The 66,813-nt window shown below is 38.3% G+C and overlaps 3 protein-coding genes and 1 long non-coding RNA gene across 6 annotated transcripts in view; 2 read left to right on the top strand and 2 right to left on the bottom strand.

Moving 5' to 3' along the window:
* LOC138908760 (uncharacterized) overlaps positions 1-1,318 on the top strand; it is a 3,079-nt gene extending 1,761 nt beyond the window's left edge. The window contains exons 3-4 of the mRNA XM_070199415.1: positions 159-326; positions 662-1,318. Of these exons, the coding sequence (XP_070055516.1) occupies positions 159-326; positions 662-1,318 (825 nt within the window). The remainder of the gene's footprint in view (positions 1-158; positions 327-661) is intronic.
* Positions 1,319-1,719: 401 nt separating this feature from the next.
* On the top strand, positions 1,720-2,166 carry LOC138908763 (uncharacterized). The gene is made up of 2 exons (XM_070199417.1): positions 1,720-1,870; positions 1,964-2,166. The coding sequence occupies exons 1-2, from the start codon at positions 1,720-1,722 to the stop codon at positions 2,164-2,166; spliced, it is 354 nt and encodes a 117-aa protein (XP_070055518.1).
* A 27,568-nt stretch (positions 2,167-29,734) lies between these two features.
* Positions 29,735-31,958, bottom strand: LOC108947534 (uncharacterized). The gene is made up of 2 exons (XR_011408200.1): positions 30,913-31,958; positions 29,735-30,811 (listed from the first exon to the last, which is right to left on the bottom strand). It is a non-coding gene; the product is annotated as an uncharacterized lncRNA (long non-coding RNA).
* Positions 31,959-33,791: 1,833 nt separating this feature from the next.
* On the bottom strand, positions 33,792-46,055 carry LOC104110292 (uncharacterized). Of its 3 annotated transcripts, none has more exons than XM_009619755.4 (10): positions 45,816-46,055; positions 44,857-44,955; positions 44,029-44,501; positions 42,679-42,877; positions 40,584-40,754; positions 36,860-36,960; positions 36,662-36,730; positions 36,508-36,548; positions 35,625-35,735; positions 33,792-34,505 (listed from the first exon to the last, which is right to left on the bottom strand). In XM_009619755.4, exons 1-9 carry the CDS (start codon positions 45,984-45,986, stop codon positions 35,653-35,655), a joined length of 1,407 nt encoding a protein of 468 aa, XP_009618050.1. In that variant the 5' UTR covers positions 45,987-46,055; the 3' UTR covers positions 33,792-34,505; positions 35,625-35,652. The 3 variants fall into 3 exon arrangements, 2 of the variants coding, with proteins under 2 accessions (XP_009618050.1, XP_009618049.1); XM_009619754.4 differs by having other exon boundaries at positions 33,792-34,738; XR_004510523.1 differs by lacking the exon at positions 36,860-36,960 and having other exon boundaries at positions 33,792-34,738.
* Positions 46,056-66,813: the final 20,758 nt, after the last annotated feature.

A 66,813-nucleotide genomic window follows, 5' to 3' on the forward strand; every position in this document is an offset into this window, starting at 1 on the left:
TGTGAATTTTGGCTTGAATTTGTCACATTCTTGGGTCATGTCGTCTCCAGAGAAGGAATTAAGGTTGACCATCAGAAGATTTTAGCGGTGAGGAATTGGCCTAGGTCTACTACCCCAACTGATATTCATAGTTTCTTGGGCTTAACTGGATATTACAGGAAGTTTGTGGAAGGGTTCTCTACCCTTGCTCTCCGTTGACTAAATTAACGCAGAAGCCGGTTAAGTTCCAATGGTCAGATGTTTGTGAAAGGAGCTTTCAGGAGTTAAAATCAATATTGACTACGGCATCAGTGTTGACTGTACCAGACGGTACAGATGAGTTTATGGTATATTGTGATGCTTCAAAAATCGGACTTGGGTGTGTATTAATGAAACATGGCAAGGTGATAGCTTATGCTTTTAGGCAACTCAAGAATCATGAAAAGAACTATCCAACACATGACTTAGAGCTTGCGGTAGTGGTATTTGCATTGACGATTTGGCGTCATTATCTGTATGGGGTCCATGTGGATATATTCACGTACCATAAGAGCCTTCAATATATTTTAAAACAGAAGGAATTGAATTTGAAGCAGAGAAGATGGCTTGAGTTACTCAAGGATTATGACATTGATATTTTATTTCATCTGGAGAAGGCTAATGTTGTGGCAGGTGCTCTTAGCCGAAAATCTATGGTAGTTTGGCTCAGTTGGATGCATATCAAAGGACATTGGCCAAGGAGGTTCATCGGTTGGCTAGTTTGGGAGTTCATCTTGCGTATTCTAGTGAAGGAGGAGTGATTGTGCAAAATAGGGCTGAATTATCGCATGTAGTGGAAGCCAAGGAAAAGCAATACAACAACCCATTGTTGGTACAATTGAAGAAGGGGATTCATAAGCACAATACCATGGCCTTTTCTTTTGGCATGTATGATGGTACACTAAGGTACCAAGGGCGACTATGTGTTCCAAATGTGGATGGTCTCCGGGAAAGAATCATTATCGAGGCTCTCACTTTTTGGTATTTCGTGCACTTGGGCTCTACAAAGATGTACAATGATCTTAAGGAAGTCTACTGGTGGAATGATATGAAGAGGAATGTAGCGGACTTTGTGGAAAGATTTCCAAATTATCAGCAAGTTAAAGCCAAACACCATAGGCTCGGTAGGTTGGCACAGAACATAGAAATTCCGATGTGGAAATGGGAGATGATCAATATGGACTTTGTAGTAGGACTACCTCTCACTCCTCGCAAGTTCGACTCAATTTGGGTGATTGTGGACCGACTCACGTTATTAGCACACTTCTTGCTTGTTAAGGCTACTGACACATCGAAATAGTATGATCGATTATATATCAAGAAAATCACCAGGCTGCATGGCACTCTAGTTTCAATCATTTCTGATTGGGGCAACAGTTCATAGCTAACTTTTGGAAGACATTTCAGCAAGGGTGGGGTACTCAAGTAAATCTTAGTACATCTTTCCATCCACAGACCGACGGGCAAGCAGAGCAGACTATTCAGATGCTCGAGGATATGTTGCGCGCTTGTGTTCTCGACTTCAAAGGTAGTTGGGATGTTCATTTTCCACTCATAGAATGTTCCTACAATAATAGTTATCATGCTAGAATTCAGATAGCACCGTTAGAGGCTATATATGGTATGAGATATAGATCTCTCATTGGATGGTTTGAGATTGGAGAAGCGGAGTTGATAGGACCATACCTCGTGCATCAGGCTATGGAGAAGCTTAAGTTCATTACAAAACAATCAAAAACTGCTCAGAGTCATCAAAAGTCGTACTCGAATGTTTGTCGCAGAGATTTGGAGTTTAAAGAGGATGATTGGGTATTGATAAAAGTTTCCTCCATGAAGGGTATAATGCAGTTTGGTAAGAAAGGGAAGTTGAGTCCGAGTTATGTCGGACCGTACAGAATCATTCAGAAGATTGGTCAGGTGGCTTACTAGCTTAAACTACCTCCAGAGATGTCTTTAGTGTACCCGGTGTTCCATGTATCCATGTTTAAGAAGGTGGTTGGATATCTGTCGCTTACTGTTCCAGTTGAGGCTATTGAGGTTAACGAGGAATTAACTTATGAAGAAATTCTAGTTGCCATTCTTGATAGGCAAGTCCTTAAGCTGAGAAATAAAGAAATTGTCTACGTGAAAGTACTATGGCGTAAGTAGCAGGATGAAGAGGCCACTTGGGAGGCCGGGGAAGAAATACCCTCATTTGTTTGAATAAACATGTATTTATAAAGTTGTGTTCTATGAAAATGCTAAGAGTTTACCTTTTTTGAATTATGTATCATTTGTACAATTAATGCTAAGGGTGTTCGTTTTTGGTGATATACTGCTCGTGAGGCCACCGTTGCCGTAGTTTTTATGTTATGTTGAGTCGTTGGTTCATGTATATGTTGTTATGGTTGGTTTCTCAGATTCTCTTAAAGGTGGATAGGACAATTTACATGGAAAACTCTGGCAAAAATTTTGGAAATTTGGGGAGTTAGTCAAAATTTTGGAATTGTTAGTGTGTGTTATAGCAGCTGAGTCACATTGGTTTCAATGGCGGATTTTGGCTCTCATTCGAGGATGAATGATCTTAAGTGGGTGAGGATATAAGGCCCCGTAAAAGTTTACCTAAAACCCGGAGTTTGGTGGTGCCGAAGTGGACTTATGAGTTGATTATAGAGCTGCGGTTCATACATTTTGCGTTGGGAGTTGAAGAAAAAATTTAGAAGTACAGGGCATTTCTGCGGTCCATTCTACGGTCACAGAACGGATCTGCGGACCGCAGATTGAAGCAGAAACTTGGGCAAATTTTTAGATCATTATGTGATCCATTATGCGACTGCATAATAATTTTAGGTATCGCATAACCCATCGCAGATCCACCACAAAAACAATTCTGGAGGGAAGTTTTACGACGCATTATGTGACCACAGAATAAGTCTGCAAACCGCAGAATAGGTCTGTGAACTACAGACCAGTCGCAGAGTGAGGAAGAAGTGCCAAATTCTAGAGGGCCATTGTACAGTCCATTTTGCGGACCACAGAAGCGTTATGCGGTCACATATACGATCGCAGATCAGCATCGGGGCTTCATTTTTTCTAATTTTTTTCCGGACCCTATTTCGATATATTGAAGTAAAGGGCCACTTTTGAAACAAAAATCTGATATTTTTAGAGAGAGGGATTACCATAGAGTGAGAGGGGAAGTTCCTAAGCTTATTTTTCATTAACTCTTGCTCATAGTTGAAGAATTCACAAGAAAATTCACTAGCTCTTCATCCTAGAGGTAAGCTTCTACTCCCTAGCCCTCAATTTCGTGATTAAACTGAAAATAGATAATGAAAAAATCAATTCTTGGGTGTGGGAGTTGCCCATAATGAATGCATGTACTATCAAGGATTTGGGGAAGAATGTTGAGCTAAATTGGGTAGACTTTGGGTAGTGGGATGGAGGAATCCACCATAGGAGGACCTTGAAATCATAATACACACCTAGTGTTTGATAAAATGCTCAAATGAGTTGGAACCATAAACTCTCTCCTAATTTGTGTTCAATTTTACTATATTTCTAAATGGATCGAAGAGGCTAAGAATTTCGGAACATTGCAGTAATTCAAAATGCTCGGGGTGAGGTATGTTGGCTAAACTCATATCTTCGAATTGAACCCCACAATATCCTTGTAAGTCCAAAGTTGTTCATTATGAAATGATTATTCTGAATAAGCCGTGTGTCAAAAGATATATGTTCAATATGTATTCCAATATTCTTGTTATGTTATATTCTATTTGAAAAGGTGTTCGAAGCATGGGTTGCATATCCAAATGTTATTTCTTTAAGTCGTGATTCAAATGAAAGCTATTATGTCAAATTGTGTAAGAAATCTCAATGTGTTTATCATTCTTATTTGCTCAATATGTGGACTTAAAGTCTTGAATAGAAATTCTCTATTGTTGATGATCCGTGATAATGTTTGAAAGTGAAAGAGATGAATATGATGTATGAAATACGGCCAACGTGCCAAGAGTGACACTGTGTTATGGCCAACGGTGCCAATGAACTGAATGACATATATAAGATAATGAAATGGTGGTCATTCTTTTAAATAAATAAACAGCCTGGGAGTATCGTTAGTCAACGAGGAAGGGTAGGTTGAAATGACCTAACCCCGAAACTACACGTGCCGGTGTAGGAGTGAATTGTGATTGTACCCCTTTATTGGGATGAGATCGATGTGAATATAATATTCCCCTTTATTGGATAAGATGATTGCTAGAAAAGGGTGATGTCGATCCACATGACATTGTGGTGAGACGGCTTAGCCGGTCGGGTCGTGATAGAATGACATACCGCACACATGGCGGTGATTGCGCTTGAGATTATGATTGAAACCATGATTGAGACTCAGATGTTAGCAAGTGAAGGCCAAACACCAAAGGCCCGGTGGGTTGGCACATAACACAGAAATTCCGATATGGAAATGGGAGATGATCAATATGGACTTTGTAGTAGGACTACCTCGCACTCCTCGCAAGTTCGACTCAATTTGGATGATTGTGGACTGACTCACGAAATCAGCACACTTCTTACTTGTTAAGGCTACCGATACAGCGAAACAGTATGCTTGGTTGTATATCAAGGAAATCGCCAGGCTGCCTGGCACTCCAGTTTCAATCATTTCTGATCGAGGGCACAGTTCATAGCTAACCTTTGGAAGACATTTCAGTAAGGGTTGGGTACTCAGGTAAATCTTACTACAACTTTTCATAAATAGACCGACGGGCAAGCAGAGCAGACTATTCTGATGCTCGAGGATATGTTGAACGCTTGTGTTCTTGACTTCAAAGGTAGCTAGGCGACAAGGCCCCGGATATACCTCAAAATATAACGTACAATGTCAAATTATATGAAGCCCGGAATAAATTAGGGCTCACCAAAATCTGCTGAATAGAAAGTAAGTGCTAACGAGGGCCAAAATCACCTGCTGAAGAATCACATGCATCCATTGAAGATGCAGCTCCCCCGGCAAAAGGTACGTTAGTACATATGGAATAGTACTAGTATGTAAAGCTAAATGTCCACTATCAAAATAGAATATCATTATAAGAAAGGTAAAACCATATAAACAGCAAGTCACAATCAACAATATCCAAATGCCCAGTTAACACATACCAGTTTTCAAAATACGAAAAATAATATATATTTTTTGTTGGGAGATCATTAGCACCGATATAACACCGTGTTTTTAGCACGGAATCCGATCACGCCCGATCGGCTAGGCCATCTCCCCACGGACAATATGGTTTGACATGTGATGCAAAAAAGGGTGTTACCAAGAGTAGTACCACCATGTGCGCAACATGGCGTCCGATCGGCTAGGCCGCCTTCCCACATATGCCATGTGGGTCGACTTTTCAATTCACAACTAATATCAATATCATCCCAAATAAGGGGAATAATAACAATCCACCCCTACACTGGCACGTGCAGTCTCGGGTGTGGGCCTTATGACCCATCCTTCCTCGGTTTACTAATGATACTCCCAAAAACATTTTTGCTTTTGCACACAAAGATAGTATAATTACAAATGTATTCACCTCATCATATTTCACATTGTATAAACCTTCATTAGTATTTTCAACCACTCATAACAACAATATTTCCTTGGCTCTTTTGTCCATTCATACGATTCTTTATTAATGGCACGGCGGCCGTATTTCATATTCAACACCTTCTTTACTTTACTTTTAAGAATCACCATCAAACATTAACATATAGAATATTCTGAAAATCATAACTTTAAGTTATTAGCAGTGAATATTTAAAAACAATGACTTCCTTTCCAAGAAATGAATTAAAATGGTTGGCAATCAAAGCACAAGTTAGAAGCATTTACGAGTAACACATCATTTAATCTTGAAATACTTTTTCCAAAAAGGACAATACACAATTTTAACTCATGAATATATATATAAGAGCTATGGACACATTGGAAACACTTACAAAGCATAGCATTAGTTAAAACAGCCACGTTTGGGCACAAGTATAACTCTCATTATTGGCACGGTGGCCACATTATCCATCTCCAACCCCCTTCTTTCACTTTCAAGCATCCTTATAGATTATCAACAACAAGGCATTTTAATTCAAGACTTTAGATACGCATTTGAGAAACTAACCAAATTTAGGATCTTAGACACATGTGATTTCTTACACAATTCGACATGTTAGTTTTCATTAAAATCACGCTTCAAATCATACATATTAACACATAGCCCATGATTAATCACCTTATCAAATAGTAACTCAACAAAGAAGAACGTTTGGAATACAATTTGAACGCATATACCTTTTGACATAAGGCTTGTTCGGAATAATCAATTTATAATGAGCAACATGGGACTTAGAAGGCCATTGTGGGGTTCAATTCTAAAAGAGGAGTTTAGCCAACATACCTTGCCTCGAGCCTTTTTAAATTACTACAATGTTCCAGAATTCTTAGCTTCTTCGATCTATTTGGAAATATAGCAAAATTGAACACAAATTAGGAGAGACTTTATGGTTCCAGCTCTTTTGAGCATTTTATCAAACACTAGGTGGGTATTATGATTTCAAGGTCCTTCCATGGTGGATTCTTTCATCCCACTACGCAAAGTCTACCCAATTTAGCTCAACATTTTTCCCCCAACCCTTGATAGTACGTACATGTAAAAATAAACAACTCCCACACCCAAGAATTGCCTTACTAATTACCTATTTTTAGTTAAATTTCGAAATTAAGGGTTAGGGTGTAGAATCTTACCTCTAGGATGAAAACCTAATGTGTTTTCTTTGTTAATCTTCCAAGATTTGAGTAAGATTTGAGGAACTCTCTCCCTCTCTAGAGCACTTTCTCACTCTCAAAATGCCAGGTTCTTACTTAAGAAATGGTCCATAGAGTTTATATAACGAAATGGGGTCGGGTTATAAAAACCAAAAAAAATGAAGCTCCGAAACAAAATCTGCGGTCGCATATAACGCTTCTGCAGTCCGCAAAATGGCCTCCGAAACTGGGCACTACTGCCCCACTTTGCGGCTATTATACGGTCCACAGACCTATTCTACGGTCGCATAATGCGTCGCAGAACCTCTCTCCGAAAAACTCTTCATACTGGTTCCGCGGTCGATGTGCGGCCCGCGAAATGGTTTTGCAACCGCATAATTGACCGCAAAATACAATCCAAACTTGCCCAGTTTCTTGCTTTACTCTGTGGCCCGCAGAGTGATTATGCGGCTGCATAGTGGGCCGTAGAAATGTCTTCTTCTACCAAAACTTTTCCTTTACTCCCCAGCGCGTTGTTCGACCCAAAACGTCCGCAAGAATTTCTACTATCACCAAACATATTAGCCTACCTAGCCACCACGGACTCTCGGGTTTTAGGTGAACTTCTGCGGGGCCTTACATCCTCCCCCACTTAAGATCATTCGTTCTCGAATGAGGAGTAGAGTCCGCCCAAAACACCCAACATACTTCATCTCCTCCTTTCACACATCGCAATCCCCCAATTTGACTAACTCCCAAATTTTTCAAATATTTCGGCAGAGTCTCCTATGTAATTGGGCCTATCCACCTGCTAGAGAATTACTAAAACCACCTTAACAACATATCCATAACTCAATAACGGATCACAGTATATATCAACAACACTGATCTCAACATTAAGAGCGTTACATTAACAAAAGTGGTATCTTGACATGATTTGTACACATTTAAATCATAACACATAGAAAGTACCCTTTGAACCACATCCATTTGGCTCTACAAATGAGTGAGAATATTCCCCTTCCACAACACTTTCATCCTACGAGGTGATCTCCTCGATTCACAGACTTAGCCATAGCACTTGACAGAGGCAATCTCAACTTCCAGACTTATCTAACAAGGATGACAATTAGGTACCTCTCATAAGCCAATTACCCATTAACTTTACCTTTCATAGCTTTCCCCGGAATGATAGACAAACGACTCCCAACTACCCTTTAGGATGTAGACACATGAAACACCTAGTGCATGGAGAACAACGATAGGAGACACACCATACTCATAGCTTGGCCCATTTTATTTTCTTCAAGATTCCATAAGGCCCAAATGTAAACTACACCTATCTTACCTTTATTAACCATTCACATAGTATCTTTATGGAGAAAATCTTGAGAATAACGTGTTCGCTTTCTTCAACTCTAAATCTCTATGCTGAACACCCAAATAGTTCTTCCATGGTTAATCCTTATGATGGAATCATCGGTTCAACAAACGAGGCATAGAGTTACCAGTACAGATTAATAATGTAGGAACCATGTACATGATCCTAAGATGTATAACTAGTGAGTCATTTTAGACATGGGATGTATGGGAGGCATGATCGGGAGGATAAAACATTAGCATCAGCTATTTTGGGAAGATGATAAGTCACTAAAGTGATAGTAATAATTGTTTCACTCCATATGTTTTTTGTTTGGTAATTGTAAGACTTAAAGAGAAATAGTAAAGTACATGAAACTAGTTGCCTCCTTGAGTGTAGGGAAGATCAGTTTAATTCAAAATGAGAATATTCTTGCACCATGAATATGATAGAGATTTCAAAAATACATGAAGTTGCGTTATGCGCTCAACATTAACTAACACAAGGAATCTTTGCCACAAGACCATGAAGTTGTAAAAGAAGTTGAACACCTGTAAGATTATTATCATTCTGACAGCGTAACCCTTTTCCAATAGTTGATCCTATATGAGAGGACTAGAGATACGACAAACTTATCTTTCAAATCAATATGCTCATGATATGTGTTATAATCTGAAACAACCACCTGAAGTGGGGAGGAAAAGGTCGTGATAAGGATAATTAACTTTCAACCTCCCCTGAGTGAAGCCATGTAGCTAGGACTTCTTAATATTGGGATAAAATCATGTTTTGGTTTGAGAGAATGAACACTTCACTATGAGCTAGACATGGTTTTTGCCATAATCACTCTCAAGCTACAATACCAGGCCACTTAATGGGTAACTACAATACTAGGAACGAAGTGAGTTACTCACTGAGGCATGATTTAGGTGGACATGAACGTCATACTGAGATGGGCGAACAATAGATATTCCAATGGCAAATTTGTGAGAAATCCAAAATTTCCGAGAAACTTTATGCGGACGAGTGACCATTTCAATTGACATGTACACATATGATGGGTGCCAAGATATGCTCTTACGTTACTAGACAGTGGAAAGGGTTTATGATAATGCTCATAAAGGGGAGTAGAGTGACTATTCAAACCATATGAGTCACGTGCACATGAGAAAGAGACTGGCTCAAGAAAGATCTCGGCACTAGGTTGCCTTACATTAGATTCGATACCCTGTGGATAAACATTATGGTAGTGTGTGCACAAGTACAAGTGAGTAGGTGTTATCCATTTAAATCAGAAGGTTATGTAAGAGATTCATCAGGTATAGTCCCTTGTTGAGCATTTAGGGAAGAAAGTGGGAAGTATTTACCTAGGGTTATAACTCAATTCAAGGACATAATTATAGAACTCAATTCCTCAAGAGGTTGTAAGTAATATAATTGTGATAAAGAGGCTTCACAATTGATACGTCTCGTTCAAAGAGTAGATGCAGAGGATGGCTCATAAATCTGTTCCAATTCTATCCCAATTTCCATATCAACATAAGGAATGACATATGACAAAATGGAACTGGGATCAATAAGGGCATATACATCATGAGATTGGACAGTCGATATACCTGTAACCACATCTGGAGAAGCCTCCGACTTTTGATGCCTCCTCGTAGCATAAAACCTGTTGGTTCCTCCCGAGCTCTTGATACCACTCCTAGCTACTCCACGCCCTACGAGCGCTATAGTGACTCGAGCTGGGGGAGGCAATGTGGACGTAGTAACTGCAGATCTGGATGGTTGTGTCGGACCCCCGCCCATGTTCTGGCGAGACGAATGATAATCTCTCTGAATGTGACCCCTCATACCACACTTGTAGCATACATTGGTGCCATAGTGACATACCCCTGAATGACATCTCCTACACTTCACACAACAAGGATGAGGTCCGCTAAAAGGACTCACCCTACTGAGCTGATATTCACCCTTTTGCATACATCATAAGCATCTCCCTTATCCTTCCTCCAGGACTCCAATGCAGGAGTAACAAACCCTGTACCGGTTTGCTATGTGGGGCTTTGGAATTTTCCAAACCTGTCACCCCTAACATGCTGCTGAGCATACTCACAACATGACGCCAAATGTTTATTCCCGCACATCGGGCAGACTGTCATGGGTGTACCCAACCTAGGACATTTATTCTTCTTGTGCCCCCTCTTTCCACATCCGTAACATATTTCAAGTGTCATCCAGCATCTCCCCAAGTGACGCTTCTTGCAAACTGAACAATCTGATTTATTAGCACCAACAACCCTCTTTCGTTTCTTAGATTCTCTCACCACACAATCCGGTGGTACGGTGACATTGGTGGGAACAAGGACACTTCCCTTAGCAATAAAATCTTCCAATCCCTCCACGGCTCAACGTATTCTCCCAACGAACTCTTGTGTAATCTCCCCAAGATTCAATGGCGGGGTTATTCCCTCATCGCTGCTTCGAACTCGTGGATTACTCATCTGGAAAATGAGACATAACGAGGAAATTAGCTTCCTATCTTGAGCTCTATCGCACGATATGGAAAATCAAAGAAGTGTGAAATTCCTAAATGTCCAAGCAGTCTCCCCATTATAGATGTGGTCGACAACACACCGATAAGAAGGAATCTACTAGACATGGCTACGAGACATCCTAGGACACTTTAAAACCTTAGGCTATGATACCCCGGTTAAGCAAGCCTTTTTAGATGCCTTCTACCCAACCTTGCTTATTAACAATATAAGAACCAGTACAGGTGAAAGACATGAGAAGAGTCAAGTGTTCCACAATATTTTTCACTACTAAAGGATATTCATTTATGATTTCCAAACTATAACAAGTTTACTGATATGAGAAAAACATGTCCGCCCAAATACCAACACTAACTAATTTAGTTCCCAACATCATAAACTACCCACAACATATCTACGGAGCCTCTAAGTACAACAGAAGACAAGTATGGATGTATCGACGACAAGGCCCTGGCTATACCTCAAAATGTAACGTACAACGTCAAATGACATGAAATCCGGAACAGAGTAGGGCTTACCAAAATCTGCTGAATAGAGAGTAACTGCTAACGAGGGTCAAAACCACCTGCTGACGAATCACCTGCATCCATTGAAGATGCAGCGCCCTCGACAAAAGAGACGTTAGTATATATGGATAATACTAGTATGTAAAGCTAAATTTCCACTTTCAAAATAGAATACCATTATAAGAAAGGGAAAACCATAGAAACAGCAAGTCACAATCAACAATATCCAAAGGCCCAGTTAACACATACCAGTTTTAAAAATACGAAAAATAATAAATATATTTTTGGTTGGGAGATCATTAGCACTGATATACCACCGAGTTTTTTGCACGGAGTCTGATCATGCCCGATCGGCTAGTCCATCTCCCCACGGATAATGTAGTTTGACATGTGATGCGAAAAAGGGTGTTACCAAGATTAGTATCACCATGTGCGCAACATGCGTCCGATCTCCACTCGATCGGCTAGGCCGCCTTCCCACATATGTCGTGTGGGTTGACTTTTCAATTCACAACTAATATCAATATCATCCCAAATAAGGGAAATAATCACAATCCATCACAATTCACCCCTACACCGGCACGTGTAGTCTCGGGTGTGGGCCTTAGACCCACCCTTCCTCGGTTTGCAAATGATACTCCCAAAAATATTTTTGTTTTTGAACTCAAAGAGAGTATAATTACAAATGTATTCACCTCATCATCTTTCACATTGTATAAACCTTTATTAGTATTTTCAACCACTCACAATAACAATATTTCCTTGGCTCTTTTGTCCATTTACACGATTCCTTATTAATGGCACAACGACCGTATTTCATATTCAACACCTTATTTTCTTTACTTTCAAGGATCACCATCAAACATATACATATAACATATTCTGGAAATCACAACTTTAAGTTATTAGCAGTGAAGATTTAAACACAATGAATTCCTTTCCAAGAAATGAAGTAAAATAATTGGCAATCAAAGCACAAGTTAGAAGCATTTACGAGTAACACATCATTTAATCTTGAAATATTTTTCCCAAAAAGGACAATACACAATTTTAACTTATGAATATATATAAGAGCTATGGACACATTGGAAACACTTACAAAGCATAGCATTAGTTAAAACAGCCACGTTTGGGCACAAGTATAACTCTCATTATTGGCACGGTGGCCACACTATCCATCTCCAACCCCCTTCTTTCACTTTCAAGCATCCTTATAGATTATCAACAACAAGGAATTTTAATTCAAGACTTTAGATACACATTTGAGTAACTAACCAAATTAAGGGTCTTAGACACATGTGATTTCTTACACAATTCGACATGCTAGTTTTCATTAAAATCACGCTTCAAATCATGACATATTAAAACACGGCCCATGTTTAATCACCTTCTCAAATAGTAACTCAACAAAAAATAATGTTTGAAATACAATTTGAATGCATATATCTTTTAACACAAGGCTTGTTTGGAATAATCAATTTATAAAGAGCAACACGGGACTTACAAGGCCATTGTGGGGTTCAATTCTAAAAGAGGGGTTTAGCCAACATATCTTGCCTCAAGCCTTTTCAAATTACTTCAATATTCCAGAATTCTTAGCTTCTTCGATCTATTTGGAAGTATAGCAAAATTGAACACAAATTAGGAGAGAGTTTATAGTTCCAGCTCTTTTGAGTATTTTATCAAACACTAGGTGGGTATTATGATTTCAAGATCCTCTCATGGTGGATTATTTCACCCCACTACCCAATTTAGCTCAATATTCGTCCCCCAACCCTTGATATTACATTCATGTAAAAATAAATAACTCCCACGCCCAAGAATTTTTTTACTAATTACCTATTCTTAGTTAAATTTCGAAATTGAGGGTTAGGGTGTAGAATCTTACCTCTAGGATGAATACCTAGTGTGTTTTTCTTGTTAATCTTCCAAGATTTGAGTAAGAATTGAGGAACTCTCTCCCTCTCTAGAGAACTTTCTCACTCTCAAAATGTGAGGTTCTTACTTAAGAAATGGTCTATAGAGTCTATATAACAAAATGGGGTCGGGTTATAAAAACCAAAAAAATGAAGCTCCGAAACAAAATCTACGGTCGCATATGCGACGGCATAATGCTTCTGCTGTCAGCAAAATGGGCCGCGAAATGGCCCCCGAAACTGGGCACTACTGCCCCACTTTGTGGCCATAATGCGGTCCGCAGACCTGTTCTGCGATCGCATAATGCGCCGCAGAACCTCCCTTCAGAAAAAGATTCATATTGGTTCTGTGGTCGATGTGCGGCCCGCAAAATAGTTTTGCGACCGCATAATTGACCGCACAATACCGTCCAAACTTTCCCAGTTTCCTTCTTCACTCTGCGGCCATTCTACAGCCCGCAAAGTAATTTTGCAACCACATAGTGGTCCGCAGAAATGTCTTCTTCTGCCAAAAATTTTGCTTTACTCCTAAGACATATTAGCCTACATCACCACCACAGAACCTCGGGTTTTAGGTGAAATTTTGCGGGGCCTTACAATGGAGGAACTAGCAGGATTAAGAGGCCACCTTGGAGGCCGAGGAAGAAATGAAGAAGAAATACCCTCATTTGTTTGAATAGCTATGTATTTATAAAGTTGTGTTCTATGAAAATGCTAAGAGTTTACCCTCTATGAATTATGTATCATTTGTACAATTGATGTTAAAGGTGTTCCTTTTTGGTGATATACTGCTCGTGAAGCCACGGTTGTCATTGTTTTTATGTTATGTTGCGTTGTTCACTCATGTATATGTTGTTAGGGTTAGTTTCTGGGATTCTCAGACATCTAGATAGGGCCAGTTACAGGGGAAACTCTAGCAAAAAGTTTGAAAATTTGGGGAGTTAGTCAAAAGTTTGAAACTGTTGGTGTGTGTTTAGCAGTTGAAGCAGAAACTTGGGCAAATTTTTGGACCATTATGGGGGACCATAATCATTTTGCGGGCAGTATTACCCATCGCAGATCCAGCACAAAAATAATTTTGGAGGGAAGTTCTTCGGTGCATTATGCGACCTCAGAATAGGTATGCGGACTGCAGACCGGTCGCATAGTGAGGCAGAAGTTTCCAGTTCTGGAGGGTAATTATGCGGTCCATTTTGCGGACCGCATAAGCGTTATGTGGTCATATATGCGACCGCAGATCTGCATCGGGGCTTCATTTTTTGAATATTTGACCCGACCCTATTTCGATATATTAAAGTAAAGGGCCACTTTTGAAGCAAAAATTGATATTTCTAGAGAGAAGGATTACCATAGAGTGAGAGGGGAAGTTTCTAAGATTATTGATCATTAACTCTTGCTCAAAGTTGAAGAATTCACAAGAAAATTCACTAGGTCTTCATCCTAGAGGTAAGATTCTACTACCTAACCCTCAATTTCGTGATTTTACTGAAAATAGGTAATGAGAAAAGCAATTCTTGGGTGTGGGAGTTGTCCTTTATGCATGCATGTACTATCAAGGGTTGGGGGAATAATGTTGAGCTAAATTAGGTAGACTTTGGGTAGTGGGATAGAGTAATCCACCATAGGAGGACCTTGAAATAATAATATCCACCTAGTGTTTGATAAAATGCTCAAATGAGATGGAACCATAAACTCTCTCCTAATTTGTGTTCAATTTTGCTATATTTCTAAATAGATCGAAGAGGCTAAGAATTGCGGAACACTGTTGTAACACCCCGGAAAATTTCGAAGTACTTAAGTGTAAAGCCCCGTAAAATTTCGTAAATAAATTTAAGGTTTCATGGTGCCGGAGTAGGCTTATGAATATGAAGAAAGTGAACGGGTTATTCTCAAATTTTCTCCATGAGGATGCTATGTGAATTGTTAATAAAGGTAAAGTATGTGTAGTCACATTAGGCCTTATGAAATCTTGAAGGAAATAGGCCAAACTATGAGTATGTTGTTTCCCTATTATTGTTCTCCGTGTACCCGGAGTTTCATGTGTCTATGTCTAAGAAGTTGAAGTTATTGGATAATTGGATTATGAGGAGCAATTGTTTGTTATCCTCGTTAGAAAAGTCCGGGAGTTGAAATTTCCTACGTTAATGTGTTATGGCGAAGTCTGTAAGTTGAGAAGGTCACCTTGAGGGCCAAAAGTGTTAAGGAAATAAAATGTTCTCACTTGAGTATATAGTCAAATGATTGTGATTTGAAAGGTACTTTCTAGGTATTATGATTTTAAAATGTGCAGTTCCTGTCTAGATATCATTTTGATAATGCAGTGCTTGTAATGCTGAAATTAGTGTTATTGATATAAACATTGTGGTGCTTTATTGGGTTGTGGATGTGTTGTTAGGAGTTATTTTGGTGTTACTCTAACAGGTGGATAGGCCCAGTTACAAGAAAGACTCTGGAAAAATGTTTGGAAATTTAGGAAGTTAGCCAAATTTTAAAACTACCGGTGTGTGTGAACTAACAGCTGGGCCACATTGAATGCTAATGATGGATTTTGACCTTCATTTGAGGACGAATGATCCTAAGCGGGGGAGAATGTAACACCCCAAAAAGTTTTGAAGTACTTAAGTGTAAAGCCCCGTAAAATTTCGCAAATGAATTTAAGGTTTCGCGGTGCCAGAGTAGGCTCGGACTTTTTGGGTTGAACAGTACGCTGGAAAGTAAAGGAAAAATTTGGGCAGAAAAAAAAATACATTTATGCGGCCCACTATGCAGCCGCAGAATCACTCTGCGGATCGCATAATGGCTTTAGAATGAGGCACGGATGGGCAAATTTGGAGATCAGGTTTGTGGCGCATTATGTGACCGCAAACCAGTTCTGCGGTGCATTATGCGATCGCAGAATAGGTATGCAGGTCGCATAATGAAAGCATACTGAGTCAGTTATGCCCAGTTCCGGAGGCCAATTATGCGGCCTATTCTGCGGACCGCAGAATCATTATGCGGTCGCATATGCGACCGCATATCCTGTTCCGGAGCTTCATTTTTGAGTTTTTATAACCCGACACTACTTCGTTAAATAGACGCAATGGACCATTTTTGAGCTAAAACCTGATGTTTTTAGAGTGTGAGAGTGCCCTAGAGTGGGAAAGTGTTCCTCAACAATTTATCCATCAATTCTTGCTCAAATCTTGGAAAATTAACAAGGAAATCTCACAAGTTCCTCATCTAAGAGGTAAGGTTCCATACCCTAGTTTTCAATTTCGAATTTGGGATAGAAGATGGTTGATTAGAAGTATGATTCTTGGGTATGAGAGTATTATTTATACATGCATGTACCAATAAGATTTGTGGGAAGATTGTTGATCTCAAATAAGTAAGGATTGGGTTGTGGAGTGAATGAAATCTTGTAAAAGAAACTTGTAGTTAAATTGCACACCTAGTGTTTGATAAAATGCTCAAATAAGCTGAAACCATGAATACCTTCTTAATTTGTGTTCAATTTTGTTATGTCTCAAAATAGATTGGGATTGTTAGAATTTCCGGAATGTTGTAGTAATTTAAGAAAATCTCAAAGCGAGGTATGTTGGCTAAACTACTCTCTTAGAATTGAATTCAATGATGTTCCCGTAAGTTTCAAGTATGGTTGTCTCAAGTTACTTATTCTATGTTCCGAGTTGTCTCCAATAAATTCGATTGTCCCGAATAAGTAAAGTGTCAAGATTTATGTATTCAAAACGTGTTCTGAATGTTCCTATCATATTATGTTATCTTTCGGGAATGTGTTCAAGAATGATATGTGTATTAAAATGTTATGACTTTGAGTCGTGTTTCAAATGAAAGGTAGTATGCCAAATTGTGTGAGAAAGACTCAATATGCTTAAGACTCTTAATTTCTCATATGTGTACCTAAAGTCTTGATTGGAAATGTATTATTGATGATAATCTATAAATATGGTTGGAAGTGAAATAAGTAAATTGGGATATAAAGAGTGGAAAACGTGCCAAGAGTGAAAGTTATACGTGTGGCCAATGGTGCCAATGAAATAAGATAATGTGAGAAAGATTATGAAATGAGCTTTGATTCCACTATTATAAAAATTGATGTTGAAGCTACAATTGCCTAAAAGCTTATGAACTCAAGTGATGCCCATATGTTGCTGTTTTAGCTAATGCTATGCTTTGTGAGTATTTTCAATGTGTTTCGCGTTCTTACATATTTGTGAGTGGAAATTGTGTATTGTCCCTTTTGGGGAAAAGTATTTCAAGAATAAAATGATGTGTTACCTGTGTATGATTTTAACTTGTGCTTTGATTGCCAATCATTTTACTCCATTTCTTGTAAAGAAATCCATTGTGTTTAAAGCCTTCATTACTAATGAACCTAAAGTTGTGATTTCCTAAATATTCTATTTGGTGATATTTATGATGATGACCCATGAAAGGGAAGAAAAGAAAGTGTGGAATATGAAATACGGCCATCGTGCCATGAATGAAAAATCATATGTATGGCCAAGAGAACCAATAAAATAATGATGTTGAAAATTGTTGAAAGTGCCATTGAAGTTATATACGGTATGAAAGGTTATGAGGTAAATGCATTTGTATTGTTGTTCCTTTGTAAGCAAATCAAAAATATTTTTGGGAGTATCGATAGTCACCAAGGAAGGGTAGGTTGAAATAACCTAACCCAGAAACTACACGTGCCCGTGTAGGAGTGGATTGCAATTATTCCCCTTATTTGGGATGAGATTTATGTGATAAAATTATTCCCCTTAAATGGGATGAGATGATGGATAGAAAAGGATGATGTCGATCCACACGGCATTGTGGTGAGATGGCCTAGCCGATCGGGTTGTGATCGGACACCATGTCGCACACATGGTGGTGATTGTGCTAGAAATTATAATTGAAATTGTAATTGTGGTTGATGTCTAATGAGATGGACTAGCCGATCGGGTCGTGAAATCGGACATCGTGCTAAAAGTACGGTGGTATTGGTATTGAGAGTGATTGTGGTTGATGTCTCTAATAAGATGGCCTAACCGATCGGGTCGTGATTGGACTCCGTGCTAAAAGTATGGTGGTATTGGTATTGTGAACAGTGGTATATCGGTGCTAAAGATCTCCCAACCAAAAATAATATTATCATCACATTTTGATTATCACTTCATAGTATTATTTTCAAATTTTGAAAATTATTATGTTTTAACTTGGCATTTGAATATCATTGATTGTTGATTGTTGTTTCCATGGTTTTCCCTTTCTTACATTGGCATTCTATTTTGAAAGAGGACAGTTAGCTTTACATACTAGTACTATTCCATATGTCCTAACGTCCCTTTTGCCGCATCTTTAATGGATGCAGATGGTTCATCAGCGGGCAGCTTTGGTCCTCGTTAACAGTCGCTCTCTATTCAGCAGGTTTTGGTGAGCCCTACTCTATTCTGGGCCTGATGTTATTTGAGTTGTACATTGTGTTTTAAGGTATAGCCGGGGCCTTGTTGCCGGCACTTTCATACTACTCTTCTGTTGTACTTAGAGGCTCCGTACACAGGTTGTGGGTGGTAGTCGAATGTTGGGAATTGAATTAGAAATGTTGGTATTTGGAAAATATGTCTTTCATTATATCTATAAACATGTAATATTTTGAAAATTATGAATGAAGCTGCTAATTGAAATTAAATAGGAGTTGTTAATGAAATCTTTTCAATGTTTGATTAATGAAGTACATATCCTCTTTATTCATGGATGAGTATAGGTATAAGGAAATCTAATAGGCTTGCTCGGTCGGGTTCACTCGGTTGAGCGATGGTCGCGCTCCGCGATTTCGGGACGTGACAATTGTAGTAATTTAAAAAGCTCGAGGCGAGGTATGTTGGCTAAACTCATCTCTTAGAATTGAACCCGACAATATCCATGTAAGTCCCAAGGTGTTCATTATGAATTGATTTTTCTGAATAAGCCTTGTGTCAAAAAATATATGTTCAATATGTATTCCAATGTTCTTGTTATGTTATATTCTATTTGAAAATGTGCTCTAAGCATGGGTTGCATATCCATATGTTATATCTTTAAGTCGTAATTCAAATGAAGGCTATTATGTCAAATTGTGTAAGAAATCTCAATGTGTTTAACATTCTTATTTGCTCAATATGTGGACTTAAAGTCTTGAATAGAAATGCTCTATTGTTGATGATCCGTGATAATGTTTGAAAGTGAAAGAGATGAATATGATGTATGAAATACGGCCAACGTGCCAAGAGTGACACTATGTTATGGCCATCGGTGCCAATGAACTGAATGACATATATAAGATAATGAAATGGTGGTCATTCTTTTAAATAAATAAACAACCTGGGAGTATCGTTAGTCAACGAGGAACTGTAGGTTGAAATGACCTAACCCCGAAACTACACGTGCCGGTGTAGGAGTAAATTGTGACTGTACCCCTTTATTGGAATGAGATTGATGTGAAGAGAATATTCTCCTTTATTGGGATGAGATGAGATTGATTCACATGGCATTGTAGTGAGACGGCCTAGTCGGTCGGTCGTGATCGGACGCCATGCCGCACACATGGGGGTGATTGTGCTTGAGACTATAATTGAAACAATGAGTGAGACTTAGATAATGATTGTGATTGTGGTTGATGTCTTTGGATGAGACGGCCTAGCCGACCGGGCCGTGATCGGACTCTATGCTAAAATTATGGTGGTATATCGGTGCTAAAATCTCCCAACCTAGAATGATGAAAATTTACTTTACACTTATCTTACTCCTAATTTTGATGTTTTAGTATTGTCTGAGGCTTATATTGATTTATCATTGTCCTTCTTTGTGTTATCATTCGTTCTAGAGAGAGAGTGTTTAGCCTTACATACTAGTACTATTCCATATGTACTAACGCCCATTTTGCCAGCGGCGCTGCATCTTTAATAGATGCAGGTGGTTCCATAGTAGGTGGCATTGATCATTGATAGTAATACACCCTATTTTCGGCAGATCTGGTGAGCCCTACATCCTTCGGGGTCGTGTATCTTTTTTCCCACGTGTATTATGTTTTGAGGTATAGCCGGAACCTTGTTGCCGGTGTTATCATAGTATTTTGTATCCATAGAGGATTCGTAGACACAATGTGGGTTGTATAAGGGTGTTGGGAGAGTTAAACTAGCCTTGTTGTATTTGAATCACTTGTTTCACTTTAACTATGATTGTATATGTATTTTGAGACTATAAAATGAAGCGATGAATGGTAATGGAATTGGCATTGTTCACGGAATCCACTTAATTTTTAATTAATGAAGCCAAGAGGTTGTGAGTTTGAGTCACCCCAAGAGCAAGGTGGGGAGTTCTTGGAGGGAGGGAGTTGAGGCTCTATCGGAAATAGCCTCTCTACCCCAGGGTAGGGGTAAGGTCTGCGTACACACTACCCTCCCCAGATCCCAATAGTGAGATTATACTGGATTGTTGTTGTTGTTGTAATGATATAAATGTATCTTCTCTTTATTCATGGGTGAGTTGGGTAGAAGGCATTGTAAAGGCTTGCTTAATCAAGGTATCTTGGTTAAGCGTCGGTCGCGCTCCCCAAGGTCGAGGCATGACACATATGTGATCTTTTGTGTGACTACTTAAACTTGGTTGCTATAATTGATTTAGCCATAGTCATTCCTTATCCGCATTTTTACTGTTATCATGTCCTTGTGCGCTTTATTGATGAGTTATGAGGATATTCCTCTTAATGATAAATTATTATCTTGCATTATTGTGATAATTGCGATACATGTAGACATGTTGTGTGGGTTGATTGTTGATGCGTGGAGTATGAGGGCGGCATTTCATTGTTAATATTGTGTGGAGTATAAGGGTGGGGATATGCGCATGAGGCGACATAAGGGAGGCAATTCATTTTAATGTGCATGCGACAACATAAGGGAGGCATTTCATTGTGATGTGCATGCGGCAAAATAAGGATATCGTTGTGGGGATATTATGTGATGGCCTGGGGGAGATTTTCATTATTTATATTTGTGTGGTGGTACGAGAGTGACATCATTTTTACATGTTTTGTTGCATCGCATATATCATGCAAAGTTATGTCTCTGTTATTGCTTGATAATTTGGTTGCCAATATGGATTTACCTACGTAGAGTTGATATCTCATATTTTGTTGAGTTGTTGGTTACATATCGGGTTGGCGAGATGAGGAAGTTGTCATCATGCATTAATATATTTGATTCTTGAAAAGTTCTCTTGAACGTGTTATTTAGCAATTGATATTGAATCAGATTATATTGTGGCACGAGGTCTTTACCGTGTGGGTGTGACTTATATTGTGGCACGAGGTCTTTGTCATGCGAATGTGATTGATAATGTGGGCACGAGGTGCCATTTTTGTGCGTTTCTATTTGATGACGTGTTGTTAAAGATGATCCTTTACTTGTATTGAATTATTATCACTTGTTCTGCTCCCTGATTAAATACTAGTGATATAATGGGTTTACACATTGTCTATTAGTATATAGACGTGTTGTATTGAATTCCAGAATGGAAGTTGGAAACAAATTAACCACTCAAAGCTGACCTCAAAATGTTCCAAACACATATGGGTGTAGCATTTTATTGACTAGGTCTTACAAATGTACTTGATATTATGTGATGATATAATCATTTTGTAAGAAAGTAAAATCTCCCTTTTAATATCTTGGATGACTAATGATTGGTGCATTTGGCTTGTTTGTACATAAAACATTTCTCAGTTTTCGGTTTATGTTTTCATGTCCTACGTGATTACTAGTCTTAGACTTTCGATAAAAGATTTTATTATCTGGTTAGAGGTTATAATTAAGTGAAATATAAAGGTATTTTATGTGAGTTTTATAATATTGGTATGGATTTTAAGTTGTGGTCTATATTCTTCCATAAAATAATTTTACGAACTACATGTATGTTTACCCGTAAAAAAAAGAATCTTGTGAGTAATTAGTTACCACTAAAGTGGTTTGCTTGTTTTGAAATCAGGAAAAATTCTTAATAAATTTATTCATGTGTAATTATATTGATTCATGGATTGAGCATTATAATTAATAAGTATGATCCACAAAAATAGTCTATTTATTTGAGTCATTAAAATCTGCTTAATATACATGTATAAGGTTAAATTAGTCTGTAGTAAATGGTCAAATGATAGCACGTCACGTGGAACTGAAGACAGGTAAAAGGCGAATCACGTGACAACTAGTACTGGGAACAACAACTACGGTTGGTATCGGATAAACCTCGAAAAGAGCCTGGTCGACGGGAGCAGTTCGAAGATTTTCTATCAAATAGCATTCAATGAGGAATATTCTCTAACATTAAATGAGCAGCCGTTGCAAAGGATATTTGCATTCATGGCCTGCCGTTACATATTCATCAATGGCCCATTTATATCATTTAAGAGAGTCTTGATCCTAAGATCTTATTTTTCCAGGTATAGCTATAAATAGTAAACTCAATAGCCATTGTAAGACACGAAATTCTTGATAAAACTTATGCTATATTCCATTCTCAAGCTCAATCAAATAACTCTATTTGCTCTTTTACATTGTTCTCATTTATGTACTCTGATGCATTGCTCTCGGAGCCAAGTTTGTCATTTTTTCAATTTTAACTGCTAAGCCTTATTTTTAATCTTGTTTATCTATCATTTTTGGATCAAATCAGTTTGCTTGTCTATAAACCACGTAACAATTTAACTGTACTATTTTACGGGTAAACAGTTTTTCTCCCACCGTGGGGCTTAGACAGTTGCTTAATCGAGTTGATCCTTGCGTTTATTACTAACTTATTTGATTCTTTGATCCTTAGCAAGAAATCAAAAATGGCAGCTAACGATGTCAACATTGCACACAACATTAAGGGACATGAAAATCTGCCTCAACATGAGGATTCAATCAGCGACAAACGAGGGGGATGAGGCAACCCCGGTTCGTGAAGGACAATACCCCCGACATTTACGGGAGCCAACTCCCAATGATGCGGAAGAGGAATACGTTGTGGAAATAGTAAGAATCCTAAGAGAACAACAGCAAGCCATCATGGGCCATAAATCAAGGCAGGATCAGGTGATGATAGAGTTGAAGCAAGCGTTGTCAGGCGCTTCCAACAATGCAAACAAAAGGGGCCCGGTTCCTCTCGGCATCCCCGCAAATCAAACGGCTCAAAGAGTTGATAATAATACCCCTAGGGGTGAGGTCAGCCTTGATGGTGCCTAGGGGACCGGTAGCGGATATAGTAATGATTACGGCAATTATCCCTTCAAAATCGAACTCATGAGATTTATGAGGGAACGGATGGATCAAAACGCGAAGGAGTTCCACGCCCGAATGGAAAATATTCGAGGCACACCCCGGTTTTGAAGGGCCCAAATTCAAAAAAATACACTCAGTTGTCGTTTAAATCGAGCACAACCCTGAAGTTAATTTCGAAGAGGTTTAAGATGCCGGACATACCAAAATACAATGGGACTTCGAACTAATAGGAACACAACACAACTTATACCATGATTCTGAAAGGGAAAGATTTGGCGCAACATGATATCGAATCGGTTCTACTAAAGAAGATTGGGTAAACCCTCACAAAAGGGGCCCTGACATGGTAGTCACTCTTACCCGAGCATTCAGTTGACTCTTTTGAAATGCTTGCAGATTCCTTCATAAAGGCCCATTCTGGGGCCAGAAAGGTCCAGGTTAGGAAGTCGGACATACTTAGGATTATACAATGTGAGTTCGAATTGTTTCCAAAATTCGCGATCAGATTCCAGAAAGAGAGGATGTTGCTACCGACCGCACCAGAGGAGTGGGCAGCAGAGGCATTCATAAAGGGTTTGAATATGAAGAGCTCTGACGCCTACCGAAAGCTGAAGGAAAGCCTGATCGAATTCCAAGAGACTACATGGGCGGATGTTCATAACCGTTACGAGTAAAAAATAAGGATAGAAGATGATCAACTCAGATTCCCGGCATCAACCAAGGGACAGGACCGAGATAAGAACTTGGATAAGTTTAAAAGCGATATCGATACGGACCGACGATCTTCTAAAGGTCGCTTATTGCCATATGATAGAGCCGAAGGATGCGGAAGTAAAGGGTTCTGGTCCTCGGATAGGTTTCCCCCAATAGAAGAACCGACTGTGGCCGGAACAACAGATCTCTATAAGAAAAAAGAGGTATCGGGGTTCCGGGATTCTACATATCCCAGGTTGTCATATTACAATTTTAACATCAGCATAGTGGAGTTGGTATCAGCGATGAGGAATATCAAAGAAGCATAATTTTCAAATCCAATCAGATTCGATCCCATCCAGAGGGATCCTAACTTATGGTGCGATTATCATAGGACTCACAGCCATAGAACTGGGAACTACCGGCATCTATGTGAAGCGGTGATGACGTTGTTAAAAAAATGACCATCTTAGGGAGTTATTGAGCGACCGGTGTAACCTTATCGACGGCCAAAAAGACAAAGGTCTCAATGAGTCACAGCAAGAGACTCCGAGAAGTCTTCGAAGATGATATCACCTGCACAGAGGAAGGAACTGACAGACTTCTACTTCCGCATAACGATGCTCTGGTTATCTCTTTCAATGTCTTAGATTCAAAATTAAGCATGTTTTGGTTGACCCAGGAAGCTCAGTCAACAACATTCAATGGAGAGTACTGGAACAAGAAAAGTTAATCGGAAGCATCATTCCGGCAACAAATCTCCTCGTCGGTTTCAACTTGGAAAGTGTGACAACCCGAGGAGAGATCCTACTACCCACAAATATTGAAGGGGTAACCAAAACCACCTTATTTGAAGTGGTAAACAGCAACATGGGCTACAACATAATCCTCGAAAGGCAGTGGTTACATGAGATAAAGGTTGCTCCCTAAATGTATCATCAACTGTTGAAATTCCCAACCCCGAAAGGAATAAGAGGAAATCAATTGGCGGCAAGAGAAATGAACGCAGTGTCGATTTCCAGCAGCAAAGTGAAGGAGCCCAGCAAATAGTAATTAACAGAGCCGATGCCTTCTCCCCTGACCAATGAAGACGAAGGCAAGGAATCGTCGGAATCCCACCAGGTGCCGAGATACTTTCAGGTACTAGAGGAGATAGATACAACCAAGTCCACTGCAAAGGAACTCGAGAAAGTGGCTTTGTTCGAAGAATTCTTGGAAAGGAAGTTTCACTTGGGAATAGGACTATATCCCGAACTCAGGTCAGAATTTATTAATTTCCTTAAAGATAACGTTGATTATTTTACATGGTCGCACTCGAATATGACAGGTGTCCCCTTAGAGGTGGACCTGCACAAGCTAATCTTGGACCCAAATTTCCCACCGGTGAGGCCAAAGAAATTCCCAATAGCCAAGGTTAGAAACAGGTTTGTTAAGGAAGAGGTAACTCGACTACTCGACATCAGTTCAATCCGGGAGGTAAAGTGTCCCGAATGGTTAGGTAATGTAGTGTGGTTCCAAAGAAGAATAACAATTTTAGATTGTGCGTAGATTATAAGGACCTAAATAAGGTGTGCCCTAAGGACTCGTTCTCATTGCCAAACATTGATCAAATGATTGATGCGACGGTCGGGCACGAGTTAATGAGTTTTCTTTGCCTACTCTGGGTACAACCAAATCAAGATGAACCCACTGGATTAGGAAAAAACTTCGTTCATAACGAACTTTGGCACATATTGTTATAATGTGATGTCAATCGGGCTTAAAAACACCAGGGCCACTTATCAGAGGCTCCTGAACAAGATGTTTGAGAACCAAATAGGCAAAAGAAAAGTGGAAGTATATATCGATGACATATTAGTCAAGTCTTTGAATGCAGGTGATCATTTGAAGCACCACCAAGAAACCTTCAACATCTTGAGGAAGCATAACATGATGCTCAACCCAGAAAATGGTGCATTTGGGGTTGGCTTTGGTAAATTCTTGGGTTTCTTGGTCTCACAGAGAGGGATCGAGGTAAATTCTGATAAAATCAAAGCCATCGAAGACATCCTGGACCAACTAATGAGTGTAAAAGAAGTATAGAGGCTAACCAGAAGATTAGCCGCTTTAAGCAAGTTCATCTCTCGATCCTAGGAAAAATGTCATTACTTCTTCTCACTTTTGAAGAAGAAAAACAATTTCGAATGGACTTCGGAATGTGAGTAGACCTTGAAAGACTTGAAATGCTACCTATCAAGCCCCCTGCTACTATCAAAATCGGGGAAGGTGAACAATTACTGATATATCTCGAAAGCTTAGGCCTTATTTTCAGTGCCATCTGATGGTCATTGTGACAACCTTCCCCTTGCGGAATATTCTTCACAAGCCTGAGTTGGTAGGCCGGTTGGCAAAATGGGTACTCGAGATTAGTGAATTTGACATTGTGTACAAACCCAGGACTGCAATCAAGTCACAAGTTTTGGCCGACTTCGTGGCAATTTCAATCCCGAGTTAATGCCCCTAACTACTAAAGAAGCGGTGCTGGTGTCGGAAATGACATCAAGAGTTTTGACCCTTTTTACGGATAGAGCTTCTAATATAAAAGGGTTCGATCTCGGGTGGTTCTAATCACACCCTCGGAGGAAACACTGAGGCAGGCTATAAAAATTATTCCGTTAACTAACAATAAAGTCGAGTATGAAGTTTGGGTTGCAGGACTCGAACTGGCCCGGGCACTTGACTCTGAGGTCATAGAGATCAAATGTGATTCCCAACTGGTAGTAAACCAAGTGTACGAGATCTTCGACACAAAGGAGGAACGCATGCAACAGTATATGAATAAAGTTCAGACATTACTTGCACGATTCAGGCAGTGGTCGATCACACACATTCCGAGAGAAGAGAACATAAAAGCATATGCATTGGCCAATTTGGGGTCGTCTACGGAGATGAAAGGATCTTACTCTGGTACGGTCGTTCAAATTCTACATTCGATGCTAGATGTGGAAGCCTATTGTGAAGTGAATACAACCAACCTAGTTTGGGACTAGAGGAATGAGTTTGTCGAATACCTTCGGCATGGCAAGTTGCCCGAAGACCCGAAGGTGTCCCGGGCATTACGCACCAAAGCGGCCCGTTACTACCTCATGGACGGGAAATTATATAAGAGATCGTACCAAGGACCGTCGACCCGATGTCTAGGAGCCTCGGAGGCGGAATACATGATGAGAGAAGTCCATGAAGGAATTTGCGGGAACCAATCCGGCGTAAGCTCATTGATACTAAAGTTGGTTGGGGCAGAATACTATTGGCTTCAGATGGAACAAGACGCAAAGACGTTCGTTCAAAAATGCGACAAATGCAATTGCTATGCACAGTTGGTACACCAACCGGCGGAACTCTTGCATTCGGTACTGTCCCCATGGCCATTCATGAAATGGGGGATGGATATAATCGGTCCACTACCACCAGGTCCCGGAAATGTAAGATTCCTTTTAATTTTAACCGATTACTTCACTAAATAGGTTGAAGCAAGTCCTTACCAAAAGATCGATGAGCGTAAAGTGAATGATTTCCTATTGGAACACATAATCTGCCGATTCGGAATACGAAAGGAGATTTCTTGTCATAACGGACCACAGTTAATAGGCTCCAAAGTCACAAAATTTCTCGAAGATCTAAAAATCAAGAGGATTACATCTTCACCATACCATCCGAGCGCTAATGCACAGGCGTAGTCAAATAATAAAGTGATTATCCAAAATTTTAAAATAGGTTAAAAGCGGTTAAAGGCAAATATCCTAAGGAGTTACCGAGCGTGCTATGGGCATATCGGACGACGGTAAAGTTAGGCACGAGAGACACCTATCTCTCTATCGTATATGGCGCGGAAGCTCTAATCCCGGTGGAAGTAGGGGAACCAACCTTATGGTTTTCCCGAAAAAATGAAGAAGCAAATAATGAGTCATTACTGGTGAGGCTTGATCTGTTCGATGAACGCAAGGACTTGGCACACGTGAGTAGGGGTGTTCATGGTTCGGTTTGGGTCGGTTTTCCCTAAAAAGAAACCAAACCAAGTAAGTCGGTTTTTCAAATATTGAAACCAAACCAAACCAATTAAGTCGATTTTTTATCGATTCGGTTTTTGTCGGTTTTTATCATTTTTCGATTTTTGTCATTTAAATATGAGACATACACTACCAAACGCATATTCCGGCGACTACATTTTCAATGTAACACTATCAAATCAATTACTTTTTGAGAAATCTATCATTTACCAAGATATATTGATGATAATTGAACCAACTAGTAATGAATAATTTAAGTACTCAATTAAAAATCGATTATTTTTAACATGAAATAAATTCTTGTACTTAGCAAAAGAAAACTATCAATCAAATTAGAATGTAAAAGCAAAGAATTAGATTATTGTAATAGCAAAGAACTAGATTAAAAATACAAATGACTAATATGTACCATAAAATTTTAGAAACTTTATATAAAAATATACATATATATAGGTATAATAATAAATTTAAATAGCTACTTTTATGGTCGGTTTGGTTCGGTTTTTTCCGGTTATTTTTTTATTAAAACCAAAACCAAATCAAATTTGATCGATTTTTAAAATTCAAAACCAAAACCAAACCAAACCTATAAAGTATCGATTTTTTTGTTCGGTTCTGTTCGGTTTGGTTTGATTTTCGGGTTCTTACGAACACCCCTGCACGTGAGGATGATGGCTCAAAAGCAAAGAATGGAAAGATACTATAATCGGAGGGCCAATCTCCGCTACTTCAAAGTAGGAGATTTGGTTTTGAAAAAGGTGACTCATAGCACTCGAAAAATCAATGCTGGGAAGATCGGTCCAACATGGGAAGGTCCCTACCGGGTTTTAGCTTTTACCGATAAGGGATCGTACGAATTAGAAAATCAAGATGGAGTCAAATTGCCCAGCAATTGGATCGTGAATCACCTCAAAAGGTTTTTAATAAGGTAGCAACGAAAAGCATACTACGAGAGGAGCGTTATCAGAAAGGTTAAGACCTTTAAATGACCATGCATTGAAATGATAAACCACTACGGGATGGTTAAATAATCTTTGGCTCGATGGCAAGTTCCTAATGGGAAGCAAAGCTTGCCATCGAACCAAAGACTATTCAACCGTTCACAAGTATTTTAACCAACGAAGCAAGACTTCCAGTGTTTCAATTCGCATACTTTGCATTCGAACACTGGGGGAATAGTACCATATATGGGAACAAGAATGCAACAAAAATCGGGGACTGCGAGAACCGAAAACAATAATGTCTCATCGGGACCGGGGACTACATGGCCAGCCCCGTAGTAATAAGTTGTACAAGTTAGCCACATGTAGTGGCAGCTTATTTTTTCCTTTAGCAAACAAATGCTTATTTACTTTTAAAGATAGAAGGAATAAAATGAAATCCTTTTATTTTATCTTGTTTCTTTTCCAAACGATGAGTTAATTTTATCATTTGAAAGTTAGCAAAAAACTTCAAATGCTTGTGCCGAAATGAACATAAGACGTCCTCTTCAAGAGCACCGTAAACATAAGAGGGCCCTCTTTTATGAAACCCTCATAGTAAAGGGTTGATTACGGAAGAATTTATGCCCCGAATCAGAAGCTATCGGATAAAAATGTGCCCGAAGCTTTATTTAATTCAATGCAAAGAAAATACATCTTGCACAACACTTAAGCAAATTCTTATTTATTTATCAGAAGTGCCAAACTCAACGAAGAATTTGGCAAAATTACAAAAGTACAAAGAAAAACAATAAGGGGAAAGAATCTAAGTATTATTGTCTTCGAAGCCCTGGGGGAGAGAGCCATCTGCGCCCCTCGGTGGAAGCGGGTAGATCAGCTGTCGGTTCGGGGCCTGGACCTTCATCATCATTCTCTTCAATTTCATCCTCGATTCCCGAATACTCGAAACCGGTGCTCGAATAGTCGGTTGCAGCAAGCTGAGCAGGGAGACTTTCTGGGGCAGTTAGCTCCAGTTCTCGGGCCTTGGTGATGCAATCATCAATATCGATGATGCCCGTTTTTGCCTCTTCCAAAGTTTTTCTCCTCATATGATGAATATCATACGTCTTCTCAAACACGAGGGAATCCTCTTGGAATTGAAGCTTTGCCTTAAGCATGTCAACCTCGGCCTGAAGGTTGTCCCTCTCGGATCTCATGGCACCGAGACTGGTATCAAGATCACGAGTTGTAGATAGATGAATCCGGTTTTGCTCCATGATCTCCTTGAACCACTACTAGAAATTCGAAAAAACCCGTCCAAAACAACCGATCAAAGTTGGTCGGTAATGGCCAATAACCGTCCAAAACGCGACCATTAACGTGTGGTCGGTATTTTGAAGGTCGAGAGGAAGTCGGTCAATTAAATTTTAAAAAAAATTGCCGAAAAGTGATGTTTGATAAATACAGCTCAATTTTTCTGAAAAGTAAAAAATATAATATTTTGAAAAACCGAAACTTTGGTCGGTTTTTTGGCCGGTTTTTTGACCGACCAAAATTGATCGGTTGACCGTGGTCGATTTTTGCCGAATTTCTAATAGTGAACCTCTCTTCCATTTTGGCCTTCTTCTCCCTGGCGGCGTTAGCCTCCTCGGTTTTGGAGCTCAAGGTAGCCTTCAAATTATTCACTTGTTCCTCAGAGGCAGACTCGCGCTCGGCATCAGTAAGCACAATGCTTATACCTTTTTCCATTAGAATAATGTAAATGTTGTTTACACTGTCACTATATATAAACTAAATTTGTTTAGAAATTTAAAGAATGAATTCTTGATGAAAGATGTACCTCAAGATGAGACCAGACCATCCGTGGTAACCAACCTTGATTAGGTTGTCAACAGTAACATCCCTTAGGCATTCTCTTCCGCTAGAGATCAAGAAAGTTTTATAGCCTTTTAGCTTTGATCTCACTATAGATTTTAAGACCATGCTCCACTGCTCGTGCATTTGTCTCTTTCATCCACCCTTCCAAACTAGATAGGTTCAACTTCCAAGACAAACTCAAATTAAAATTAACAAGAATCATTTTTCTTCAATAAGTTAAAGAAAAAAATACAGAAACTATCGATGGTCTATAGTATATGTTTTTAAAGATTTATCTGTTTTTAAAGATTTTTTACTCCTCTTAAGTCTTAAGAAAGACATTTAATAGTCTAATTCAGAAGATGTACTATGTTACGTCTCGCTTAGAGTAGATTTGGGGGAAAATAGTAAATGTCTTCTTGTTAATTAGTTTTTCTAGAATGTCAAATATTTTGAAACAAATTTAGTATACCAGAACATCTAGCTAGTATTTGAGATCAAAGTATCTAAATGAAGTAGAAAAGAAATTGGACATAACCAAAACTGTGTTTCTTGATAAATGGGAGGGTGGAAATAAGGGTGCCATCGACATCAAAGATCCAAGCATCTTTACCGTCACCTTTCAAATTGCAGTGATTACTCGAGTAGAGTTGGGCTTCTAATGGCCCTTTCACTATCTGATTTATATTGAGTTGAAGTCATGTACTTCCATATATAATGTGTGCATTCTTGTGGATCATACTCAAAGCCCCTAATGTTGTTTAGGTCCACATTGATCCTCCAACTCTCACAATAATTCTTCAAACTTGTTTTAACAACAATCACATTTCTGGTCTTTTTTATTGAATTCAAGATGTTCCAATGATCTGCTTCTCCCAAGCCAATCAATACGCTTGTGAGGACCAAAAAGAACATTAGTTTTCTACCCATTTTGGAGTGAAAAGTGTGTTCTAAGAAAATGTTATTGTGTCCGGATATTGAGAGAAAATATTCAGTAGAATATGTGAGTGATTATGCATAACATCTCTTTTCATTTATCAAGGATTCGATCAATAAATATATTTTTACAAATAATTAAACTTTGGTTTCTTAGGGATTAGCAAAAGTGTTTGTTTACCCAAAAAATCAGATAACGTTGAATTTATGTATGGTTCTAAGGGCAAGTAGATTCCTCTGATATGAAAATAACAATACACGTATTTATAGTGCAAAAATAGAAGATGATGAACAAAGATATTAGGTGAACTTTAGAAAGATAAACACAATGAATTCTTAATCCCAGTGAAAAAAGTGTGTTCTATTATAAACTCTCCTGACTTTTATAGCCAAGGATCGCTACTTTATCTATAGCAACATGATGGAATAAATATTACTAGTGGAGGACCCATGATGGTGTGTCCCCTCCTTATTTCCCGCAGAGATTCTCTCCTTTGGTGCGGTTGTAACAGTTTTTTGTCTATAAACTCGATACCGACTCGAGTTCGGTATCGGATCGGGACCCCGGCCTTGGTTTCGAGCTAGGTGATCACTTTTGGGCATCGATATTCGGGACCTGTATCGGTCGATGTTACCATGGTCGATTCGAACGCCCGAGCTCGACACCCTCATCTCGAAATTCGTTCGGGGTCTCCATGAAGATACCTCTCGATTGAGATACCATCCTCGATCGATCTTCATGACCGAGGATCGGTTTTAACCGTATACAGTGTTATATGCATCACATGTGACATGGGGATAGATCTTGCTCTACTTTTCTGAAAAGAACAACTTCATGTTTGATAAATACAGCTCAACTTTTTTGGCTTTAATCAAGATCAATATCAATATCTATCTTATAGTCATGGTAGTCATCAAAATTTTTAGGTGGGGCTAACATAGACCAGTCACTTTTGTCACATGATTTATTGTCTTAATTCTATTTCATTTATTCTTTGTCCTATTACCTTTATAAAATCAATGTTAATTAGTTACATCTATATTAATATGAACAGAACTCTCAAAATAATAGCCGAAAAAATATTTATATATATATATATATATATATATATATGTATTTTGTATGTTATATATAAATTTTATATTTTTTTTTTACTACTGAATGAAAATAATTTATGGCACAGACTAAAAGTTAAAAAAGAAGCATCAAATAGACCCACTACCTAATAGTATTATGATAGAAGGATGATAGAAACATGCTGAATGGTAACCCATGTCTAACCTCTCTTTTTTTTCCTCACTCGTACTCGAACATAACACGAAATCTTTATTTTAGAATCTCATCACAATCTGGTAATTACTTATGTCAATATGTCTTTCTGTAAAAGGAAGAAAAATTATATAGACCACAGAAGAGTCAGATATTTGGACATGCATAGCATTTGCAAATACGCATAGTTACTAGATTGTTTTAGGTATTAATGGTTGGTGGTAGAGAGACGAAATGCAAGGTGTAAAAAGCACCCATTTGTTTATCCCGAGAAGAGGTATTTATTATCGAAAAGAACTTACTCAGTATGTATTTACACTAAACAATTAAATGCAAAATACATGTCATTTACATAAACTTTTATCCTTAATCATGATAAAAGTGATTTATATTTTCACTTTAATTGGCAATTATGATTAAATTATTTAGTTTAGTGTAAATATGAGTGTCCGTAAATAATTTCCTCTCTTTATCCCATTGATAATCTTAACAAATGCATTCAAAATCAAAAAGTAAATCAACCGCTGAGTTATTTCTTATCCCAGCAGATGCGCCTTGGGGGAAAAAAACTATGACAAGATAAAGTGGAGGGCCACATTTGCTACTCAAGCACTTTCTTTTGATAAAGTTCATCGAAAAGTTTAACACTATGCAGGAAAGGAAGAAATTGAGGTTAATTTGCATTGTCAAACTACTTCAGCCAGAAAATATTCTTTTGACATAGTTCAACTAGCTCTAATTCAGTATTAAGCTGTGAATGCGAAAGTCTCCACTCTTAAACTCTTACATATACTTTCAGATCTAACTACAGAATCAATAATACCAAAGTACAGAGAAACCTGTAAATAATATTAGTATTAAGTGAATAATTGAGAAAAGTATGTTGTATGTAAAGCTTTAAGCAATGGAAAGATCACCAAATTCTCTACCTAACTTGCCAAATTGAAGTCCTGATATTTAGAGGAGCAATCTGCCATTCTTCATGCTTCAACAGGCAACTGAAGCTGGAACCCTTTCGTTACTTGTTAATTATAATGCTCTAAGAAAAAGATGAAAATTACTGAGGAGCTAAAGGTGATCGATGTTCCTTAGAGCAACCATCATCAAAATTCTGAGAGTAGCTGTAAGGATCATAGCTAAAGCAGACTGAGCTTCTCCGCCATGACAAAAGTTGCCTCCACTGTGACTTTAACCTCCAATATAACTGCCTAGCAATATAAAGTCCTTGAAAACAATTAACTGGTGCTCTTCTTTCAACACTAACCGGTGTAACAGCAGAGCTGCAGTGTGCAACTCTCCATCCTTGACACTTCAACATATGGAGCTTCTTCGAACTTCCCATCATCAAGATTTTCGACCCACCTGATTTCCTAAACACAAGAAAGTATATCTCTATTGGGTAGGGGACTTCAAACCCACATTTCTAATGGAATGTGTAAAGTGGAATAATATATGTGCTTTTCAAGTGTATATATTCCATTTGTAGGCATCAGCTTTGCTAATATTGGATGTCCATTTCACATAGGCAGTGAGTGGAAAGGGCCCTCACTCATACCAAACGCGACAACTGTGTGTTGCTTCTTGTAGGTCCTGACGGTCCAACCTTCAAAACAGAACAAAAGGCTCTTCCTATTGATGTAACATCATTTTTTTGTACTAACGCACTAATCAAGGATTAGATAAAATCTTGACAACACAACACATTCATTGTCCGTGATATTTTCTTTCCTAAAATCATTATGAAAGAAGGAACTTGTCAAGGGAAGGCCTACCTCATCACTTATGTGGAAAGAGCCCCCCACCCCACTCCCACCCGGACTGAAAGGACTAATGTCCAAACAAGCAAAAGAAGAACAGAATTACAAGGGATACGTGTCACAGAATGCTTCGGCATCTTTCCACACATCTCTCTTTGTTGTTCACTTTTGTCTATTGCTTTAAGGATTTCTGTTTTTGCTTATTCTTTTCTTCCTATCTTTTAATTGGAATAAGAGAAATATAATAGAAAAAGTGAGGCTTATGAATGAAGAAGAGATCCAAAATTAACCTTTTACCTTCTAATATAATAAGACATGATCCTAATTCAAGGAGTCAACATGAAGCGAAAGTTGTAATACTATTGGACAGGGAAGCCAAGGACGGGTTAGGGAATCAAATTAGAGATATCCAAATGAAAGAGCAGTAAATAGCTTGGCGAGGAAAGGTTTTCGCTTAATACTTTGCGCATTCAATCTTAAGCAAACATAGCAAGAAACAATGGAAATACTTTTACGGTTAGGTTTTTATCATGAGTAAGGGTCTATATGCCACCAAAATTCTTTCACAGCTCTTATCCCTCTTAAAAATGAAATTATAAAACTCAGGCTCTTCCATCAGTATGACCGTCTTACCAGTAGTTGAAGCTCAATGGCGAAATATTCAGTTCACATACCCAATAAGGCACAAAAAAGAAAGAGTTACAAGTAACATATTTAAGAAGCGAGGCTTACCAATTACTCCTTCAAGAGAAATATATTGTCAAGTGCTAAATGAACCAGATTCTCTATCAGAACCACCAACATGACAAACATGAAGGCACCAAATTCTCTCGGCCACATCACCTGGAAGTATTGAACATAAATAAGTACTTAAGAGTAAAATCCTCCGAATAGAAAGAGATGAACATCTAACATGATAACCTATGAGAAACCAAATAACAGAAACAAAATATTTTATTACATAATCTCTGAAAACCCAAATATCCATAGAGAAACTATTTAATGCCTGAAAAGGTATCACCAACCAGTTGTTCACTAGCAAAATTCTTTTACACTTGGTCACTTAGTGATCTCGTCTTGAATAATGTCACGGACACATAAGCCTCAAAAGAAAGCTGCCGACAGGTCCAGCTTCTAAACCAGTATTAGAAGGGTATTAATTTTATCCTAATGGCAGGAAACAACAGAGAAACCCCGCCGAGAAGGTAAGTAAATATTACCTACAGCTAGGTGTAACTAAAACATGAAAGGTTGCTTATGCCTGAAGACTTTTATCTCCTTAACTGTAACTAGAATGAATATTTGATTTGCAATCTACCCACCCGTATTCCAGAGTTCCTTACAAGATCTGGTAACTATAAATTAAAGAGAATTTCAGAACTAATAAAAATTGTTCCCTAAGGCCTAATAATAAAATCTGAACTTAGTAAAAATCCTGGCCACGTGAAAGACATTAACTGAATATTTCACATAAAGGCCTTCAAGAAGTAGATAAAATAGTCTGTGAAACATTTCAATGCATAGTTTTGCAAGACACTATCATAGTCAAACAGTTTTTATATATAATATTAATACAAAATGACAGGAAGATAGCAAGAAATCATAGAAAACCCACATGCTCTATGCTCCTTCCTTTCCTTAGTACTACCATAGGATCTGCATAAAAAAAAAGGAAGGAAGAATAATCAGCAGGACAAAGCTCTTAGCCAAGAAAAACTGAAAAATCAGTATAACCAACTGAAGCATGCGACACGAAAGAAATTACTTACCTAGTCAATGAAAAATCTCCTATAACTTGAGCATCAAGCTCCGTCAGATATTTTCTGAACAAATTTGACCTGCATTAATTGAACCAGCTATTCATTGATAAATTCCAAAAAATATGAAGTCCGTAAGCTCAGTGGTGTAAAAGAATTAATCACATGAGAAAAACCAACAGGCAACAGCATATAATTTGAAAGGTATACCAGGAAGGAATTGCAAATGCTGCTAGGATTGGAGATAGTTCCCCCAAGAGATATAGCCGATTGTGTAAGAAAACTTCAAGGTACTCTATAATTCCTTTTCCCTGTTATAAATAAAAAAGAGGGGGTAAAAAGGACTATAAAACCACCCACAGGGAGATTTTTTATTTTTTTTAATAAGTGAGCAACAACAAAAACAACATACCCAGTATAATCCTACAAGTGGGGTCTGAGGAGGGTAGTGTGTACGCAGACCTTACCCCTACCTGGGGAAGTAGAGAGGCTATTTCTGATAGACCCTCGGCTCAAGATAAGGTGGAAAAGAAGAAAAAGAAAAAAAGAATAAGAAGAAAGAGGGGGGAGAAAGAAAAACGAGGGAGACAAAAGACAATAAGGAAAAAGAAGAGAAAAGGTAACATCAGATAGTAACAATCAGGGAGCAACAATTTCCAGTAAAAGGGAGAAAGAGTAGCATCAAATAGTAACAATCATGGAGCAACAATTTCCAGTAGCAATTTTCAAAAACAATGGACGAGATTGCTAAGTACCAGATATAATAACAAACTAAAAGGAAGTAACTTTCAACCAACAACAAGAATACTACTAGTATTACGGGTAAACCTAGGAGAAACTCACAACTACCTGTCAACCCACCACCTTAATTCTCGACCTCCATACCTTCCTATCGCTAGTCATATCCTCGGTTAGGTGAAGCACCGACATGTCTTGCCTAATCACCTCTCCCCAATACTTCTTAGGCCTACCCCTGCCCTTCTTCAAGCCCGCCATGGTCAACCTCTCACACCTCCTGACCGGGGCATCTATGTCTCTCCTTCTCACATGCCCAAACCATCGCAGCCTCGATTCCCGCAACTTGGCTTCCACGGATGCCACTCCGACCTTGTCCCTAAAAAATTCATTCATGATCTTGTCTTTCCTGGTATGTCCACACATCCATCTCAACATCCTCATTTCAGCTACGCTCATCTTCTGGACATGGGACTTCTTGACGGGCCAACACTCAGCTCCATACAACATAGTTGGTCTAACCACCACCATGTAGAATTTTCCCTTAAGTCTAGGCGGCACATTCTTATCGCATAAAACCCCCGAATCTAGCCTCCATCTCATCCAACCCGCTCCAATGCGGTGGGTAACATCCTCGTCAATCTCCCCGTTGCCTTGGATTATAGACCCAAGATGCTTGAAACTAACTCTCGCGGGAATGACTTGGGTATCAATCTTTACTTCCACTTCTTCATCATGCCTCTCATCACTAAACTTGCACTCCAAGTATTTAGTTTTCGACCTACTCAACTTGAAACCTTTGGACTCCAGCGTCTGTCTCCAAACTTCCAACCTAGCGTTAACACCCCCTCGCGTCTCGTCAATAAGAACTATGTCGTCAGCAAATAACATACGCCATGGCACCCTCCCTTGTATGTATCGTGTCAGCACATCCAACGCTAGGGCAAACAAAAACGGGCTAAGGCATGATCCCTGATGCAACCCCATCTCCACAGGGAAATGGAGATACAAATAGTATGTGAAGTCTTTTATTAATATGGTACCAAGATGGTACAGAAACAAGTACAAAGCAAATCAGCAATACTCCCACCACTCACACTACATGTTTCCCCCTAAAAGATACAAAAAGTCCAAATATTGATCCATCCTATCTAGAGTACTGCTATAACACCAATAATATAAGATCTTGATACATTTTTGACTCTATCAATCTGCAGCCTCTTCCCCTCAAAGCATGCCTTGTTTCTTTCCAGCCAAAAGTCCACAATATACAGTTGGGAATGGTCCTCCATATCTGTTTCAAATTTCTTCTAATTCTCTGAGAATGCCAAATTTCCATAAGGCTACTGATCTTCTGTGGTATAACCAATGATATTCCCATGATATTGAGGAAAAGTTCCCAGCATTGTCTTGAAAACCTGCAATGTAGAAATAGATGCTCCACTGTTTCCTGCTCCATATTACAGAGATAGCACCTGCTGCACATGGGAAAGCCTCTCCTAGTCTCCTTTGCAAATTACTCTGAGTTAAACAAGCCTCCCTGGCTGCTATCCATCCAAAACAAGTTGCTTTCAAAGGTGGCTTTCCAAATCATTTTCCAGGGCCAATTGGGAATCTCCAGGCTATTCTGTTGTAATGGCATTTTGTAGCAATTGTTTACTGAGAACAGTTTATCCCTGCTAAATTAACAAATTAAACTGTCTGCTTTGTCCACTTCAATTTGGCCTGTGTTCAGATTTTGAAGCATTTGGCAGACAGAAGCTATCCAATTCCCAGTCATTCAGGTTCCTTCTAAATGTAATATGCCAGCCTGAATCTGGACTAAAATCAGTAATGTATCCCTCCTTGTTCACAGCACAGCTAAAGAAAACTGGAAATCTATTTTTGAAACTTTCATCTCCATATCAAACATCCAGCCAAAGTTTGATTCTAGCACCATTACCAACCTCTAACCTTGTATACTGTAAGAATTCATCCCACCCTTCACTTATTTTCTTCCAGATTCCTCCACTTGATTTTAGCTGTGTGTGATATTGTCTCCACCCCTCCTTTTTACCATAGATAGCATCCAGCAGTTTTTGCCAAACTTCCTCACTTCCCCTACTATATCTCCATACCCACTTGAAAAGCAAGCTTTTATTATGTAGTTTCAGATTTCTCACTCCCAAACCCCCTGTTTTCTCATCTCCAGTAACCAATTGCCACTTGACCAGGTGGGTTTTCCTTTTGTTTTCATTCCCATCCCATAAGAATTGTCTTCTAATGGAGTCCAATTTCCTTTATGTGTAAGAATGCTCAGTATGTGGAAACTTGACAATGAAGGCATATCAAAGAAAAATGCACAGTTTACACACAGTTTAATACACGAGAAAGATTTTAAGAACTAGAGAAAAATTAAGATACACCACATGTTAGAGCAGTAAAAGTTGAATATCTCAAGGTGAATGTTCATGTTCTCGCCTCTTTGCAATTTTGCAAATGCTATAGTTTCCACAGGATATAAGTCATAAACTTAAAAAGAAAAATTTAAAAAAAATAAAATGAATAAAATCAAAGAGGACAAAAAACTTGCTCAAAAAGAGATTAAAATAGATAAAATGTTCATCTAAGTGGAAATGTGTGACATCGAGACAAACCCAACAAATAAGTAAACCTTGCCTTACTTGAAATGTAAGATAATGATTTTTTAAGTACAGATTCATAGTTGATACAGCATAGATTTGTTGTTTAACACGGTATAAATCAGACCTTTCAGTTTGATTGTTCTCAAATGATTTTTATGTCTTGACAATGATTTTTGAAGTATAGGTACATAGTAGTTGGATACAGCACAGATTTGCTGTTTACACAGTATAATTTGTACCTTTCTATTTCAATGTCCTCACATGATGTTATGTCTTCTAACTAAACACAACCATGTCCCATACTATTAGTATTTCCTCGCAAAAAGTTTATGTACATTACGAAGTAAGGAAGTAAGAAAATAAATTCATGTAATGGACAAACTAAATCATTAAAAAAAAAAAGATGATCTAACCTATATCTAGATCTAATGATCTATACAGCTGTGTAATCCACAGATGACGAACAAAAAAATACTGTCATTTTCAGTTAACCATTGCAAGGTGCATATGCATAGGCATAATGTGCAGCTCTTGCTATTAGACAATGAAGGGATTTGATTATAAGAAACAATTACCTTTGAGTTCTCGATGTCCTCTCTACAACAAATGTTTCTACAATCTCTCAGTACCAAGTTATGCACCTCATTGTATAGCCTCGAATTGTTGACGAACTCATAAGAGCTCAACATCAAACGATCAATTAGAGAACTCCATCTGTCCCCTACACATCCTAGTAACAAGAGCTCCTGCAGAAGTTGGGTCTCAGAAAAGAAAACTAGTCATATATCAGTATAAAATACATACATTCCCCTCAAAGAAGATCCAACTACATATCAGGAAATCACATACTTTTGAGTAGCCCAACCAATCAACTTAGTTACCTTCCAAAAGAATTTGCAGCAGCAATCACTGTAACTATTCAAATTGAACTGATAATTTTAAGATAACTAAGAGAACGATCCCATGTACCACAAAATATTATTTGAGTGTAATACTTGAAAAGCAGTTGTTGACTAAATCAACAGATGCAACTTCAGCACTCTGCTGCATCAAAGGTAAAAGTGGTGTAGTCTTACAGTTTAAAATAGCCTATATCAACCAAGCCATCAATTCCACCTCAATCCAATTCTATATTAGGTCGGCTATCTAAATTATCTATATACTTTCCACTCTTTGAGAACAATTTATTCCACTATTAACTAATATATAATTTTGTCTTTCAAGGCAAATTACTTTTCTAAAACCTCGCCATTATCCCTTCTCCGGCATACACTCCTAACAAACAACTAAGTCTTAGTACCAACTAGTTGGTATCACTTACCTTGATCCTTTTCTTCTACCATATAAGAGATTGTAGTCTTTTGAAACAATTTCCCTCCCAGTGATTTTTGGTTTGGAATAGCTTATGTACCAGGAAAGGAATAAATAAGAAAAACCCAGAACAACTACTCCGTCCATTTCAATTTATATAAACACTCTTTCCGTTTTGGTATGTTCCAAAATATTTCTTACCATTCCATGAATAATATTAGACCTAATATTATGTTATACAACTTTCACGACTTTCAAGAATCAAATTCATTCAGTTATTAAGATTTTAAATTTGATCTGATATTCTCTTTATTAAATTAACTTTTCAAGCATTATTGTACTAATATGCTTTCACTACCACCGGTATAATAATATACATGTCAAATTAATGTATCTCAAATTTTGTGCCCAATCAAACACCATCATACAAATTGAAACAGAGTAGAAAATACTCACCATCATACAAATTGAAACAGAGTAGAAAATACTCAGATTAATTTTTATGTATTGTGTAAGTGTAGAAAGAAGCGTCAAGCAAATTGATGATCTCAAGAACTAACCAAACTGCTAAGCTATAAAAAAAATACTTTCCATTTTTTTTATCCTAAGTCTATAGATGAAATGATTAAGCAGGTCATTAGTATCTAACTAACTTTCCCTCCCAACCTCCAAGAGAGAAAATCCCAAAAAACGCCCCTGCACTAGGTGTTCCATTCCCAAAATCCATGATTTGACTGCACTTCCACTGTATCAAGTGCACTTGAACTGTTAGATAATCATAGCAATAACATCACTATGTCCATCGCTATTACAGACATTTTCACCTCATATAGCTCCTTAGATGTCACAAATCAATCTATGACTTTTCTTATTCTTTATCATGATATGTTTGTCAAATAGACTCAGATCTATCCTTAACCTACCGGATCTCACTTTTCACTTGAATCTACAACAAAAGACAATTATGTATGCATTACTTGCAACTGAATATCAGAATCTTTATTTGCACTATGCAACTTCAAAAGAGGCCATAGACATATTAATCATCATCAAGCAAGATCACCCCTCGGAATTTCGTGATTATAAGGATGATATATGCATCTAAAATTGTCAAGGTTCAAGTGAATTTGTATATTTCTAACCAAATAACTTGCTTATGCCCTTTCATTCGTTGGCTGTTTTGCAAAATTCATATGATTGGCTGGTTATATTAGTAAGATTTTGGCAAAGTCCAATTTGTGATTAATTGAGATCCAAGAATGAGGCTGTATAATTGTAAAACCTTAAAGAAAAGAAACTGTGATCCAAAAGAAATTGAACCAGAGTAATCCTTTGAAAAAGATAGCTAAATTCACTTACAACTATTTCGCACAAACTATCCTCAGTTTGAGATGATAGATTTATCCGCTGAAACACTTGAATCCATTGGCTCTTTGGGGCAGAAAATAGCAGGCTGGCACCTGAGACCAGTCTTATAGTTCTCTTGTCAAGCAAATATGAGAGGTTCCTCGATTTCCATGAATTCCAGACAACAGAACCAATTGGTTTTTCTTCAGTCCTTGGGGCATTACCAAGAAAAGACTTAATTTTCTGCTGCACTACAATGATGTTTCATATATACTTAACCACTCAATGTAAGAAGAAAAGAAAAAATCTGTAAATATCACTTTTCTTTTATAAGGTAAGTAATTTTATCAATAATGGAAAAGCTCCCGTATACAAGAGGTATACCAAAAAAGTAGAGGATCTACAACAAAACATGATTCTCTACGAAAGACACCCAGTCATCTATACTTTTTATAGAACAAATCAGATTTTGTGACAGCGGCGGCAGTAATCAAGTTTTTTACATACTACTGCCACTCCACTGTATTCATTAGTATTGAAGCTCACATTTACAGCTTAATCCTCTCCGACCAATTATAGAGAAGTAGCATTGAAATGACATCATGTTAGACGTCATCAAATAAAAAAGTATGATTAATGTGCTGTTAAATTGATAGATAGCTTACTAAATTTGAACCATCATGTACAATTTGCTATTCCAAAAGGGTATTGCGGATAGTTGTGAATGCAGATGCTGTTGGATAAAGAAATAAGGATTTTTTTATATCCATGGTGTCCAGGTCAGCTTGCGTGCACCTCGATTAATTCCACAAGGTACCCACTACCTTCCACCAGCACAGGTATCGGGTAACTATGTCCACCAAGGCTTAGACAGATGGGAAGAAATCACCTTGCTTTTTTTGCGCTGGGATTTGAACCTGAGACCTCATGGTTCTCAACCCACTTCATTGACTACTAGACCACAAGCTTGGGTGCAAGAAATAAGGATTTTATAGCCATGAAGGTCAGAGGCGTTATGGTGATTTTTCGCCATACGGAATCCAACTTGTTTATAGGAATGTGAGCAACATGCTCCTTTTCAATGGCAAGTGGTAAGGTGCGTAGAATTGTTTTTTATCTAACTTCAAAGGCTTTGGGGTTTGAAAATTGTACTATGTTACGAAAGAAAACCTCTAATAAGACAGAACTACAAGATAAGAAACTATTCCAGCCTTGCCATGATGTAGAAGAAGCTCAGACGTTCTACTTTTAATTTCTTTGAAAAGACACATGCTTATAGAATTCATGAGGCTGACACACAAATGCTGACCTGAAAAATGGCATTCATGTATGTTAAATAGACAGAGAGTCTACATCACTTACATGAAATTTGTTGTATGCTTCACTTTTACATCCAAGGCATTGTCATCCTCCCTCTCATATAGATCTCTTAAGCCACTAGACAAAACATCCAAGCCTGTCTCTGCTGAAGATATCAATGAAACTGTTAGTTGCCTCCTTTCAAGAGCTTGTGCAGTGAAGAGAGAAAACGCACAGCTGATTGAATCCTCAGATTGTCCACTTGGAAAAGAATTTGGCGACGGGTTTATGGATTCCTCCATTAGAAAATTTCTCTCATTAGTAACAGGATTCCTAGATGTATTACACATCAAAGTTTCAAAATATCCATTGAGGGATCTACCGTCTGCCTTCTGGTGCATCTGATAATCCATCTCAACATTTGCAATCAGTAAAGCTTTGAGGTGTCCATCCCTCAGCGGGAAGGCACTGATGAGATGTTCTAACATGAAATCCGTCGCTTTACTAAGGAACTTCGAGGAAATATGTGCTAGACCCTGTTAAAAATATTAAGCTAAGAAAGCCCTGCCTCTTTTCAGAATTATTAAGTTGCAAGAGAAAATAATGGAAACTGATGGAACAAACATAGAGATGCAGACAGCATAAAAAACCAAACTGAAAAGTAATTCATCAGGGACGTGTAAGCAGGGTCGGAGCTAGAAGCCCGTATGCGTATTCGATCAAACCCAGTAACTTTTGCTCAAACAATGTATTTGTGGTAAAAAGTTTATTAAATATGTATAAATATTGAATTTAGAACCCAGTTATTGGCACTTTAAGTCGTCATTCTAAAATTCAAAATCCATAAAATTGAAATCTTGGCTCCGCCTCCTCACTTAAGAAATCCACTACCTGGGGGAAACTCGGATTAGAGGCCATTTCACATAAAGCTGCATCAAGCTCCTCCAAAGAGTCTCTGTAGTCATCTGAGCTACTCAGGTCCCTCATCACCTGTATCAAAGGCAGAACGAGGCGATTAGATTGAGGAAAGCTACCAAGTTTTATAACCAAAATGTTCTCCACATTAGCATGAATGTGGAGAAAACAAATGTAAACATCTCAATGGCCAATCTAACGGCATCAATATTTTCCACCAAAATAGCAAAAATTAGCATTTCGTGATCTAGGATCAAACATTAGCACCCAAAAAAGACACATCTATAATTTTCATGGAAACAAACAGCAATTGAGGAACTGTCTCCTCATTTCCTTTAATAATTGAGACAGTTATCCTTGAAAACAAAAAATGGGCTAAGGTAGAGCCAACAGCAATGTTAACTATTGATGATGCCTGCATAATAGGAGAATATAAATCAACCAATCAATTAGTACACTGCAATCCCAAACTAGTTGGAACCGAACATATGAATCCTCTCTCTATCCATTCCACCCTTCCATGGCGAAGTTTATATATATACTGTTTCAATTTTTAGATCCATAATAATATCATACTCCCTTGTTCCATTTTATATGGCATTATTTCCTTATTAGTTTGTTCGAAAAGGAATTGCACCTTTCTATATTTGGAAATAATATAACTTTAAACTTATACGTTTACATTAATGGCATGCTTTTACAACCATAGAAATCTCAAAAAGTCTGTTTATTTCTTAAACTACATGCTCAGTCCATAAATTGGAATAGAGGGAGTAACAAATAAGTGCAGACCATCAACTTCGAGAATTTAGCACACATGGTAAAAGCAATTTTACCGCAGTTTTAAAAAGAATACTCTCCGCATATAACAAAACCAGAGTAAAATCAACTAAAATTCTGGAATTTGTAACGTTTGATTAAAGAGGGGCACTGACATCCTGGAGAAAGAGAGCCCATTGAAGCGCTTTGTTGATGTTAAGGGAATCCCAGTGAGCAATACGACCAGATGATTGATACCCAGAAGCAAGATTCACCATTTCTATGAACCCTTTCACCGCTTTCAGCAAATCTTCAAGGGACAAATCTGGGTATGACCAACCCGCCATTTTCCCAGCCGATTCTTTTCCCGCCTTAAAGATACGTTTCCTTCTTTTCTTTTCCTTCTAATATTAAGCACACGTTAGACCGACGCAGTTTCATAAAGTTTAATTTTTATACATTAACCGTGTACTCAGGGGCGAAACCATTCTTACCGTACCGGATTTATTCATAAAGAATAAAGTTATGTATAAAAAATTAATAAAATATCAACAAATAGTAAACAAAATTATTAATCTTAAAATGATATTACACAAATAATTATAAAATAAATTAAATACTTTCATTTATTACCTTCAATTATACTAAATCTCAACCAAATTGTCCCAGAAAATCTTAAATCTAATACTACTATTTTAGACTCACTTAAAATTCTGATTTACCATTTTTGTAAATGTGACATAGTGTTATAAGTCGTCAAATACTAATTACTTTCTCTTTCAACTATCTTTGCATCTTGCAACTCACTAACTAAAAAGTCAAAGTTATATATTTGCCGGTCGTTCAAAAATAATTACATATACTAGTTAAATATAATATATATATATATATATATATATATATATATATATATATATATATTATATCGGGTATTACTTTTGGGAGGAGTTATAGTGTGTATTTTTTCCAAAAATTAACCGAGATATAGTGACAAGAAATCGAGTTTTAGAAGTTAAATGTAGTATAGTATTGAATTTGAGAATAGAGAATCTTTATGATAAATGTTGTCAATAGTGTTCATAACGTAAGATCCTAACACGTGTATTTAATTTTGCTTCTTTTATAATTTACAATCAACAACAACAACCTAATGAGTTCTCATAAGTGAAGTCTGAAGACGGTAGTGTATACACAGATCTTGCCCCTATTTTGCGTGAGCAGAGAGGTTATTTCTAATAGACCATCGGCTAAAGAAAATATAAAAAAAATGTGAAATATATAAACGGTCACTAGACAAACACCTCAACTGAATATTTTATCATTTAGATACTTCAAGTGTCTATTGAGTAGATCAAATAAATATGTATTGTTGATGTGGCATATGTGCATTTGCTAACAAATTTTTGAGCGCGTGAATACATCTTTTCAGCCTAAATATTTTTCTTTTGGAGAAAAACCAAGAAATAACCACAGAGCTTAGCCTCTCTTCTTCGTTTCTTCTTGACGAAACCACCTCAACATCCCTCAACAGTACCACACCCTGAAACCACCATAGATGCCATGAAAATCAGCTACTAAAGCTCCAACGAAGCCATCGTAAATCATCAGAAACTGCCGCCTTTCGTCATAAAACTCCACTGCCCGTAACCTTCAAAGCTCTACCTAGTTCCATCAAGCCAAAACTAGTCCTGAGCCAGTTGAAAGAAGCAGCAACAACAACTGCAAAAACCACCAAATTTTCACTAGATAAACGCACTCTTTCATTCAACAACACCTTCATTCCAATAGAAACACACAAACAACAATCAATTATTTGAATCGGCCGATAATATTAAAGATAATTTTACACCAAAATGATAAATTAGAGAAACAAGAGTTATATAAGACCAAAATCATAGTCAAAAAAATGATGGAGAAAAAAGACTGAATATTCCAGTAGAATCTTTTTTTCAGCTTTGCTCGGAGATCAATTTTTCAGTGAAAGAGGTTGCATGAGAGGAGCTTTTTCTAGCGAGATCCATTAATGATCCCTTAATGGGTTCCTTGTTTTATCTATTCTCTGCTGTTTTATATTTGTATTAATTTTATGGAAAGATTTTGGATTTAAATTTCAAATATGGATGGGGTAAATTTTGAGTATAGGGTGTGTCGGAGAAAAAGATAGGAAATGGACGAGATATGATGGAAAAAACTTGTGTTTAATTGGTTGGATGGAGGGTGGATTTGGGAAAAGGGGACGGAGGACGCAGAAGATGGGTAGAAGGAAGAAGATGAAAGGGGGTGGGGGTGGCACTAGTTTTACCGTTCCTCCTTTATCTTGATATTTGCTATTTTATTATTAATCGTATCTATTGTCTGCTTATTTGATCTTGTCCATATTGACTCTTACTAATTATATTAGCAAGAACTTCGATTATTGTTTATAAATTTATCTTGAATCTTTGTTTGCTTGTTTTTGTGACTACTAGTTGTAGAATTTATTCCCTTTAGTTTATGTATTTTAATTAGTCGCCCGTTTTAGTGCCTTTTAGTTGAAGATTATATTTCGATAATTTCTTTTATTTATAAATTCGTCGCTTGTTTTTGGGGTAGTTCTTGTGTAGTGTCCCTTAGATTATAGTGACTTTGGTGAACGATGATAAGGTAAGGTTTTGTCCTCGGAGGGTTATTGCGGGGGTAAGGGGTAAGAGGGCTAAGGGAGCCACCATGCTGAGATTTGGGTCTTGAAACATAGGAATTTTGACTGGAAAGTCTATAGAGTTAGCGAAGATTCGCGGGAAGAGGAAGATTAATATAGCTTATGTATAGGATACTAGATGGGTAGGAGGTAGGGCGTGGGATGCAGACAGGTTTAAACTATGGTTTTCTAGGAGCACGGGAGGCAGGAACGGGGTTGGTAGTTTGGTTGATAAGGACCTCCCAGATTTAGTGGTGGAGGTTAGGAGAGTGAGCAACATGCTGGTGAGTATTAAGCTAGTTGTTGGTGGATTTACTTTGAACATAATCAGTGCGTACGCGCCCCAAACACGCTTGGATGAGGAAATCAAGAGGCCTTTCTGGGAGAATCTGGATGAGATGGTGTGTGGTATGCCGCACACTGAGAAGCTTTTTATTGGAGGAGATTTCAACGGCCACACTGGAGCGACGTTTGGGGGCTATGATGATGTGCATGGTGGTTTCGATTTTTGAGATAGAAATAGAGGGGGAACTTCACTGCTGGATTTTGCTAGAGCATTTGATTTGGTGATAGCAAACTCGAATTTTTCGAAGAAGGTGGAACACTTTATCACCTTCCGGAGCTCGGTGCCCAGGACCCAGATTGACTATCTACTCAGCAGGAGGTCCGATAAAAGTCTTTGCACGAATTGCAAGGTCATCCCAAGTGAGAACCTCGCAACCCTGCATATGCTCCTAGTCATGGACATTGAGATCACGAGGAAGAAGAGGAAGAGGGTGGTGTATGGCCAACCTAGGATCAAGTAGGGAGCCTTTACTGAAGACAAGGCGCAGGAGTTAGGGGTTAAGTTGTTGACTATGGGAGCTTGGAAGAATAGTGGGGATGCGAGCCTGATGTGGACCACGACGGTGCAGTGCATTAAGGAAGCTACCAGAGAGGTTTTAGGGGTCTCGAAGGGTTACTATGATAGTCGCAACGAAAACTAGTGGTGGGATGGTGAGGTCCAAGGAAAGGTGAATACCAAGAAAGCGACGTATCTGAAGTTAGTAGAAAGCATTGACGAGGAGGAAAAGAGGTCGAATAAGGAGCAGTGTAAGTTGGCTAGGAAGGAGGCGAAGTTAGCAGTTACAGCGGCTAAGACTGCAATATTTAGTCGTTTATATGAAGAACTTGAGGGTAAAGGCAGGGATAAGAGGTTGTTTAGGCTAGCCAATGAGAGAGAGAGAGAGAGAGAGAGAGAGAGAGAGAGAGAGAAAGAGAAAGGCTCGTGACTTGGACCAAGTGAAGTGCATCAAGGACGAAAAAGGTAGAGTTTTGTTGGATGAGGCACATATCCGTCGGAGATAGAAGACTTACTTCCATAGTCTCTTGAACGAGGAGGGGGACAGAGACATTGTTCTGGGTGATTTGGGATCCTCCGAGAGTCGTTGTGACTTTGGGTATTGTAGGCGGATTATAATTGAGGAGGTTGTAGGGGCTATGAGTAAGATGATCAGGGGCATAGTGACCGGGACAGATGAAATCCCGGTGGAGTTTTGGAAGAGTGTCAGCAGAGTGGTCTTGGAGTGGCTCACTAGGTTATTTAATGTCATTTTAGGACAAAAAAGATGCACGAAGAATGGATATGGAGCACGATGGTTCCTTTGTACAAGAATAAGGGTGATATCCAAAATTGCAACAACTATCGGGGTATTAAGCTGCTTAGTCACACTATGAAGGTATGGGAAAGGGTCTGTGGAGCTAAGGGTGAGGAGAAGTGTGTCTATTTACGAGAACCAGTTTAGATTTATGCCAGGGCGTTCGACTACGGAAGCCATTCACCTTATTAGGAGATTGATATAACAATATAGGGAGAGGAAGAGGGACTTGCATATGGTGTTCATCGACTTAGAAAAAACTTACGATAAAGTCCCGGGGGAGGTTTTGTGGAGATGTTTGGAGGTTATAGGGGTACATGTGGCCTACATTAAGGTGATTAAAGACATGTATGATGGAGCGAAGACCTGTGTGAGGACAATGGGAGGGGTCTCGGACCATTTTCCGGTCATGATGGGATTGTATCAGGGGTCGGTACTCAACCCTTTTTTGTTTGCCCTGGTGATGGACGTACTGACTCGCTACATCCAAGGGGAGGTGTCATGGTGCATGTTATTTTAAGATGACATTATTTTGATTGACAAGACATGAGATGGTATTAACGCGAGGTTAGAGGTGTGGAGATAGACCCTGGAGTCTAAAGGTTTCAAGCTAAGCAGAACCAAGACAAAATACTTGGAATGTAAGTTTAGTAGTGCTACTCGGGGAGTGGAAGGGGAGGTGAGGCTGGATTCACAAGTCATCCCTATGAGGGGAAGTTTTAAGTACCTAGGGCCTATTATACATGGGGTGGGGAGATTGATGAAGATGCCACACATCGTATTGGGGCGGGATGGATGAAATGGAGACTTGCTTCCATTGTTTTGTATCACAAGAATGTACCACCAAAACCTAAAGGTATGTTTTATAGAGTGGTGGTTAGATTAGCTATGTTGTATGTGCCTGGGTATTGGCCAGTCAAGAGCTCTCATGTCCAGAAGATGAAGATAGCAGAGATGTTGAGATGGATGTGTGGGTACACCAGGTTAGATAAGATTAGGAATGAAGTTATTCGGGATAAGGTGGGTGTGGCCCCTATTGAGGACAAGATGCGGGAAGCACGATTTAGATGGTTTGGACATGCGAGGAGGAGAAGCACAGACGCCATGGTTAGGAGGTGTGAGAGATTGACATTGGAGGGCCTTATGAGAGGTAGAGGTAGGTCGAATAAAAATGGAGATGGAGTACGATGGTTTCTTTGTACAAGAATAAGGGTGATATCCAAAATTACAACAACTATCGGGCTATTAAGCTGCTTAGTCATACTATGAAGGTATGTGAGAGGGTGTGTGGAGCTAAGGGTAAGGAGACATATGTCTATTTCCGAGAACTAGTTTGGGTTTATGCCGGGGTGTTCGACTACGGAAGCCATTCACCATGTTAGGAGATTGATGGAATAATATAGGGAGAGGAAGGGGGACTTGCATATGGTGTTCATCGACTTAGAAAAGGCTTACGATAAATTCCCGGAGGAGGTTATATGGAGATGTTTGGAGGTTATAGGGGTACATGTGGCCTACATTAAGGTGATTAAAGACATGTATGATGGAGCAAAGACCTGTGTGAGGACAGTGGGAGTGGTCTCGGACCATTTCCCGATCATGATGGGATTACATCAGGGGTCGGTACTCAACCCTTTTTTATTTGCCCTGGCGATGGACGTACTGACTCGCTACATCCAAGGGGAGGTGCCATAGTGCATGTTATTTAAAGATGACATTATTTTGATTGACGAGATGCGAAACGGTGTTAATGCGAGGTTAGAGGTGTGGAGACAGACCCTGGAGTCTAAAGGTTTCAAGCTAAGCAGAACTAAGACAAAATACTTGGAGTGTAAGTTTAGTGGTTCTACTCGGAGAATGAAAGGGGAGGTGAGGCCGGATTCATAAGTCATCCCATAGGAGGGGAAGTTTTAAGTACCTAGGGCTTATTATACAGGGATGGGGAGATTGATGAAGATGCCACACATCATATTGGGGCGGGATGGATGAAATGGAGACTTGCTTCCACTGTTTTGTATGACAAGAAGGTACCACCAAAACTTAAAGGTATGTTTTATAGAGCGGTGGTTAGACTAGCTATGTTGTATATGGCTGGGTGTTGGCCAGTCAAGAGCTCTCATGTCCAGAAGATGAAGATAGCAGAGATGTTGAGATGGATGTGCGGGCACACCAGGTTAGATAAGATTAGGAATGAAGTTATTTGGGACAAAGTGGGTGTGGCCCCTATTGAGGATAAGATGCGGGAAGCGCGACTTAGATGGTTTGGACATGTGAGGAGGAGAAGCACAGACGCCCCTGTTAGGAGGTGTGAGAGGTTGACACTGGAAGGCCTTAGGAGATGTAGAGGTAGGTCGAAGAAGATTTGGGGTAAGGTGATCAGGCACGATATGGCGCAACTACATCCGACCGAGGACATGACCCTTGATAGGAAGGTATGGAGTTCGGGTATTGGGATAGTAGGTTAGGTAGTCTAGATTATTCATACCGGTGGTATAAGTACGCACTCTCGCATTTGGTTGGTATTAGGTTTCTTTGAATATCTGTCATTTTTCGCATTTCGATCATCTTACTATCTTCTTATGTATGTTGCTTTTACATGGTTTCTCGATGTTGTCTTGTCTTATTTTCTTGTTATTATTGTGGTACCTATGTTTTCCTGAGTCGAGGGTTTATTGGAAACAACCTCTCTACTTCCACAAGGTAGGGGTAAGGTATGCGTACATAATACCCTCCCCAGATCCCATTATGTGGAAATATACTAGGTATGTTGTTGTTGTATATGTGTCAAATTTTTATTACAAATTACACTGTGTCATTCATTAATTGGCTCATTTGATACGTCATTGGCAAGTGTAACTAATGTATATAATATGTTGCACTCGGGTATTTACTTGATCTACTTAATAGATTCTTGAAGTGTCTAAATGATAAAGTGATTAGTTGAGGTATTTGTCTGATTGTTGTGGACAATTTAAATGGGCTATTTATGTAGACAAAATACATAAAGAGATACCTAAAGTTAGTCTCAGATATCTATCTCACACTCCAACTTAACAGGTGACTATATAGATGCTTTATGTTGGTTTTAGGGTGTCTCGTAAATACACGTGTCTGGAAGGTATAATGCATGAGACACAATCACTCATATGTGGTTAAATGAACCAATCATAATTTAATACGTAGACTACATGTGGTTAAACAAAAAAAGTGATAAATAAAAACCAAAAAGAAAATAAAAATTAATACAAAAGAGGGGAAAGTTAATGGGGGCTTCATTTCAGTAAATTTCTTTTTTACTGAAAACCCTAACTCCCAAATCTCCTAAAATCGATCTTCATCAATCTCTTCAACAGTGAGGGACAATGCTTCAATATCATTGATAAAGCTTAAAGAACCAGAACATTATTCATTGTTTGCATTTAATTTGGCTTCGTTCTTCTTTCGTAAGTCATTGGTGTTGGAAGGATTTATCGATATCAATCGGAGCAAGCTTGAAGATAAATAACATAAGAGATTTTATTAGAGGTATTAACATTTCTATCATTTTTTAACTTTTTTCATGTTTTCAAATGGAATTTTATTATTTTGGGGAAAAGTTTTGGATTTTTAGTCTGTTAAAGGGGAAAAGTTTTGGCTTTTTAGTTTGTTAAAGGGTAAGGAATCTTGACCTTTTTCTTGCATTTTTCAGAGTTTGTTCACATAGGTGGCTTTATTATTGTTTCTTTCTACCACGGGGGTAGGGTTATTGAAAGGCAATATATTGGGAAGTTGGAAAGGGCTGTCTTTGCAATAGATAAAGACTATTTCTCTCTGATCGAGATTAAATGTTACATTAAGGATATCGGATATGCTAAAGTTGAGGCCTTTTATGCCAAAAACCCTACCAATTTTTAATTTGTTGCATTGGAATTAACAACCAACTATATAATATTTTCAAAGACTTGCGTGCTAGGTCCATTATTGGCCTGTATATGAAACATATCATGGTGAAAGAAGGGGTATGTGCTGGCAATGTTGTAGGTCCACTGTTTGGTGACATGGATCAAGAAACAATTAATATAGAAAGTGGAGTTTATTCTAGGGCAACGGAGATTGAGGGTGCTATAAATATGACCTTAAATTAGGCAGCTAGGGTTTAGGAGGAGGTAGAACAACCTCTTAATGATGAAGATAGTAGTGATAGTGAAAACTTTGAAGAAGTTAACTTAGAGAATATTCCTGATGAGGATGGCAGTAAAGTTGATAAAGAATTAAGGGCTTTTAGAGAGACTGTTAGAAAATAAAATATTAGTGAAAGAAAGACCAAGAACATAGAAAAATCAATGTCATTCAATAAGTGGAGCTTGGAGAAGCTCGGTTAGATAAGGAATATGAGGATCTAGGGTTCACAAGAAAGATAGATTTGTTAGAAAGTTGGGTGGTGATGAAGACTTCATTGACTCATCAGATGATGCTAGTGAAGACAATGGTGAAGATTTAGATATTCTTGCACAACCGGGTGTTGATTTACCTTCCAGAAGAAGAAGCAAAAAGTTAAGGTACGATGATACTGCCAAGTATACTTTATTTGAATTAGGTATGATATTTGAAAATTTACAAAGCTTTAGACAAGTTGTAGCTGACTATGCTATTCAATAGAAGGTTCAATTAACTCTAACACCTAATGAATCGCATTGAGTAAGGGTAAAATATAAAGAAAAATTGTGTAAATGAGAACTCTATGCTAGCGTTGATAAAGATCTAGGAGATTTTACTGTGAAAAAATACTATCCAGTCCATAAATATAATAAAAAGAACAAGAACAAGTTATTCTCAGCCAAATATATTGCTAAGAAGTTCAATGATAGAATAATCCCTCAACCCGATATTAGAGTTTATAAGTTGCAAGAAACAATAAGAAAAAAGTTGGGGTTGCTGATGGGAAGATCAATGTGTTATAGGGCAAAGATGAGTGTTATTAGTAAGTTCATGGATGACCAGACTCTTGTGTTTTCAAGGCTGCTGGACTATGTTGATATCATTGAGAGTACAAATTCTAGGACTTTTTTGTGATAATCCAAAATATCATCTTTAAATTTAATGATTAATTATATGATCTAAGCACTATTTACCATTACTCAACTTGAGTGTGCAGTCCGTAAAAAAATTTCGAAAAAGTTTTCAGGTGAAAAATGGATTAAAATGTGAATTAGAGCTTTAAAACTCAACTAAGTTGACTTTGGTCAACATTTTGAGCAAACAGACTCGGATCAGTGTTTTGATAATTTTGGTAGGTTCGTATCGTGATTTGGGACTTAGGCGTATGCCCGGAATCAAATTCCGAGGTCCCTAGCCCGAGATATGGAATTTTGATAAAAAATTAAAAGTTTAAGTTTAAATAGTGACCGGATGTCAAATTATGTGCAGATGGCCCCGGAATAGAATTTTGATGATTCCAACAGCTTCGTATGGTAATTTTGGACTTAGAAGCGTGATCGGAATTTTATTTGGAAGTCCGTAGTGGAATTAGGCTTGAAATGCCGAAAGTTGAATTTTTGGGAAGTTTGACCGAGGGGTTGACTTTTGGATATCGAGGTCTAAATCCGATTCTGAAAATTTTTATATCTCAGTTATGTTATTTATGACTTGTGTGCAAAATTTGAAGTCATTCCGAATTGATTTGATGTGTTTCGACACAAGATATAGAATTTGAAAGTTCAAAGTTCATTGATTTTGATTTGAGGTGCGATTCGTCGTTTTGATGTTGTTTGATGTAGTTTGAAGCCTCAACTAAGTTCGTATGGTATTTTGGGACATGTTGGAATAATTGGTTAAGGTCCTGAGGGTCTCGGGTGGATTTCGGAAGGTTAACGGAATGGATTTCGGATAAAAAGGAACTGCTGGAATTTTCTGCTGCAGAAGCTGTTTTTGGACAGCAACCGGTGCAATCGCAGAGCTGATTTTGGAAGCTTATATCTCGCAATTAATAAGGAATCAGAAAATATGCAAAACATGAAAGTTGTAGTCGTATGATTATAGGTTCCAGAAAATTAAACTATGCATTATTTGGACATTTGTACAGAAAGTTATGATGGATTGAATGAAGGCTGGTAGAGCAGTTTCGCCAGAAATTCTGATGCATGCAGCAGACTTTGGGAGCTTATATCTCGCAATGCGTAAAGAATCAGAATAATTGCAAAACACAAAGGTTGTAGTCGGTGGATTCTAGTTTCCAGAAAGTTAAACCATTTATCATTTGGACATTTGTACTTAAAGTTATGATCAATTGAAATAAGGCTGGTAGAGCTATTTCTGGTAGACTTTTAGTGACGAAAAATGGACTTTTAGTGACGGATTGACATAAACTTAAGGACCAAAACTGCTCATTTCATTCATTTCGTTTTGGATTTTTGGAGCACGGTTTTTGGGCGATTTTTGGGCGATTTTCACGGGAAAACATTGGGGTAAGTGTTCCTTATCCTATATTGATTATATTTCATGATTCCATACTCATTTACATCATGAATCCGTGAATTTATGGAAGAAAAATCAAGATTTTTGCAAAATCTTCCAAAAACGAAAATTTAAGATTTGGAGGTCGAGTTGTTATCGGATTTTGGTAAAATTGGTTTGGGTGGACTCGTAATTGAATGGGTTGTCGGATTTTATAAGTTTCGCCGGATTCCGAGATGTGGGCCCCACGGACAAAATTTGAGCTAATTTCAGATTTTTAATGAAACTGTAATATTTTCTTATGAAATTGATTACTATAATTTTTGTTGACTGTATCGAATTAATTATGACTAGATACGAGTCGATCGGAGTCAGAAAATCGAGGAAAAACATAATACTTGATTAAATTGGAGCAAGTCGAGGTAAGTGACTTGTCTAACCTTGTGTGGGGGAAATTTTCCCTAGAATTGGTATTTATGTGATTATTGAAATGTGTTGAAAGTCGTGTGCACGAGGTGACGAGTATGTACACGGGTTAATTTGCGAAAGATTATATTTTTAAATTGTGTAGATCACTGTTGCGCATTTATTAAATTATTTTATCTTGTTATATTCTTCATCATTGATGTGAGATATATACTTCAAATTTGTTTGATCTTTTCTTACTAATTGTTTTACCTGTTTAGTTGAAACTTGGTTTCTTTTATTCTATGCATTATTTGAAGGTTGAATTTCTTTATATTAAATATTTTTAATATGAAGTATTTGACATTTTTAAACTTGATATTGAAGCAACGTAGTAAAGATTTTGAAATATTATTTTCCTAAATGATTTACTCCTGAATATTTTTATACTCATTGTGAGGGAGCCGTGAGCTCTTTATTGTGGAAGAATATTATTGATGAATTATTTTGACATGAGCCGTGAGCTCTTTATTGTGGCAAACTATTATTGATGATTTATTTTGGCATGAGCGTGAGCTCTTTATTGTGAAAAAATATTGTTGTTGAATTATTTTGGCAAGTTAAATTATGTGAGCACTTGAGGTGCAAATTGTGATATATTGTGATATTGATACGCATGCGGTGGTATAAGGTCTGGGTGTTGAAATGCATGCGGTGAGATAAGGGTGGCTTGATACGCGCGGCTAGTATGGGAACTACTAGAAGTCATGCGGTGTGATAAGGGTGGCTAAAATGCGGGATGCTATTTCGGGAAAATGTTTTCTTTAAATAAATTGTGAAGGCTCCCGCGGTGATATAAGGAAATGAGATATTATGAATTTATTTATGATTTGGGACTACGAGGCGGTACCTCGGGAGTGCCCTTGTTGATATTGATTTATGGCCGTAGTTGGCTTTGATTATTATTGTGATTTTCATAAAGTTGAAGGAAATTCTGTTTTGATTTCCACGAGATATTATTTGCAATTATTTGGTGTCATTAAATGTGACATACTATTTGATTCATTTTCAATGTCATTTTATTTTACTACATTGATAAATATTTTACCATGCCATTATTATATTCCAGTAGGGCCTCACCTGACCTCGTCACTACTCTACCGAGGTTAGGCTTGGCACTTACTGGGTACCGCTGTGGTGTACTCATACTACGCTTCTGCACATCTTTTTGTGCAGATCCAGGTACATTTTACCAGCCTAGACGTCATTGAGTTGCCTGCGCACGGAGACTTCGAGGTATATCTGCCAGCGTCTGCAGACTCCGGAGTCCCCTTCTATCATTTTATGTTGCTTCCTTATATTTTATCTAGACCTTGACATATAGAGACATTAAGAATAAATTCTTAGAAGCTTGTGACTTATTTCTATCGGGTTTTGGGAGTTGAAATTGTTTGAATTGTAGTTTATTTATTTCAGATATTTATTATTATTCCGCATTGATAGGCTTACCTAGTCTTAGAGACTAGGTGCCATCACGACATCCTACGGAGGGAATTTGGGGTCGTGACATTTTTTGGTATCAGAGCACTAGGTTCATAGGTGTTATGAGTCACAAGCAGGTTTAGTAGAGTCTTGCGGATCGGTACGGAGACGTTTGTACTTATCTTCGGGAGGCTATGAAACTGTTAGGAAAATATTCACTTCCTTGATTCCTTATCGTGCGGTATTGATTTAGCATGAAATATATATCTCATATTCCTTTGTATCCACTCGTGTATGACATTGCGCACTCAATATCAGTTGTGTGTCGACGGTTCGTGATGCCGCAGATGGACTACGAGGGAGCCAGAGATGCTCAAACATTTCCTTAACGTGTGGTTCCGACTGAAGATGTGGGCGTATTGAGAGATCACCTAGTGAATCATGTGCAGGGTGCAACGGACATTGGCGTCTGGTTGATTTATACAAGATGTGAAGATTATTATTGTGGATTATCGGACATTGTGACCTATGACTTCGCGCTAAGTAGGGGGAGCCCACTACCAATGGGTGGATTGCGGGGTCATGTATTTTATCAATTTTGGCCTGAAATGTATATATGTGGTATTGAAAGGTTCCCTAAAATTTACACATGTTTGAGACCTGAGATTTTGTAGAGGATAAGGTTGGGACTTGCGGTATGTTCGCCTCCTTAATAATCCTATACTTCAATAGCAAAGGAGTTATAGAAACAACTCTAAATTTGTAGAAGTCTACTCAGCGTGGACGTCACTGTTGCGGATTTTGGAGTGCTTCGGAGTAAGTATAGTTGTTGATGAGATTCTGGACTATGTGGTTTTCGTGCCAAGATTTGTCTGTATGGAGCTCTACTTTTGTGATCGTTGTGTATAAATAGGGGTAAGGGTTACCCCAAGGAAGAATCAAAGAGTATGTTAAGAAATGGGTCAGCTCAACAGTGTTGAGTCAGCATAACAAAAGAAGAAATTTGCCTTGGGAGAGATAATTCTCCACCAGTGTTCGTGGTAAGCCTATGAAGAGGGTAGACCAGCCAATGCAACACTGCCCACTTGGCTCAGGCAGTCGTCCAGCCCAGTATGCACATCGGATTACTCGGGGTGCTCCAGTAAGTTCTTTTAATGCACCACCGACATGAGTTCCTACAATGGTTATTCCAGTTATCTGGCACAGACCCAATATGAGCAGCCTAACCCGCAAAGGAGTTGTTATGAATACGGTGATACTAGGCACATCATGAGAAAAATTGTCAAAAACTTTGGAGAGACTTATTTCATCAAAGCCCTCAGGCTACGTGCCCCATTGCAGTTACTACACCACCCACACGACCAGTTAGGGGTGAAGGACATATGAGTAAAAGGTGTCCTAGAGGTGGAGACCCAGCCGTTGATATATTTATTTTACGATATGGCGGAGGTCGCTACATCAGATGGAGTCGTTACAGGTACGACCTCGATTTAATATAAAGGAATAATTTCCTTAAGTTGATTCAGTTCTCAATATCGAAACGAGTCTTCCTATTGTGATCCACTTATGAGTGAGCTTCATAATTCTATAATTTACTTATGTGTTTACCCCTGTTGGGAGATTTTATGGAGATAACTACGCCTATCATTTCGTGTTGGTCACTAATAAGAGCTGCGAGGCTAAATGTGGCTTTCTGTTACTCATTTCGGTAAATTTTGATGTAAATTCCGAATAATTAATTACAAATTATCAATTATATGCCTTACCGGTATGGGGTTCATTATGTGTTGTGATTTGGTGTAACCGAAATTATTTAAAAGGAGAAAATGGAAATTTTCAATTGGCACAATGTGCATATTACTTGTGATTCAGAACCGAGGACGAGATCCTCGCATTTTAATATAAAGTGATATGTTTAAACCGGGCTACGAGCTGCGGTGGAAGTTATATAAGGACGAGATCCTTGTGAGGAAAATTCTTGTGTTTAAGTTCTCTCTTGTGAATTTTAACTTGTACTATAGTACTAATAGGGAGTCATGTGTGTTAGGCTTATTTGAAAATTCTTATATGAAATTCTTTGTGCATAGTTGTCAAATTCGTGTTGTAATTATTAATTTTTAACCTACGAGGTAGGTGCCCGCCTAGGTGGCGTTAAATGTGACTCGTTAATTCGAGTAAATAATTATGAAGTTTTCATGCCTCGCATCTAGTTATCAGTATTGTGAAGGTTTGCAATGAGATTTTTGTTAACATGAGGTTAAATGACGATTCTGTAATTGATTATGAACAATTATTAAGACCAAATTGATCCAAGAGGGTGCCTCATTTACAGGGTCAGACGAGTGTGAGTTAAGCTTTCAAAAGCTCAAGATCACTTTGACTCCGACACAAGCGTTGGTATTAGTTACATATTCAAGGTCTTATACTGTGTATTGTGACGCGTCGCGTATTGGTCTCGGCGCGATGTTGATGCAAGACGGTAGGGTGATTGCCTACGCGTCCAGACAGTTAAAAGTGCATGAGAAGAATTATCATGTACATGACGTGGAGTTAGCAACTATTGTTCATGCCTTAAAAATTTGGCAGCATTATTTGTACGGTGTCCATTGTGAGGTCTACACCGATCACCAAAGTCTATAACATCTATTTAAACATAATGATCTTAATTTGTGGCAGCAGAGGTGGTTGGAGTTGCTTAAGGATTATGATATCACCATTCTCTATCATCCTAGGAAGGCCAATGTGGTGGCTGATGCCTTGAGTCGTAAGGCGGAGAGTTTAGGCAGCTTAGCATATTTACCGGTAGCAGAGAGGCCTTTGGCCTTGGATGTTCAGGCCTTGGCCAACCAGTTTGTCAGTTTGGATGTTTTCGAGCCGAGTTGAGTTTTGGCTTGTGTGGTTTCTCAGTCTTCTCTTTATGATCGTATCAGGGAATGTCAGTATGATGACCCCCATCTACTTGTCCTTAAGGACACAGTTCAGCATGGCAATACCAAGGAAGTCACTATTGGAGATGAAGATGTATTACGGATGTAGGGCAGGCTATGTGTGCCAAATATAAATGGTTTTCGTGAATTGATTCTCCGGGAGGCTCACAGTTTGCGGTACTCCATACATTCGGGTGCTGCGAAGATGTAGCAAGACTTGAGACAACACTATTGGTGGAGGCGGATGAAGAAAGACATAATGAAATATGTAGCTCGGTGCCTATATTGTCAGCAGGTGAAATATGAGCATCAACGACCGGGTGGATTGCTTCAGAAGTTGGAAATTCCAGAATGGAAATGGGAGCAGATCACTACGGATTTCGTTGTTGGGCTCCTACGGACTCGGAGGAAGTTCAATGCAGTTTGGGTGATTGTGGATAGATTGACTAAGTCAGCTCATTTTATTCCTGTGATTACTACTTACTCTTCAGAGCAGCTGGCTCAGGTATATATTCGCGAGATTGTCAGACTTCACGGTGTACCGATATCCATCATCTCTGACTAGGGTACACAGTTTACATCACCGTTCTGGAGGGCAGTGCAATGTGAGTTGGGTACTCGGGTACAGTTGAGTACAATATTTCACCCTCAGACGGACGGGCAATCCGAATGCACTATTCAGATACTGGAGGATATGCTTCGTGCGTGTGTGATAGGTGCTTGGGATCAGTTCTTACCACTTGTGGAGTTTGCTTACAACAACAGTTACTAGTCAAGCATCCAGATGGCTCCGTATGAGGCCTTGTATGGTAGGCGGTGCCGGTCTACAGTGGGTTGGTTCGAACCAAGCGAGGCTAGACTTTTGGGTACAGACTTGGTTCAGGATGCCTTGAAAAAGGTTAAGTTGATTCAGGATCGACTTCGTACAACCCAATCTAGACAGAAGAGTTATGCGGATCGGAAGGTTCGTGATGTTGCATTCATGGTTGGTGAGCGGGTATTGCTCTGGGTTTCGCCTATGAAGGGTGTGATGAGGTTCGAAAAGAAGGGCAATTTGAGCCCTAGGTATATTGGGCCTTTTGAGATTCTTGAGAGAGTTTGAGAGGTGGCTTACAAACTTGCACTACCACCTAGTCTCCTTGCTGTTCATCCGGTATTCCATGTTTCTATGCTTCGTAAATATCACGGCGATCCGTCTCATATGTTAGACTTCAGTTTGGTTCAGTTGGACAAGGATCTATCTTATGTTGAGGAACCAGTGGCTATTTTAGATAGGCAGGTTCGAAAGTTGAGGTCAAAGAATATTGCTTCTGTAAAGGTTCAGTGGAGGGGTCATCCAGTCGAGGAAGCGACTTGGGAGGTCGAGAATGATTTATGCAGCTCTTATCCACACTTATTCATCAGCTCAGGTACTTTTTCTAACTCCGTTCGAGGACGAACGTTTGTTTTAGAGGTGGAGAATGTGATGACCCAAAATATCATCTTTAAATTTAATGATTAATTATGTGATCTAAGCACTATTTACCATTACTCAACTTGAGTGTGCAGTCCGTAAAAAAAATTCGGAAAAGTTTTCAGGTGAAAAATGGATTAAAATATGAATTAGAGCTTTAAAACTCAACTGAGTTGACTTTGGTCAACATTTTGAGCAAACAGACTCGGATCAGTGTTTTGATAATTTTTGTAGGTTCGTATCGTGATTTGGGACTTAGGCGTATGCCCGGAATCAAATTCCGAGGTCCCTAGCCCGAGATATGGAATTTTGATGAAAAATTAAAAGTTTAAGTTTAAATAGTGACCGGATGTCAAATTATGTGCAGATGGCCCCGGAATAGAATTTTGATGATTCCAACAGCTTCGTATGGTGATTTTGGACTTAGAAGCGTGATCGGAATTTTATTTGGAAGTCCGTAGTGGAATTAGGCTTGAAATGCCGAAAGTTGAATTTTTGGGAAGTTTGACCGAGGGGTTGACTTTTGGATATCGAGGTCTAAATCCGATTCTGAAAATATTTATATCTCAGTTATGTTATTTATGACTTGTGTGCAAAATTTGAAGTCATTCCGAATTGATTTGATGTGTTTCGACACAAGATATAGAATTTGAAAGTTCAAAGTTCATTGATTTTGATTTGAGGTGCGATTCGTCGTTTTGATGTTGTTTGATGTAGTTTGAAGCCTCGACTAAGTTCGTATGGTATTTTGGGACATGTTGGAATAATTGGTTAAGGTCCCGAGGGTCTCGGGTGGATTTCGGAAGGTTAACGGAATGGATTTCGGACAAAAAGGAACTGCTGGAATTTTCTGCTGCAGAAGCTGTTTTTGGACAGCAACCGGTGCAATCGCAGAGCTGACGTTGGAAGCTTATATCTCTCAATTAATAAGGAATCAGAAAATATGCAAAACATTAAAGTTGTAGTCGTATGATTATAGGTTCCAGAAAGTTAAACTATGTATTATTTGGACATTTGTACAGAAAGTTATGATGGATTGAATAAAGGCTAGTAGAGCAATTTCGCCAGAAATTCTGATGCATGCAGCCAACTTTGGGAGCTCATATCTCGCAATGCGTAAAGAATCAGAATAATTGCAAAACACAAAGGTTGTAGTCGGTGGATTCTAGTTTCCAGAAAGTTAAACCATTTATCATTTGGACATTTGTACTTAAAGTTATGATCAATTGAAGTATGACTGGTAGAGCTATTTCTGGTAGACTTTTAGTGACGAAAAATGGACTTTTAGTGACGGATTGACAGAAACTTAAGGACCAAAACTGCTCATTTCATTCATTTCGTTTTGGATTTTTGGAGCACGGTTTTTGGGCGATTTTTGGGCGATTTTCACGGGAAAACATTGGGGTAAGTGTTCCTTATCCTATATTGATTATATTTCATGATTCCATACTCATTTACATCATGAATCCGTGAATTTATGGAAGAAAAATCAAGATTTTTGCAAAATCTTCCAAAAACGAAAATTTAAGATTTGGAGGTCGAGTTGTTATCGGATTTGGGTAAAATTAGTTTGGGTGGACTCGTAATTGAATGGGTTGTCGGATTTTATAAGTTTCGCCGGATTCCGAGATGTGGGCCCCACGGACAAAATTTGAGCTAATTTCGGATTTTTAATGAAACTGTAATATTTTCTTATGAAATTGATTACTATAATTTTTGTTGACTGTATCGAATTAATTATGACTAGATACGAGTCGATCGGAGTCAGAAAATCGAGGAAAAACATAATACTTGATTAAATTGGAGCAAGTCGAGGTAAGTGACTTGTCTAACCTTGTGTGGGGGAAATTTTCCCTAGAATTGGTATTTATGTGATTATTGAAATGTGTTGAAAGTCGTGTGCACGAGGTGACGAGTATGTACACGGGTTAATTTGCGAAAGATTATATTTTTAAATTGTGTAGATCACTGTTGCGCATTTATTAAATTATTTTATCTTGTTATATTCTTCATCATTGATGTGAGATATATACTTCAAATTTGTTTGATCTTTTCTTACTAATTGTTTTACCTGTTTAGTTGAAACTTGGTTTCTTTTATTCTATGCATTATTTGAAGGTTGAATTTCTTTATATTAAATATTTTTAATATGAAGTATTTGACATTTTTAAACTTGATATTGAAGCAACGTAGTAAAGATTTTGAAATATTATTTTCCTAAATGATTTACTCCTGAATATTTTTATACTCATTGTGAGGGAGCCGTGAGCTCTTTATTGTGGAAGAATATTATTGATGAATTATTTTGACATGAGCCGTGAGCTCTTTATTGTGGCAAACTATTATTGATGATTTATTTTGGCATGAGCGTGAGCTCTTTATTGTGAAAAAATATTGTTGTTGAATTATTTTGGCAAGTTAAATTATGTGAGCACTTGAGGTGCAAATTGTGATATATTGTGATATTGATACGCATGCGGTGGTATAAGGTCTGGGTATTGAAATGCATGCGGTGAGATAAGGGTGGCTTGATACGCGCGGCTAGTAGGGGAACTACTAGAAGTCATGCGGTGTGATAAGGGTGGCTAAAATGCGGGATGCTATTTCGGGAAAATGTTTTCTTTAAATAAATTGTGAAGGCTCCCGCGGTGATATAAGGAAATAAGATATTATGAATTTATTTATGATTTGGGACTACGAGACGGTACCTCGGGAGTGCCCTTGTTGATATTGATTTATGGCCGTAGTTGGCTTTGATTATTATTGTGATTTTCATAAAGTTGAAGGAAATTCTGTTTTGATTTCCACGAGATATTATTTGCAATTATTTGGTGTCATTAAATGTGACATACTATTTGATTCATTTTCAATGTCATTTTATTTTACTACATTGATAAATATTTTACCATGCCATTATTATATTCCAGTAGGGCCTCACCTGACCTCGTCACTACTCTACCGAGGTTAGGCTTGGCACTTACTGGGTACCGCTGTGGTGTACTCATACTATGCTTCTGCACATCTTTTTGTACAGATCCAGGTATATTTTACCAGCCTAGACGTCATTGAGTTGCCTGCGCACGGAGACTTCGAGGTATATCTGCCAGTGTCTGCAGACTCCGGAGTCCCCTTCTATCATTTTATGTTGCTTCCTTATATTTTATCTAGACCTTGACATATAGAGACATTAAGAATAAATTCTTAGAAGCTTGTGACTTATTTCTATCGCTAAGCTTGACCAAGCAAACCATCTGCACTTATTTCTATCGAAGAATAAATTTTTCTGAACAAGCCGTGACCAGTACCCGATCGCTAAGCTTGACCAAGCAAACCATCTGCACTTATAAAAACTATTATAACTTCAAATTTTATATGCAACAAGGCAATACTTTAATCAAATACTTTTAATTAACTTGAATATCTAAAATAAACCAACTCCAAAACTTTATTCATAGTAACTACTGAAATACTATAAAGTTATTATCAAACAATATCTGAATCTTAACCCACAGATTGTCTCTATGAAACCTCTACTGATAAATTGACGCACTACTGAGGACATGAGATTTTCTAGTTCGTTCTCCAAGTAAATAAAGAAATAGCTAAATAATAATAACTTATAGGAATACTCCACGAACAAAAGTAGAGCTAACTAATAGCACTTGAAGTGAGGGATGTCCTAACCTGTAGCATGTTCGCCTGCAAAACTTGTTCCTATGTTGTACCGTCGAGAACTTCAGTACCATCCACTTTACTTAGTGAGTCTCGACGACCCCCCACTAAAGTAGAGAACGGGACTTAATAAAATATATATTATAAGCAAAGATTCTAAATTCATGGAAAACAAAAAGCTTCTAAGAACAATTCTAAAATATTGCATAACAGATGTTTATGAATATTCTAAAAGAAATTCTTTTCTTTTTCTTTCTTATAAAAAAAATACTTCACTTTATTCTTTGGGAGTTCCAACTATCATGACTTATTTCTATCTTAGTCACCGTGTGATCGTCATGGATTCGATCCCAACCTGATCGGATAGGCCCAATCCACGAGGTGCCACTCGTTTTATGGTTCTCAGCGCTTATGTATCCTACCTTAGCATGGCTAGGAAAATTCTCAATAACGAGACCCTCGACTCGTGTGCTCCCTACTTTGGCACAA

This window comes from Nicotiana tomentosiformis, chromosome 1, assembly GCF_000390325.3.
Source record: "Nicotiana tomentosiformis chromosome 1, ASM39032v3, whole genome shotgun sequence".
NCBI lineage: Eukaryota > Viridiplantae > Streptophyta > Magnoliopsida > Solanales > Solanaceae > Nicotiana > Nicotiana tomentosiformis.

Bases quoted from the DNA above. Each gene is read 5' to 3' on its own strand.
- LOC138908763 (XM_070199417.1), top strand. From the start codon at position 1,720: ATGGAGAAGCTTAAGTTCATTACAAAACAATCAAAAACTGCTCAGAGT. The intron at 1,871-1,963 runs GTAAGAAAGGGA...AACTACCTCCAG, and splicing joins GAAGGGTATAATGCAGTTTG to AGATGTCTTTAGTGTACCCG.
- LOC104110292 (XM_009619755.4), bottom strand. From the start codon at position 45,986: ATGGCGGGTTGGTCATACCCAGATTTGTCCCTTGAAGATTTGCTGAAA. The intron at 44,956-45,815 runs GTCAGTGCCCCT...CCTTTGATACAG, and splicing joins GGGCTCTCTTTCTCCAGGAT to GTGATGAGGGACCTGAGTAG. The intron at 36,961-40,583 runs GTAATTGTTTCT...TATTTATAACAG, and splicing joins AGGACATCGAGAACTCAAAG to GGAAAAGGAATTATAGAGTA.